This window comes from Myotis myotis, unplaced genomic scaffold, assembly GCF_014108235.1.
Source record: "Myotis myotis isolate mMyoMyo1 unplaced genomic scaffold, mMyoMyo1.p scaffold_m19_p_6, whole genome shotgun sequence".
NCBI lineage: Eukaryota > Metazoa > Chordata > Mammalia > Chiroptera > Vespertilionidae > Myotis > Myotis myotis.
The window spans coordinates 91610524-91682612 of record NW_023416368.1 but is presented as its reverse complement, the minus strand read 5'-3'; positions in this window follow the sequence as shown (position 1 = coordinate 91682612).

Sequence of the window (72089 nt, the reverse complement as noted above, 5' to 3'; positions counted from 1 at the left end):
ATAAACACAGGTAGAGAACTGTATTCTACCTGGAATCATAAAAGTTGGCCTAAAAGAGAGAATGGCAAAGAGCCAAGGAATGTTGGGTACATCCTCTCATTACCAAAGCAGGATGTGGTTGGACTCCCTCAAACCTACACTCAACTAAATAGAAGGGAGTAGATGCATAATTGCTGTATCAGTCTCACACATTTCAGATGACAATAAAGCTTTTTAGTTACTTGTTCTTGAAGTTAAGCTTTAAAGCAGGAGAAAAAGACAGGAGAACACTGAGTCCCTGAAATGGGAGGAGTATTGTTAATGAAGCAAAATATTATAGTAAGGAGAAGTGGGACATTCCAAAGATAAAAGGATCAACTTTACAGTTGTATAGCAGGATTCACTTTTTTTGAAATTCTAGGTCAATGATTTTTAACACTTTTTCAGTTCAGAAAAACCTGAACAATTTTAAGGAGCTCTGTGGACTTTACCACAGATAAATGTGATTTTTAAAAAACAACAAAAAGGAAACAACAAAAAACCTCCCACAAAATTCTGCACAGACTTTCATGTGGGAGATACTCACCCCTTGAAGTCAATTTATAGATATGATTTCAAAATCAGTGTTCTAGGACATACACCGATTCCTGATATCAAAGGTAAGTGATGATAACGTTGACAAGGATGTGGTTCCACTCCTGCTGTGCTTGCCATCATCACCCCCTCAAACTAACCAGCCAGAACAGGTTAGGCCTGGCCTCCTGCATCAATTCCCTTTGTCCAGAAGACCCACTTCCTGGCAAAGCTAGTGAGCTGGTTCTGGAACATTTCACCCATTTCCAAGAACACCATATTCCGAAACTGCATTATGAGGTAATGCTCAGTCTGAGAAGCTCACAGGGACAGAGAGGAAGTCGGGAAAGTGGAGTAAACTTTGTGTGGCTTTACGCAATTACTTAGCCTCTCTTCATCCCCGTTTTCCTTTCTTTTTTAAAAATTTATCTGTTGAAACTATTACAGATGTTGTCTTTGCTTTTTTTCCCCCATTGACGTCCTCCACCTTGAACCTGCTCTCCCAAGCCTTCACCACACTATTGTCTGTGTCCATGGGCTATGCATAAGTTCCTGGTTTACTTATCTGTAAAATAATACAGCCTAATATGATGAGTTTTAATTTTACCTTTTGCACTATGAATGCTTCCAGGAGAAGGTGAGATTAGTTCTGGATTTGTAGAGTCTGGTAGGATTAATAAATAAGGAGAAAGTCAATTTTACATTTTTTGATGAACTTTTATCAAATCTCCAAAGTGTGTTAGAACCTAGTTTTAAAATGTTCTGTAAAGAAACAGACTTAGAAGTTAACTTCATTTAGAGAGCTGGTGTGTCATTTTAGAGTAGGAATGCCTTCCATTTATAAAAAGTTGTAGAACATCTATTGAAAATAGATGAGTCACCAAGGTATTTTCTATATCCTGTTATATTTGTAGGACCATAGTCTCAGGTAAGACAAATCAATCAATAAATATTCCTAGTGTGGCTCTAGCTGGTTGGGCTCAGTGGATAGAGCGTCGGCCTGCGGACTCAAGAGTCCTAGGTTCAATTCCAGTCAAGGGCATGTACCTTGGTTGCGGGCACATACCCAGTGGGGAGTGTGCAGGAGGCAGCTGATCGATGTTTCTTTCATCGATGTTTCTAAGTGTCTATCCCTCTCCCTTCCTCTCTGTAAAAATCAATAAAGTATATTTTAAAAAAATATTCCTAGTGTGTCCCACTGGAAAGTTCTGGGCTCCTGCTTTCTTTTACTTTGCTTAATTTAACTCTTTATGTTTCCACAAAACAATAGAAACATGCAATTGTGAATATGAAGGTGATTAAAAATAAACTCATTATGGTGGCAATATTTCTTTGTAAATTGTAGTTCTATGTATAAAAGTTATATGTAAATATATATAAATGATATATTAATATTATATATTCACATATATTTTATATACACATGGATTATACATTAATATATTCATAACTGTATCTTCACTTAAAATATGCCACCTTGCTTGGCCAGTGTTGCTCAGTGGTTGAGCATAGACCTATGAACCAAAAGGTCACAGTTCCATTTTAGGTCAGGGCATATGCCCAGGTTGTGGGCTTGATCCCCAATGTGGGGCATGCAGGAGGCAGCCAATCAATGATTCTCTCTCATCACTGATGTTTCTATATCTCTCTCCCTTTTTCTTCCTCTCTGAAATCAATATATATATATATATATATATATATATATATATATATATATGCCACCTTGCTGAATAGATGGAACAATTAAGTAAAACATCTTTCTGGCTTAAAAATCTGTCAAATATTTTCTAAACTATTCCTTACTGTCTAATATTACTTTAAGTGATATTGCAATATAATAATTCCTTCCATTAATATACATAGCTACTCATAATTTTGCAAAGTCTTTATTAAATAACATCTATTTACTTTGACTTAAGCTCATGGATGAATGTTTGATGGTGAATTCTGACCTTTTCTGTGCCTATAAAAGCTAAAAGGGATAATAAAAGTCAAAAAGGTTTTGTGTTTTTCTTTCTTTATTTATTTTCTAGTAAATATTCCATACATAATGTATACATCTAGAAAATCAAATATCAACCTATCAATTTTAAGATTTAAATTGTCTTTATATGCTAGGGTTTCTTATAACTTGTTTATAATTTTAGACACTGCTGGTATAAGCAGTGGCTTACACCAGCACACTCATTTTTAGAAAATGACAGTATTGAAAAGTAATTCCTATCACCAGAATGAATGGATAATATCCACTTACCCACTAAGTATTCTATGAGGGTATACAAAGCAGGTTGGCAATAAAAACAAAAGAAAAAAAGGATGTTCTTGACATGCCCTTATTTTTAGTCTTGGCAGTAGAGTCAGTGCCAGTTAAATAATGAAAAAAATGGTATGAAACCAACTGTAAAAATCAGATAAGAACAGTGGTCTGAATCTGAAAAAATCCAGTTCCAGAATAAAATGGAAAGTGCTGGGATTGTATGAAAATTTTCAAAAAAGTGACTGAAACTTTGAGAAACTTATAAGGTTGGAAGCTAGTTCCCCTAAGGTTATGTTTCCATAATTCCTGGCTCAAACTCTACTCCCTAGGGCTCCTAGCACCACCTCCAGTTACATTTTAAACAAAATGATCTCACGAAAGTCTGTTGGTCCTGAATCATTGTTTCTATTTATTAACTAATAGTGGTTATTACTAGTAATAATGATGTAATGAAACTGCTCAATTTTCATGAGTGCACTAAGCTTATGATATTTCTGGAAGAACTCCCAAAATAAATAGTTAAGCTAAATATTTAGTTAGGGCTTGCCAATTACAAGGAAAAAAGACATAATATAAGAAACACATGGTGGTAATATAAAGTAGAACTGTATGCTCTTCTTGTATTAACTTCCTTGTTTCTTACTGAAGATGTCACAGTTGGCCTTGGGTCTAGGAAAAAAAAAAGTTTAAGTAAGCAAAGATTGCTTTCTGCAATCTCTCTACTCTGTTATCAACTATCCCCCACCAACCATTACATTTTTGGGGTGGCTTTTCAATTATACCTCAAAGACTGAATGTTTTTGTGAATTTAGTAAATATATGCTTTTTGATTACCTATATATGGGCAATGCTCTAGGAACTATAGATAAAATGGAGATTAATGGGATATAATCCCTACTACCACTTAACATTACAACCTAAGATGTAAAATAAGACATTTAAAAATACACTAAAGGAAAAATGCAACAGTTATTGTAAAAGAGGTTCATGCTGCAGTAGATATTTGATTTGATGAGTTCTTAGATGATGGTTGCATGTCAGCTTACTGTAAATCCATTTCTTCCAATAAATACAGTACCATCAAATCAGACTATTCCTAGCAACCCATTTCATAGTATTTACAAAATATTAATATTATTTAAAAATAAATTCAAATAAAGAACACGTGTGTATATTTAGGAGATTATTTTACTGCATGGACTAAACTGATTACATGCTTTTAAAATATGAATCTAATGACATTTAGGCTAAATATAGTTGAGTAGGTTGTTGAGTGAGGTTGAAGTACCAATATTACATAGCTGATAATGCCATTATAGAAACAAAAAATACTGGGGAAAATGTGCTTGAGGAAATCATAATGAGTTCAGTTTTTGTTTTGTGTGTGTGTGTGTGTGTGTGTGTGTGTGTGTTTAAATCATCACCTGAGGACACGCTGAGAGAGAGAGGAATTGAGAGAGAGAGAAAGAGAGAAAGAGAGAGAGAGGTGAGAGAGAAACATTGATCAGTTGCCTCCCTCTGTACTGACTGGGGATGGAATCTGCAACCCAGGAATATGCCATGACCAAGAATGGAACCAGTGACCTTTCCGTGTATGGGAGGACATTGAACCACTCCTGCTAGACATGAATTCAATTTTAAATGTAAGTTTGGTTGGAGTTGTCATGAAACAATTGAAAATATAAGAATAGTTTTTTCTGGCCCTAGCTGGGTAGGCTCAGTGGATAGAGTGTCGCCTGCGGAATGAAGGGTCCCGGGTTTGATTTCAGCCAAGGGAACATGCCTGGGTTGTGAGCTCGATCTCCAGTAGGGGTGTGCAAAAGGCGGCCAATCAATGATTCTCTCTCATTGATGTTTCTATTTCTCTCTCCCTCTCCCTTCTTCTCTGAAATCAATGGAAATTTTATATATATATATATATTTTTTTTTTAAAGAATACTTTTTTTTTTGTTTGGGGTTTTTTGGTTTTTGTTGTTGTGGTGTGTTTTTTCTTAATCCCTTCATTTTTCTCACCCAGCCTCACAAACCCTTCCCCTCTGACAGCTGTTGGTACACTGACAACAGTAAGGTGATTACCAGAGGACATGGGAGAGGAGGGTCAGAGGAGGTAAAAGAGGATATAGAGGAGATAAATGGTGGTGGAAGGAAACTTGACTTGTGGTGGTGAGCACACAATACAATATACAAATGATGTATGATAGAACTGTACACCTGAAACCTATATTTTATTAACCAATGTCACCCAATAAATTCAATAAAAAGGGAAAATATAAAAGTAAAGAATTAAAAAAGAAAATATAAGAATAGGACTCAAGAGAATAAATTTGAGAGCTATGTTCATATTAGAATTGGTAAGGATGGGTGATAATCTTAAGGGAGAAATTATAAAAGAAAAGATGACTGTGAAATGAATTTGGAGTAAAACAACTTGGAAGACAAGACAAAAAAAGGAATCAGTGAAAGGGTATGAGATGTAAGACAAGAATTAGAACAGTCATTGTCACAGAGGCCAAAGAAGGTGTTAGTGACATAAAGATTGGAATGGTGAGCTAAAAAGAAGTCACACAAAATGATATTTGAGGATGGAAGATATAGAGAAATAAAGAGAGATTAAATATTGAAAGGGGGATGAGGAAATACTACTCACTTCAGAGAATTGGGATCCAGGAAAGATGGAGATGAGATAGTAATATAAGGTAGAAGCAGGATAAAGGAGAGTTTATATTAAGAGGGTGAGACCTGAATGTGAAGGCAACAAGTCAACGAATGAGAAGAGAGGAGAAAGGATGGGTAGAGAGAGTATAATGACTTAGCTGGTTTCACAGGAATGGGAGAATGTGGGTTACAGTCAAGATAATCTTTAGGAGATATTTTTGGCAACACAAAGAGACATAGGGGAGATGAAAATACGGAGAAACATACAGATAAAAGCAGAAAAGTGAAAGGGACTCCCAATGAATGTACTACCTAACACAGGAGCTAAAATTGGGTGTAGATATATGAGAAAAGCGGAAAAGGGATGAAACAGTCATTTTAGATAATGCAACAGGGAGACCACAAAAGTTAAATTATTATGGGACAGAAATGAGGTACAGACTGACAATAAATATTTCAATGGGGTCAGCACTTTTGCAATACTTTCCACAGTGATGTTTGCAAGTGAAAACAGTTAGCAATGTGAATTTGCCTAGGTTGAACTTTGATAAGGTTGAATAGCAAAAGTGTATAGTATAGTTTCCTATAAGTTAAACTAATTTTTGCTCTATAAAAACTGTAGGAAAAGTAATATCATTTCTGTTTTACCCAGTGATGTTGACAATTATCACATAAGTATTAACTGGATGAGCCAGAATTTCAACAGAATTTTTGATAGGCACCCTGACGATGACTGAGAGGTGTATGAAAGGAGGGAGGAGGGAGAACTGCAAGCTCAAGTAACAGTAACAAATCGTGGTAGCAGGGGATTAGGAAGTTCACTCATATTAATCACTGGAGAAGAGAAAGCTATATGGGAAAAACTGGATGTGGGTCACCACCGAGGTCCCCAGTATATTGATGGAAGCAGTATATTTGCCTAAAATCTGCCACCCAGTCAATGTTCCATGTTTGCTCAGTGCTGATCCTATCTAATAAAGAGGGAATATGCTAATTGACCCTCACACATCGCAAAAGATGGCGGCACCCACAGCCAATAAGGAGGGAACATGCTAATTGATTGACAGGCACTCAAAGATGGTGGCGCCCACAGCCACAAGATGGCAGTGCCAGTCTCCTCAGCCCCACTGGGGTGCCTGCCTTCCGAGTCCCCCAGTTCCCTCAGCCCCCCAGCCACCCAGGGCTGGTCCCAAGGTGCAGACAAGCCTCCTATGGCAGCTGCCCAGCCGCCCAGGGCCTCCAGAGGCTCAGGTAACCAGGGCTGGCTGAGGCTTGCACTGCTGGCAGTGGCAGCAGCAGAGGCGTGATGGGGCATCGCCTTCCCTGATTGTTGGGTTGCCTCTTGCCCTGTGGGCTTCCAGATTGTGAGAGGGGGTAGGCTGGGTTAAGGGACAACCCTCCAGTCCATGAATTTTCATGCATAGGGCCTCTAGTTTCCAAATAATCCCTGAAGTGTGTTAAATTAATAGCATAACTTATTAAAAGTAAGTAATAAAGCATTGATAAAAGAAATGTTTGCATGTTTTCAGTAGGGAAACCCTGCCTGTTTTCTCATTATGCTGAATCCTTCAGTTTTATTCCCACCTATACATTTGTTTTTAACTGTAAAACTTATGGATGCATTTTCCCATTGGTCTTTGACCACACCCAGCCCAGCCACTTTGGACTACAGCATCTCAGTGTAGAAGAAAATTTTTATGGGAGCTGCAAATCAAAACCACAATCAGATGTCATCTCACTTCTGTTTGTGGTTAACAACCTCCAGCCCTTCTCCCTTCTCAAAGGTCGGGGAGCAGGACAGAAGTCACTAAACACCTGGTGGATTCTCCTGGTAACCAGACCTCCATCCTGAGGGGCTTTCCAAAGTCACTTCATTAACATGAGGTTGTTCTCAATAAAAAAAAACATGCTCCTTTCACCTTTATAGCTCTAAAGCTATTTCATGAATTGGGGACACATTCAAAAATAATCCTATATAATAAAAGCCTAATATGCTAAGTATCCAGTCTTCTGGTCGGCTGTTCAACCAAAGTGTAATATGCTAATGATATGCTAAGGCTGCTCAACCACTTGCTAAGATGTGCACTGACCACCAGTGGGTAGATGTTCCAACTGGTAGGTTAGCTTGCTGCTGGAGTTCAGCCAATTGGGACTGAGTGAGATGGGCCAGACATGCCCTGGAGCCCTCCCACAATCCCGCCCCAGCTGGCCAACCACCTGGGTCCCTCCCTGGTCCCAATCGTGCACTGGTGGGGTCCCTCAGCCTGGCCTGCCCACTCTTGCAATCCGGGACCCCTTGGGGGATGTCAGAGAGCCAGTTTCAGCCTGATCCTGCAGGCCAAGGTGAGGGACCCCATGGTGCACGAATTCATGCACTGGGCCTCTAAGATATTATAACCAAAGATGTTCGTTTTGCTCTTATAACTTAGGACATCACAGGTGTTTTAGGAGCTCTGGCAGAGGTAAGGGAAAAGATAAAAATACATATTTCTTATTATATCAAAATCACAGTAAGCTAGAGAGATAACATACCCAGCTCAATTGGGTTTTAATATAAGTGGAAAATAAATTTTTGTTGTAAAGGTATAAACTAATACTATTCATCCAGTGACAACATAACAGGCCACCAGTTGTCTGCATCTAACCTGCCTTGCTACAAAGGTTATAATTTGATGAGTATTAATTACTGAATTGCTTTCTAAAATTGCAACCCAAGTCATTTCCTGTTCTCTTCATTCAAATTATTTTGACGCCATCATTTCTGATTTCAATGTAAAAATGTTTCTTATGTATGTATTAGAGCTTCTTTTAACAACCTCCTTCCATTTCTTTCTCCCTCCTTCCTCCCTCCTATGTGTGTGCAAGCACACATACACATACACAGAAAATAATTACAAATATTTACATCTTGAAATTAGCCTACATCTTTCAGAGGCTGAGAAAAGCTCAGATCATAAAAATTCTAGAGATAAAAAATATACTCTGCAATGAAGTATACAGGAGGCAGGACATATTAAATTGGACACTAAATGGAATTAAAACACAAACTTGAGCCCGGACAATGTGGCTCAGTTGGTTTAGTATCATCCCATGCACCAAGAGGTCACTGGCTCAATTCCTGGTCAGGGTGAATGCCCGGGTTGTGGTCTTGATCCCCAATGGAGGGCTTGCAGGAAGCAGCCCATAGATGTTTCTCTCTCTTATCAATGTTTCTATCTCTCCCTCCCTCTCCCTTCCTCTTTCTATAAAATCAATAAAAACCTATTTTTTTTAAAAAAAAAGACAAACTTAACAAATTCTCCTGAATTCAAAAGAAAAGTGTATGCACAGAAAAAAAAGGGGGGCTGGGGAGAAGGGGCAAAGAACTTACCTGTTTGATGTAATAGGAATATAGTAACAAATTTCCATGAATGTAGTAAAAATAGGCAGATGTATTTATAATAGTTGTAAATTGAGACATAAATAATCATTACTGAAAGCTTCATTAAAATGTAAAATACCAAGATAATGAAATATTACAAAAATATTTAAACACCATTATAGAAGACATGCAACATATACAATGGTATGACATTTGCATTGTATTATTAAATTAAAAAGAAAACAATAAAACAGTATTATTTAATCCAAATTTTATTTAAAAATATATGCTATGTATTCTAAGAACTACAACATTTTTAACAGTGGTTCATTACAGATAGATGGACATTTGAGAAACTCGTTTTCCTTACTTTTTTTGTTGTTTCCAAACATTATCTATGATAAGCTGGTATTCTATTTTTAGTTAAAATCATGTGGATCTTTCTTTCTTTCTTTCTTTCTTTCTTTCTTTCTTTCTTTCTTTCTTTCTTTCTTTCTTTCTTTCTTTCTTTCTTCCTTTTGGGGGTGTATTTTGAGTGAAGCAACTTAAATAAATGTGAAATTACTTTCTGAAGATTCTGAGTGGGAAAGCCAAGTTATCATACTTGAGGCTTGTTCTCAGGATATTTAGGTGAGTTATAAATAGTTGGAAAATATCACCTCAGTAGTTGTCAGAATATTAAGTGAGAGATTTATGGTTGCAATTGGCTCTAAAGGCAGAATGTACTCAAGTGATTGGCTATAATACAGACTATTACTGAATAACTCTGGAAATGCATAGCTTTTTACTTTCCAAATGAGTACAGAATATTACCCATTTGGAAATAGAAGCAGACACCTATGTTCTATGGGGAAAGAGCCCACAATCATGGTAAGTTAAAGAAATGCAGGATAAATGGCCACAATCATAGGCTCTGCTAATGCCCCGAGGCCCCTCATACCAGTCACATTCATCTGGAGGCTTTTAAATCCCAAAAATCTTAGCAACAGGTTTATCCTATAATTACTTAAACCCATCATCTGACATCCCACTAATTTGCAAAAGTCTTTTTGAATGTTTGGCTCCAGGGCAAACAAACTTAACTGTATTATAACTTCATCACAATTCTGAAAAGTTGAAGTTCTAGGACGAACATTGATTTTCTTCTTTCCAAAGTTCAATCCAAAACAGGGCCATTCCATGAAGACTATTTTTAGCTAGAATTATCATTTAACACCTTTAAAAATGGTTTGAACAATTAAAATTAGGGATTATTAAAAACTATAGGCCCACTGCACAAAATTCATACAGTGGTGGTAGGGGGGATCCTTCAGCCCGGCCTGCACCCTTTCCAATCTGGGACCCCTGGGACATCCCTCTCACAATCCGGAACCACTGTCTCCTAACCACTCACCTGCCTGCCTGCCTGATCACCCCTAACCACTCTGCCTGCCAGCCTGATCCCCCCCAACTGCTCTCCCCTGCTGGCCTGATCACCCCTAACCGCCTCAGCCTTGGCCCCCGCCACTATGGCTTTGTCCAGAGGGACGTCTGGAAGACATCCAGTCTATCTTGTCCAATTAGCATATTAACCTTTTATTAGTATAGATCAGAAGGGACCTTGGAAATATTACTTTTAAGTCATATAGTATTATAATAATTAATTAGTTAATAACAGGAAAGTGCCATAAACAAAACAATAAGCAAAGGTGTTTAAATTTTTAAAGGAAACCATGAATGGAAGTAGACTTACTATATAGAAATTAGGAGGCAAGATATTTTTTAAATAGTGAAGTCCCATTATATATAACTATTCCATTTCCCCAAAAGTTGTACTACAAAGATAATAGCTTTAAAATCTCTCGCAGGAAGTGGTGAGATGAGCCACACCACTCAGGAGAGGCAATTCAGTACAATAAACACACAGACCAATTGTTAGAGGCTTCCCTGGCTTGGAAATCACTCCTTCTTTATGTAGCAGATTTTATGGAAAAAAAATATATGAATGGAAGGGTGAGGGCTACACCCTCCATCTTGCCCCGGATCCTCCATTTTTGGGGCAGCAGCCTTAGCCATGTGCTCAGCAAGGAGCTTCTTCCCGGAAGCCCAAGCATCTGCTAGCCACACCTAGGATTTCTTTAAACTAACCAATAACAATCAAAGGAAGTGCGCGCCATAGATATGACCACATCCTGTGTAACAAGACACCAACTTGCGCCCGGCCAATCGGCAGGGCCCATAGTCCTCTCTCCTCCCCTTACTCCAACCCCCCTATAAAACCCCTCTCCACACAGAGCTAGTGCTCTCTGCCGCTTGCTGCTGTGTAGGTGAGTGTGGTCGGGAAGCCAAGCTAGCTCGAATAAAGACTCTTTGCTTTTGCAACAGACTCGGCTGGCTCCCTGGTGGGCTTTGGGGGATCCTGAAATCTGGGCATAACATGATATGTGGCAAGTTGAGAAGATTAATCACTTATCTTTTGTACTACTAGAATAAGCCAAGGTAAACACAGTGAGGCCTCGTCTAAATTGATGGGACCTGTACATTAGGTCAACACTGTGTGTAAAGCCAGAAACACAGGCAATGAGGTCCTGGACCCAGATCGGAGTACAGAAGGGCAATGGGCACAAATTAGGCTGGGCAAACTATACTTAATATACTTGATATTGTGTCACAGACCCTGTACCCTATCTGCAGATATGACAAGACTCATTACTGTTGTCAGGCCTGCAAGCCAGCTGTTCACCAGAAACCCCCAGAGCCCAGTTTCATAAACCTGACTGGTCATTAGAATCACCTGGGATGCTTTTCAAGAATACAGATTCTTGGATCCCAACCTGGATGATTTTCACTGAGAGGTCTGTGGTGGGGCCAGGGCATCTATATTTTATAAACTCCTACAGGGGATGTGATGACCAGCCGGATGTGACAGCACACTGCCTTAAGCTATTCCACTCCAAATTTGTTCTTTGGGTGTAAATATTTATGGTTTCCTCTCTCCTAATGTCTGGCAGACCTCCATAGGCACACATTTTCCTGGCAGACTCCATTTTCAGCTCTGCCTTTCAAACCTTGGGCCAATCCAGAAATGTAATTATTACTTTCGCTCTTATGCTGGACCATAAGGCCAGACAGGACTCTGCTGTTGTTTTCCCCTGAGCAGGAGCAGTCACTAAATGAATAACATAGAAAGTTAGGCCAAGAAACAAAACAAAACTGCAGTCATGAACCATACGAAGAGTAGATGAAATGCCAGGCAGAAAAGCAAGAACAAATAAGTCCTATCCACCTGAGAGGAGAGGCAAAGCATCCAGTACTCAGACCAGCATAAATAGGAGTTCGGCGTGGACTGAAGATTTTATATCTATACTAGAAACCCAACGCACAAAATTCCCGCAAAGGGCTCAGCCCTCTCAGTCCCAGCTGCCTCAGCCGGCCCTCGCAGCCCTGGCTTCATCAGAAAGGTCATCCGGATGGTCATCTGGAAGGATGTCTGGATGGTCATTTTGCTCTTTGGTCTAATTAGCATATTAGCTCTTTAATATATATATATTAAAGAGCTAATTATATATATATATGTATATATATATTCCATTATCCTGCAATTTTACATTTTAACTAAATTTTCAATAATGAATATTTATGTCTCAATTTATAACTATTATAAATACTTCTGCAGTGAATAACTGCCTATTTTTTACTACATTCATGGACATTTCTTATTATATTCATATTACATCAAATAGGTAAGTTCTTTGTGTCCCCCCCCCCCTTTTTTTTTTATTTCTGTGCATACACCTTTCTTTTGAATTCAGGAGAATTTTTCTCACAGTACATGACCCTCTCTCAAGAAGTACATTTCTCCAAGTGTGAATCCTATTAGGAAATTCTTGAGTGGCAGAGCAAGGAGGAAGTGTTCATCTGAATGCCCACATTTTTTTATAAAATGGCTTAAAAGAAGCAGTGGCATTTCAAATCCTTTCAAAATCTAACCCCAGTGATTTATCTATAATAATACTAGAGGCCAGGTGCACAAAAATTTGTGCACTGGCCGGGGAGGGCAGTCCCTCAGCCCCACTTGTGCCCTCTCACAATCTGGGACCCCTCGGGAGATAACCACCTGCTTGCTTAGGCCCGTTCTCCAGGTGGCAGATGGCAGGCCCGATCCCTAGGTGCCTGCCCCTCCTCCCAATGTTGCACAGAGGGCAGGGCTGATCAGGGGGTTGGGATGCCTCTCCGGATCGCACACACGGCAGGGCTGATTGGGGGGTTGGGGTGCAAGAATAGGGCTTCCTAGGGCCGATTGCACCGCCAAACCCTGCTGCCCAGGGCCGCACACAGGGGTCCTGCCTGCCCAGAGTCTCACACGGGGGTCCCAACCACCCAGGGCCACACACAAGGGTCCCAGCTGGCGGCGGGGCTTAGGCGGCACACAGGGGCCTGGATGGCGGCTCGAGCTGGCCAGCCCTGCCTGCAGTATGCAAATTAGCCACCATATTTGTTAGCGGTTAATTTGCATATTGTGCTGATTAGCCAATGGGAGGTGTAGCAAAGGTATGGTCAATTACCATGTTTGTCTATTATTAGATAGGGTAAGTGTCATATGCTAATTAGACCAGACAGCCGAATGACTTTCCAGACATCATTCCAGACAGCCTTCTAGATAAGCGGTTCTCAACCTGTGGGTTGAGACCTCTTTGGTGGTCGAACGACCCTTTCACAGGGGTCGCCTAAGACCATCCTGCATATCAGATATTTACAGTACGATTCATAACAGTAGCAACATTAAAGTTATGAAGTAGCAACGAAAATAATTTTATGGTTGGGTCACAACATGAGGAACTGTATTTAAAGAGCCAGAAGGTTGAGAACCACTGTTCTAGATGAAGGCGTGGCAGCAGGGTGCTGAGGTAGAGTGGTTAGGGGCAATCAGGCAGGCAGGAAGAGGGGTTGGGGCGATCAGGCAGGCAGGCGAGCAGTTAGGGGCAATCAGGCAGGCAGGCGAGCAGTTAGGGGCAATCAGGCAGGCAGGCAGAGTGGTTAGGGGCAACCAGGTGAATGGTTAGGAGCCAGTGGTTCTGGATTGCAAGAGGGATGTCCAACTGCCAGTTGATCCCAGTGAGATTGGGCCTAAACTGTCAGTCGGACATTCCGCAAGGGGTCCCAGATTACAAGAGGGTGCAGGCCAGGCTGAAGGAGCCCTCTCCCCCCATGCACGAAATTCGTGCACTGGGCCTCTAGTAGATTTATATTTCTTTATTTTCCTGGTTACTCAGCACATAAATGTTCACACACACACACACACCTACCTTCTGAAGGACACAAATCTTACAGAATATAGGGGGGAAAAACACCCTAAAATGTGAGAAAATATTTTTCTCTCTCATCATTTGCAATGATGTTCTCGAGCAGAGGGAGATAATTCTTTGTTGTTGGGGCTGCTGTGTGCATTGTAGACAGTTTAACAGCCCTCTTGTCTCTAATTACCAGATGCAATACACCCTTCTCTATTTGTGGCCATAAGTGACATCAAACATTGACATATGTCCTCTAAAGGGAAAAACTGTCCTGACCAAAAACCGGCTCTCTAAGTGCAGGACCCTATAAACAGCAATTTCAGTTATTTTTCTTCATACCCTTGTTTTCAAATTTTCCCTTTTCTTAGGCTTGAGGATAACAAGAACTAAATGTAATAGTGAACAAGAAGTCTTTTATTGGGCATTCTCTTAACTACATAAAGGCACATTAAAACTATTGAAATTATCACTTTTTAGGACTGGAGTGGATTCTCAAACAAAGGACATCTTCCTTCTTGGTCTGTCTGGGGACAAGATGGTTGGTGGTAGTTTCATTCCTCCAATTACATGATGTTCCTTTGGAGGAGGATATAATCTTTGAATATGAGCATATCAAGTTGACAGAGCCATTGGAATCACCAGGATGAAGTGGACAGAGAACTTTCTGGGAGAGATATTTTAGTGCCAAACCCTATTAGAACTCAGGTAGATGAGGCACCAGTGTCTAGTTAAGTCATACCTACCTGAGCTGACTTTCGGGTAGCTCATGAGAGAAAGGCAAATTAATTCTCTGCTAGGTGCTTTACCTCTGCTATCTCAGTCCCTCAGGAACTAAGTAGTTTCAGACCCAATATTTTTAATGTTGAAGAACCTTTGACTCAGAAAACCTATAATGTGGCTAGGCCACAAGGTGAGTAAATGTTGCAGCAGGAAGTAATATCAAATGTGATTCCTGATAAAGGTCTTAATACTACAGGAAAACTAGATTATTATGAATCTTACCCAAAACATTCCAATTCAAAGAGAGGAGGCAAACTCTGAGTAAATATGAGAAAATAATAATTGACAAAATAGTAAGTTGAGGAAGCCTAAAAATAAGGGCATATTCAAGGGGGTATAATTTCCTGACTGCCGCCCAGTACTATTTCCCTCTTCTGCCTTTTGGCTGGAGAATCCTCCTGCCACCACTCTTCAGCACTGGACTTGGTGAGGATCAGCTCCTTCTCAGCTATAGGAATAGCCCCTGGTTGACTTAAAGCCAATCAGCAAATCCTACCTGTATGGTTTGTTTGAGAAATAGTCATAATATCCTATTCAGGCCAAAAAAAGAGATAAATCCCATGGATTTTCTTGGGATCTTCCATTTGTACTTCCAGAAGAGAATCTCTCTTTATCCTTAGATGATATGGTGCTGTGTTTGGAGTCTGGAACCACAACAGCCATTTGGCCACCAGGAAGTAATATATCAGCGCTATCTTGGGGTGAGGGGAGTGGGAGAAGAGCAAGGGCATGTGGATCCTGAGGAGGATGTCAGCACTGAAGAAGGCAGGGTAACGAGAGAGAAAAAGGATTCCCAATAATGTGATTAGAGTGTACAGATGAAGTCTCTTCTGAAATCAGACCCATATTTGCACTTTTACTCAGAAATCAACAAACTCCTCTAATGTATAAAACCAGGTAGGCTGGATTTTCTGTCACTGGTGATCAAAAGGACCTGACTTTTATGAAGGGTGTGTGTCAGTGTTGGGTGAAGAGAAATTCTTTATATTTCTAATTCCTGAAAGACAACTTGAAGATTTTTATTTAAAACTATAAGAAGAAGAGATTGTCTTCAAGTTCCCAGCCTTCAGATTAAATGTGGCTCAAAGTTTCAGTGCCTAATTCATCTTCTTTCTAAAATGTATTTTCTGGATACCATTCATTATTTTTCTATTGAGGTAAAATGAGCAAAGTAGAGAAGAAAGAACTTCAGTTAGTAAACTTGAAGTCAAACTAATCAGACATAAATTCTTATACTGATTTGGTTCTCCTGTAGTTACTTAATCTAATTGTCACCTTAATTATTTATAAAATATGTAAAATTCACAGAGTAATGCCTGTTTTACCTATTCATAAAGACTGCAGTAAATAGTAAATATAGGAAAATCCTTTTGAAAGGAGCTTTTAGGGGTGAAATAGCCAGGTTTAGGAAATTTTAAAAATTAAGGGGTCCATGGAAAAAACACAGGGCTACAGAGTTGCAAAAGGATACATTTTCATAAGAAAAGGGAGCAGCAGAATTTATATTTCCATAAGACCAGGGAGCAGCAGAAGTTACATTTCCATAAGATAAGGGAGCTGGGAGTAGCAAAAGGTACACATTTACAAAATAAAGGGAAGGAGGAAGAAAGCCCAGAGGGAATAGGGAAACAATACAGAAGGAGGGAAGGAGAGCCTCACAGACCTTTGAGCTCAGGAGTTGCTATAGTGACCAAATATGAAAGAGATAATAACCAGTCAAAGGGAATATCAAGACACACAGATCTGCAGACCTTAAAAACCATGAAAAAAGGGACTCAATGGGACTCTTCCCCCTCCCCACATGGGAGTCTGTGCAGTGAGATTCTTTCCCCCTCCCCATGTAGGAGTCTGTTCTTGTTCTTCAATAAGTTTCCACCTTTGCTATACAGTGGGGCCTTGACTTATGAGTTTAATTCGTTCTGAGACCGAGCTCATTCAGGAACTCGTTAACTCAAATTACTCTGTCAATTCAATGCAAAAAATCGGCCGAGAGACAGCTGGTATCTCAAAACACTCGTTAATCGGGACACTCGTAAGTCAAGGCCCCACTGTACCACCTTTCATCAGTGGCTCATTTTTCTACTCCACCTGCAAAGAGCCCGGGAGACCATCCTGCCAGTCCAAAATTCCCCTATCACCTTGGGATTTGGTAATAAAATGCAAGGCAGGTATGTAAGAAGTTTCAAAATGATAATAAGAAACAACTTGGTTCAAAACCTTAGGCAAACAAAAGTAACTTTCAAAATATTGAATTTCTGCAGACAGTACTAGATATAGAAAACTTCATTGAAAAACAATATCTGATTAAAATTATCCAATCCATTGATAGGTAAGATCATTTTTGGAGTAATTATTAGTGAATCCTTTATTCTTACAACTGTGTGAAAAATGGCACTGCCATAAGGGTCACAAAGAGAGGTAAAATATTCTCACCAGGAGTATATATGAGATTTCTCTGTAGTGTCTTTACAACTTTCCTATAAACCTGTAATTACTTTAAAATAAAAAGATTTTTATTTTTTTCAGCTAGTTCTATTATGTTTTGGGTGATTAAAACAATTATCTTCTATATAAGAGGAAAACTAAATTTGAGGAATGATGATGAATATAAATTTTAAAATGTAAATGCCAGAATATATATATTCTTACTAGAGATTCATGATACAGCTACAGAAACAGGTAGAAGATAAGGCGATTTGAGCTGAAGTAGGAGGTAACACAAAATGCAATGGGAGCATTTTTGAATATACTGTTCATTCAGCAATATTTTTCCATTAAAAAAGGATTCAAAGCTCTTTTTTAAAATATCATGCTGAGAACCCAGTTGGGATGATTAAGGAAGGAAAGTGACTTTGCTTCATTAGCACCAGCTGTGAAATGCATTCCTGAATTACAATTAGGAAGTAAGTCAGGCCATTACCAGCCACTGGGAGGCCAACAAGCTGCTTGTGCTTATGTAGAACAGCTAACTTATGCAACAGTCAGGCCTTCAGTATCCTTCCCTATATATTGCTGCCACCTAGTGATCAAACATTTCTATGAGACAACAAGGCAGATTTAAGCACTCCCAAGGTGTTTACTAGTTTTAAATTTGTATGAGCATAGTAAGTGCTCAGTAAGAATATGGGAAATAAAGGTTATTGAATTAACTGTTTCATACTTGTCAAAAATCTGGGTTCTACAGAAGATTGATTTCAGAGAGAGGAACGGAAAGGGAGAGAGAGAAAGAGAGAGAGAGAGAGAGGGAGAGAGAGAGAGAGAGAAACAGTTAAACCCTGTTCCTTATAAAGCTTGCAACCTATTAATTCATAAAATTGAAAACAGTACAATGTGAGTGGGATGAGAAGTCTTATGCTCCTGCTCTTAGTTTAGTTAATTTGATATCAATACAGCTCTCAATAATTACCACCTGGAGGACATCTTCATTGTGGCAGGCTTTGTGCTTTAAATAAATTATATTTATAATCCTCACACTATGCTTTTAAGAAAGACATTATTATTGTTATACACTTAACTATGACAAAACTGAGTATCAGTGAAGTTATAGAACTTGCTCAATATTACACAGTGAATGATATGGGCAGAATGTGAACTCAGCTAACTCCAAATTTGATATATTTTAGACAAGACTGCACTAATAAAATGAGAATAATTTTTAAAACTATACAGAGTTTAAAAATCCACATAAATGTTATTGCTCTCAAAATATTCACTATTGAAAGTTGTCTGCTTTACTTATTCTAAAAATATTCTTCTACTGACTCAGATAATGTCTTGGAATATTTTTTTGGAATTGACTTTAGAACCAGTTTAGGAAGAAAACTTGCCTTATTTACAAATTATAGGATTAGTGATTTGGCAACACCTATTAAAGCTTATAAAAATAAAATTGCTGTTTTTAAAAAACCATGTCAGGACCTGTACTGGAATGACAGAAGTTGTAGTGAGAAGGTTAAAAGGCTAATTCCAATGTAACCCTGATATTTGGGGGGCTAGCAATCTGAACCTGTGCCAGCAATCTAATGTACATTCTGGATAACCTATGATTAAGACACTGTGCCTTTCTCCACAAACTGGTTTTGCGAGACCTGTTACTTAAATGCTCACATTTTACAGAGGCCATAAAGAATGATCAGCACACAGCCCCCAGAGGGGTTATCAGCACTGGTGTCAGGGCAGGACCTTAGGTATGGTCTCAAGACCCCCAACACCTGGGGCTTTTTGCAAAGCCAACAAAAGGTCTGGAAGTATAATCCATATTTGGGGGACAAAGACACCAAAAGGGTATAAAGGACAAGCTCCCACTATATTCCTTTGCTCAGATTTTGGAGGCGACTCCTCTGAGACCGCCGACGTAATAAAGCTGTGTAACTCCATTTCTCTAAGTGTTGCTTGGGTTTCTTCGGTCTTCTACAACAGTTTAAGATAGCATACTGGCCTGGCCAGTGTTTCTCAGTGGTTGAGCATCAGCCTATGACCCAGGAAATCATGGTTCAATTCCTAATCAGGCACATGCCCAGCTTGTGGGCTCAATCTCCAGTAGGGGGCATGCAGGAGGTAGCTGATGGATCGATGATTCTCTCTCATCATTGATGTTTCTATCTCTCTCCCTCTCCATTCCTCTCTCTGAAATCAATAAAAACATATATTTTTAAAAAAGATTGCAAACATGGTCAAATTTAACTTTTTCAAAACTCTGACAATCAACTAAAAGCTCGTAACAATCCAAAAAGAAATTGTTCAAGAGAAGAGCTGAATCTCAGTAAAAACCATGATCTTTATAACATTTTAGTTTGCCCAAATTACATGTCCACTCCTCAGTTTTATGGTAGCTTTGAAATCCAAAAGCTTCTCAACTTTATGGCAGCAGTAAAAACTAACAGTCTAGCTAGCAGCTACTGGATGAGGCAAAATAGATTTGGAGTTCCCCCAAAGACTGATATATAGATATACATTATACACAAATATCAAGCTTTCAGAAGGAAGATTTTTTTAAAAACTACTATTTATAATTGCATCAAAAAGAATAAAATATTTAGGAATAACTTTAACTAAGGAGGTGAAAGACCTGTACTCTGAAAACTTTAAGACATTGGGAAAAATTGAAGATGACATAAAAAATAAATGTAAAGGTATACCATGCTCATGGATTGAAAGAATTAATATTGTTAAACTTTTAACACTACCCAAAATAATCTACAAATTTAATGCAGTTCCCATCAAAATACCAATTGCATTTTCTCAGTGCTAGAATAAAGAATCTTAAAATGTATGAACCACAAAAACCCCAAATACCCAAAGGAATTTTGAGAAAGAAGAACAGAGCTGGAGGTATCATGTTTCCTGGTTTCAAACTATACTGCAAAGCTATAGTAATGAAAACAGTATAATACTTACATAAAGACCGACACATAGAATAGATAGCCCAGAAGTAAACCTATTCCTATATGGTCAATTATTCTGTGACTTAAAAAGGCAACAGGGGAGAACCAAGATGGCGGCATAGGTTAACGCCGGAGTTTGCTGCTTTGAACAACTACTTCAAAAGTGAAACCAAAAAACGGAAGGGACATCACCCAGAACCACAGGAACGCTGGCTGAGTGGAAGTCCTACAACTAGGAGGAAAGAGAAACGCATACGGACACTCAGAGGAGGCGCAGTGCTGAAGTCAAATTCTGAGGTGCGGAGTGCGAGGAGCGGGCTGGCGGCGGAGGGCGTGGTTGGCGTTTTCAATCGGGAGGGAGTCGCAGAATCTGAGCTCCAGATCCGGGCGAGTCTTTAGGGACCCAGACTCAAACGGGAGAAGCGGGACTGTCTGGCTTCGGTCAGAGCGAGTACAGCTTTCTCTCTGAACTTTGCAGCGGGTGCTGGGACTCAGAGAGGCAGAGCCCCTGGGGACAGGACTGAGAGCCGCCATAACTGCTCTCTCCGGCCCACCCTGTTGATCCTGTGCGACCCGCCCCGCCCAAGCCCGGCACACAGGCATTTGCCGGATAGCCTCAGGCAAAGGCCAGATTAGCACCTCCCTAGAGGACAGAAGTTCTCTCACTGCAGACACAGCTAATTCTCATAGCCACTTGGCCTGGAGGTCAAACCCTCCCTGGAATTAGCTACAACAATCAAGATTTAACTATAAGACTGCGAACAAAGACCACTAGGGGGTGCACCAAGGAAGCATAACAAAATGCGGAGACAAAGAAACAGGACAAAGTTGTCAATGGAAGATATAGAGTTCAGAACCACACTTTTAAGGTCTCTCAAGAACTGTTTAGAAGCCGCCGATAAACTTAATGAGATCTACAAGAAAACTAATGAGACCCTTGATCTTATATTGGGGAACCAACTAGAAATTAAGCATACACGGACTGAAATAACGAATATTATACAGACTCCCAACAGCAGACCAGAGGAGCGCAAGAATCAAGTCAATGATTTGAAATGCGAGGAAGCAAAAAACACCCAACCGGAAAAGCAAAATGAAAAAAGAATCCAAAAATGCGAGGATAGTGTAAGGAGCCTCTGGGACAACTTCAAGCGTACCAACATCAGAATTATAGGGGTGCCAGAAGATGAGAGAGAGCAAGATATTGAAAACCTATTTGAAGAAATAATGACAGAAAACTTCCCCCACCTGGTGAAAGAAATGGACTTACAGGTCCAAGAAGCGCGGAGAACCCCAAACAAAAGGAATCCAAAGAGGACCACACCAAGACACATCATAATTAAAATGCCAAGAGCAAAAGATAAAGAGAGACTCTTAAAAACAGCAAGAGAAAGAAACTCAGTTACCTACAAGGGAATACCCATACGACTGTCAGCTGATTTCTCAACAGAAACTTTGCAGGCCAGAAGGGAGTGGCAAGAAATATTCAAAGTGATGAATACCAAGAACCTACAACCAAGATTACTTTATCCAGCAAAGCTATCATTCAGAATTGAAGGTCAGATAAAGAGCTTCACAGATAAGGAAAAGCTAAAGGAGTTCATCACCACCAAACCAGGATTATATGAAATGCTGAAAGGTATCCTTTAAGAAGAGGAAGAGGAAGAAAAAGGTAAAGATACAAATTATGAACAACAAATATGCATCTATCAACAAGTGAATCTAAGAATCAAGTGAATAAATAATCTGATGAACAGAATGAACTGGTGATTATAATAGAATCAGGGACATAGAAATGGAATGGACTGACTATTCTTGGGGGGAAAGGGGTGTGGGAGATGCGGGAAGAGACTGGACAAAAATCGTGCACCTATGGATGAGGACAGTGGGTGGGGAGTGAGGGCGGAGGGTGGGGCGGGAACTGGGAGGAGGGGAGTTATGGGGGGGAAAAAAAGAGGAACAAATGTAATAATCTGAACAATAAAGATTTAATTAAAAAAAAAAAAAAAAAAAGGCAACAATATAGAATGGATAAAAATCTCTTTAATAAATGGTTTTGGGAAAACTGGACAGCTACATGCAAAAGAATGAAATTGAACTACTATCTTATGCCATATATAAAAATAACTTCAAAGTGGATTAAATAGTTTAATATAAGACCCGAAACCACAAAATTTCTAGAAGTAAAGCTCTTTGACATCAGTCTTAACAATTTTTGTTGGACCAGTCCCCATAGGACAACAAAAGAAAAAATAAACAAATTGCATTAGGGCAACTAGAACGCCTTTTTTGAAAAAAGGAGAAAACCATCAAGAAATTGAAAAAACAACCTCCTAAATGGGAAAAGATATCATCATATATATGATAAGCAATTAATATACAAAATAGATATATAAAGAACTTACACAACTGAATATCAAAAAAAATCAAAAACCCATTTTTTTAAATGAACAGAGAGGTCTTGAACAGACTTTTTTCAAAGAAGACATGCAGATGGCACATGAAAAATTGCTCAACATCACTAATCATCAGAGAAATGCAGTCATAACCACAATGAAACATCACCTTACATGTGTTAAAATGGCTATTATCAAAAAGACCCAAAATAATCAAGTGTTGGTAAGGATGTGGAAAAAAGGGACCCCAAATACATTGTTACTGGGAACATAAGTGGTACAGCCAGTATGGAAAACAGTATGAAGTTTTCCCAAAAAACTAAAGATAGAACTACCATATAACCCATCAATTCCACTTCTGGGTATATATCCAAAGGCAACAAAAACACTATTTTAAAGAGATACATGCATCCCTGTGTTCATTGCAGTGTTATTTACAATAGAGGAGATATAGAAGCAGCCTAAGTATTCATTGATAGATGAATAGGTGAGATGAGGTGATATACATACATGTACAATGGAATATTATTCAGCCAAAAAAAAAGAATGAAACATTGCTATTCATGACAATATGAATGGACCTAGAGGGTATTATACTTCATGAGATAAGTCAGGCACAGAAAGACAAATACTGTATAATTTCATTTATATGTAGAATCTAAAAAACAAAATAAGCAAGATAAAAACAAACTTAGAAGTATAGGAAAGAAAACTGGTAGCAGAGATGGGAGGGATTGGGGGGTGGGGAACTAGGTGAAGGGATTTACGAGATACAAACTTTCAGTTATAAAATAAGTAAGTCATGGGGCTATAATGGATAGCAGAGGTAATATAGTTAGTAATCCTATCTAACAAAAGAGTAATATGCAAATTAATTGTCACTTCATCACAAAGATGGCGGCACCCATAGCCACAAGATGGTGGTGCCCAGTCCCCTCAGCCCTGCCACTGGAGTGTTTGGGTCTGTCAGCCCGGCCAGGGGTCGTGGGGACCAAACAGAGAGGCAGGATTTGCCCACTCCGGTAGTGAATCAAGCCTCGCTGCTCTGCCGCCTCTGAAGTGTCTGCGGCCAGCAGCACTTGCTTGGCCTTCGCCGTGGTGACCCATGAGCAGGCAAGTGTGCCCACAGGCAGCACCCAACAGGGCCTGCTTGCCCATCGCCGTGGTGTGGAGCAGGCAGGCCCCGCAGAGAATTGAAAAACACGGGGAGAGGGCCCAAGACGTCAGTAGGACATCCCCTGAGGGCTCTCGGATTGGAGAGGGTGCAGGTCGGCTGAGGGACCCCCCCCCCCGTGCACGAATTTCGTGCACTGGGCCTCTAGTGAATGTATAATTTCCATATACTCTCTTATTAGTTCCAGGTGTTCATCATAATTATTCAGCACCTATTTACACTCTGAAATGATTTCTATGATAAGTTTAGTTATCACCTGTCAACATACAAAGTTATTATAATACTAGAGGCCAGGTGCACGAAATTTGTGCATGGGGGGGGGGTGTCCCTCAGCCCGACCTGCACCATCTCCAATCTGGGAGCCCTCAGGGGATGTCCTACTCATGGCTTGGGCCCGCTCCCTGTGGTTCTCTGCTCTCTGCGGGGCCTGCCTGCTCCACACCATGGCGTTGGCCAAGCAGGCCCTGCTGGCCATAGACACTCCAGAGGCGGCAGAGCAGGAAGGCTTGATCCGATACCAGAGTGGGTGGATCCTGCCTCTCTGCTTGGTCCCTGCAACCCCTGGCCGGGCCAATAGGCCCAAACACTCCAGCAGTGGGGCTGAGGGGACTGGGTGTCGCCATCTTGTGGCTATGGGTGCCGCCATCACCATCTTTGGGAAGGAGTGACAGTTAATTTGCATATTACTCTTTTATTAGATAGGATAAAAATAAGATACATGCAAACTTTGTTCCAAAATATAAGTGAATATGTGAATCAATTGAATCATGACTCCATTCCTAGATTGAAATACTGAGTACCATAAAATGTAACTATTTTTAAACCACTCATTGAATCTACTGTAATCAAAAACTGAACTCTACTTAATAATTTCAAAATGTATTATGTGATGCTAAGATTTTTTTGAAACAAAAATAGAATGGAAATATTGAATCAAAATGTTTTTTAGAAAGAAAATACACGAGAGAAGATTTCCCCTACTTGCTGATATTTGTCCCAAACAAACAAGTTGGATTAGAGCAACCAGAAAGCTTCTCTTTTTTTTTATTTTGAACAAAGGAGAAAACCATTAATAAATTGAAAAACTAACCTCCTAAATGGAAAATGCTTATCATATATGTGATAAGCAAGTACTATCTAAAATATATAAATAAATAACTTACATGACTAAATATAAAAAAACAAGATATAATAATAATAATTCTCTGCCCTCTTTTAATTCAGCACTCCCTCTCCTGAGAAAGTAAGGCTGCCTCCTTAAAGGACTTGTAAATGTAAAATTTTGCATCCCCAGCCTCAATAGCTCAAGGTATGGTCACATGATTTATGCCATGCCAATGGGACACAGCCTTCCTCAGGCTGTAATTGTCAGTTAATATCACGTTGGCAGGTAGTAGAAGAGGCTGGAGCTACTTCTAGTTTCCAACAGCTGCAGCATTCCAGTGGTACCAGTCTCCTTCATTAGTTGTGTGTTCAACCTTGGTCTCAGCAGCAGCAGAAGAGTGCTGGGGCGTGACTTGAGATGCTCTTCCTGTCTGTCACCTTTATGCCTGTTTCTCTGGCACCTTAAGTTACCACTATCTTTTTTTTTTTTAAATTTAATTTTATTGTTTAAGGTATTACAAATAGTAGTATATATGTCTCTTTTTTTTCTTCCCCATTGACCTCCTCCCAGCTGCCGGGGTCCAACCCCAGCAGGTCCAGGGGTTCCCAAAGGTGTAGATGGAGTCGGCGAAGAAGGAATGACACAGAGACAGCGTTCAGTTGATCAGCAGCCTAGCCAGGATCTCCAGCCAAGTTCTGGTCTGGATCTCCAGCGAAGTTCTGCTTAGGATCTCCAGCCAAGTCCTGTGTCCATGTTCTCTAGCCAGGTTCTGTAGCCATGTTCCCTCGCTAGGTTCTCCAGCCAGGTTCTGTCCAGGTTCTCCAGCCAGGTTCAGTCACCAGGTTCTCTTCCCAATTTCTGTAGTCAGGTTCAGTCCAGGATCTTTTGCCATGTTCTCTCCAGCGAAGTTCTTCTGTCTCTAGAGAACGTTCTGTGTAGGTTCTGTGCCTAAGTTCCGTCTCTCTTGGTTCTGTGTTCTAAGTTCTGTGTTCTAAGTTCTGAGTTCTAAGTTCTGTGTCTTGCTGTCTTGTTGCATCTGTATTTATACCAGTTGATTCAATCCTATCAATCTCTATTCCAAAGGTTAGGGCGTTTCTTATCTCCATTCCAGGGAGTAAAGATTATGTAGCTTAAGCATGATTGTTCGTAGTTAAAGTGATTAATTACCCGCCTGGCACTTAGTTAAGAGGTTTTATTCCCTCCCTAACTTCAGGGGAAAATCCCTACCTGGGGAAACAACCTTTCTCAGAGACCTTGGTTAAAACACATAGTGCCAAGAAGGTGAGCAAACATATTAAGAACAGTATGCCATATATGCCAGGTCCCTTGAAACAGCAAGGATGGACCGGCTCCCAGCACCCAGCCTCCTGGATCTGCCCCCTGCACTGTCTCCAAAGACCACCATGAACCAGGGCACAGTGACGATGACCAGGGAAGGAGCAGAAGCAGTGCCGAGGCAGGCGAAGAAGGTCGTGAAAAGAGTAAGATTGAGAAGCACAGAGCTGTTAAGAAAGAGCCTCCAGCCATCGCCAGTTTGGTTCAGTGGATAGAGCGTTGACCTGGGGACTGAAGTGTCCTGGGTTTGATTCTGGTCAAGGGCATATACCTTGGTTGCAGACTCCTGGCCCTGGTTGAGGTGCATGCAGGAGGCAACCACTTGATGTGTCTCTCTCACATCCGTGTTTCCTACCTGTATAAACCCACCTGAACATATCTTAAATTGTCAGGTTTACAAGTAAACTAATGCAAAAGTTAGTACTGGAAATTATTGCAATCAACAACCTTTCCACAAGGAAGGTCGGTAGAATTTAGGATGTGTTACCTGGCCTTGTTGGTGCTAACAGCAGTGAGGAATTTCTGGGACACTTAAGAGCTGGAACTCTGGCAGCTGCTGTCAGGCATGGGCTATCTGTGGTCACATGCAATAAAAGGCTCATTAAAGGCAAAGCTTAGTCTGAGTGGCCTGTGCATGGAAAAATATATAGGGCATGAGAATGTCAGGGAATTGGAGGTGACCTGATGGCTTCTAACAGTGATGGACAACTTACAGAGAGAGTAGCAACGTTAAAGTTCTCAATTCAAGGTATAGATTGAAAAGCAGATTGTTAATAACTCTAACACAATTATAATTTACTAGAGGCCGGGTGTATAAAATTTATACACGGGGGTGGGGGGGTGGGGGGTGGTCCCCCCTCAGCCCAGCCTGCACCCTCTCTAATCCGGGACCCCTCGGGGGGTGTCCGACTGCCAGTTTAGGCCCAGTCCTGGGGATTGGGCCTAAACTGGCAGTCGGACATCCCTCTCACAATCCAGGACCACTGGCTCCTAACTGCTCACCTGCCTGCCTGCCTGATTGCCCCTAACTGGCCCCCATGCCAGCCTGATCACCGCTAACTGCCTCTGCCTGCCAACCTGGTCACCCCAACTGCCCCCCGCTGCCAGCATGGTCGCCCCTCACTGCCCCCCCTGCTGACCTGGTTGCCCCCAACTGCCCCCACCCCTGCCACCCCATGCAGTCTGCTGCTCAGTCGTTTGGTCGTCCCTCACTAACCCTCCTGACGGCCTCGTTGCCCCACTCAGCTGTTAGGTCCTCCATTCGGCTGTTTCAGATGTGATGACCCCTCTTTCTGCTTGCACCCCAAGGCTGCATTGGCCGAAGAAAATTTCACCAGTAGTAAGACAATACACCATATCGCCACTAAATCATTTTCTATTATTAAACCTCTCAAACTTTTTTCTAAAATAGTTCTTATTTTATTTACAATGTTTCCATTTATTTTGATATTGTAAATGGAGAACATCTACTAATTTTCATATGTAGGTAGTACAATCATTCACTTAGATTAAATCTCTTGGTTTTAAACAGTTGTCAAAGTAATTTATTCAGTCTCCTGGTAGGTACATCACCTACATATAATAATTCTCTGCCCGCTTTTTCAATATTTATATATTTCTTACCACTAGAAAACCTATTGCCTATTTTTAATACATCTTTCAATTTCAAATATACTAAAATAGTCTTTATTTGTGAATATTTTCAAATACCTTTCCACCATTTTGAGATTACCCGGTTTTGTTTTTTTCAATTTAGCTTATTAGTGTGATAAAATAAGTTAATTAATTTTTTGTCAATGTTCTTTCTTAATCTGGGCCACAATGTTTATTAACAACAAGTTTCCCTCAGAGGGAATGAACCAAACTGAATTAGGAAGATTTCAGGAACTGACTTGAGTCCACCCCTCTGGTCCTCAGCACTTTGTAGCTCTGCCCCTCAGGAAGCAGAATCGGAGGAATGATGGTTTCCTGTTTTCACTTCAACCTGTTCCAGGGCCAAAATCACACGAGCCCATTGGAGAAATTAAAAAGAAAAGAAAAGAAATTTAAGAGGAGAAAAACCACCAACTTTGTTATGGAGGGGTAGATTTTTATTATTCTTTCACCTAATAGAATCTATGATGATTTTATTAGCACAACTAACTTCCTTGTTACCTCTTCTCTATCTGAGCTTTATTCCTTGAAGATAGCACTTGACCTTTTATTTTAGTCATGTTTTCAGTATCCATATTCTACCTCGGAACAGCTGATACCTGAAGACCGGTGCTATCTGTTTAGGGTAGCGTTGACCTAGCAGGGAGAGTCCCTAGGCATGCCTACCTGACAGGGAGAAAGGCTTCCTTTAGCTATTGCACTCATGTTTGAAAATATTACACCAATTCTTAGCATCACCATTCTTCACACTAAAAATGAATTATCTACTTGGAGTAGTTAAAACTTAATACGCTGCAAAATATAAATTGTGCACTCACATCATAAATATGTTGTAATATTCCAATATTTTTACATGGCAAAATAATGTATATATGGGTGCAGAGTAAATTAATGTTTCCATGTCACTTTAAGAGAAGAAATTAATTGTTTTTATTGCTAGGTGTTTTTGTGTCTTTACAGACATCCTTCCATTGACTAAGGAGTAAAGCCAAGGTCCAGCCACAGAGTGGCTGATTCCAGCTATCGGCCCTCCTGCACCCACACAGCCTCACAAGGATAGGTTGAGAGCATTCATTCCTGCCCCCAAACTTTTATGAAGACCTCATAAACCTCCGATCCTTTCCATCCGTTCTGTCTGTTCAAAGTCAAACACCCTCCTCACTTTTCCATTGATCTGTAATAAGGTGTGTGTTTTTTTCTACTTTGATCATCAGTGTGTGCACAGAGGCAGTGAAGTAGAGAAGATGAACTTTATTCATTTGGTTAAATGCTTTTCTTTTGGGAATAAAGACATTATAGGCCAGCCAGGACAAGTACCTGTCTGACCTCACCCAACCTAATGGTGGTAGACCTGATACAAGAGACACTCAGGAAATATTTATGAAGAACTGGCTGTCTGCTCCGTACCTCCACATACCCTCATGCATTACCTTCAATGCAGCCTCCAATTTAAGGATGGAAAAATATGCTCAAACAATTTGTTGAGTGATTAGATTAGCCAGAACAATAGTTACTGTGCCTGTCCTCTCCCATTCACAAGAGAGGCTAATGTTATTTTTAATAATACTGAAGACTGCCTGGCACTTTTAATGCATGCAAATATTTTGTTTAAAAATACTCATCTAAAAGGCCATAAGTGTTTTGGTCATATATCATTCCCCTTTTAAATTGGAATGTTCAAGGGAATAATTTCTTTGTTATGAACTTAAGCTCTGTGGTCAATTGACCTCTACCTAGAGGAAACCACTTGAGGGCACCAAAGGCATTGCTCTTGCTCTGCGTCCGTTGGAGGAGGTTATGCTTTCCATCTCATTGTAAATTTAGAGGAAGTGGGTGGGGAAGCCAAGGTCTGGGAAAATGACCATAATAATAGTACCTTCTGTTTACATGGCACCTTTCTTCAATTAGCTCAGCATGTTTGGATATGATTATTCAGCTGGGAGCTTCCAGTTGTGGGAAATGAGGCACAAGGCGAACACGTGGCCTAGGTGGGACAGAGGGTGAGAATAATTCTTATTCATTCCAAATGCCCATTCATTATTTTCACTCTAAAAAGCTGATGTGTGACCTTTCCTGGCCATTTCCTTAGAAACAATAAGAGAAGTTACAGTCCCAAACCCAAATACATGTAATGGAAAGACTCATAAGTTTGGCTAGGGAAAATAAAATCACACTCCTCACAGCCAAGGAGGAAACAAAATAGACTTATTTTCAACTATGTAAGTATAGTTGTAAGGTGACAAGTTGAGTATTCCAATTTCTAACAGGTGCCATGAAGCAACACAGCCTAAATAGTCCTCTGCTACATTTTACTTGTTGTCTCCAAGCAAATCTTCTCAAACTTGTATTGTAAATCATTCAGCTTTTACTCATTCTCTGCCAAAAATGACCAAAAAGTATAAAGAGAAAAATTGAACTTATATTTAAAAAGCTAAATTCTTGTCTCACATAAGAAAATGCTACGGCAGAGTGTAATGTGTTAATTAAATGCTCCAGCGTAATTCAGTGAAGAAACATCATGGCAGAGCATTTAATTAATAGACAATCAGGTCTGTGGCTTAGTCATCAGCTGAGAAGATCGCTAGAGTGAGTTTCCGAAGAGAGCATTGCACTGCGCGTGTGGAGCTTCCTGCAGAGTCATTTAGGGCCTCACCTGCTAACGAAAAGGCGCATGTGCTCTCCAGTATTAAACATGTGCCTTTAACCTCTGAATTAGTATGTGGGTACTTACTCACATGTATGTTGGAAGCTGACTGCCCCTTTACAGGTTTTAACCCCAACAGACTCACTCTCCAGGATCATTTGTTTTCACCAGATGCGTATTTTTTAACTTAAATTTTAGATGATACTTGAATATGGCTTCCTTTATAGTTCAAATTATCTTAACGTATGTCTGTTATATAAAGCGTTTCTCCAAAGTGTTAAGGGACTAATATGATTGCAATTAACTTATTTTTGTTATGATAATATATCGTTCAGAGACTCTACGTGTCCTGAAATGGAAAGGAATCAAATCATGCTTCTTTCTTTCTTGCTTGCTTACCGCTTACACTCCTTCACATCATTCTAAATTTGGGAGAAGTTAATGATTTATTGAGTTTTATGAAAAAAATATTTATTTTTACCTTATTTATTTGGATCCTTACCTCAAATGTTTACTTTCCAGGACTGGTGCAGATTGACTTTTATACACTGCCTGCAACAATTGTACATCATGCCCACTCTCAAAATACTGTAAGTATACAGGAACTGGCTTTGGGATTGGGGGCTTTGTGGTGTTTGGCTTTCTCCCAGCCCAGAAACACAGAAATCTAAAGGTATAAAAACTAAAGTTATAATACCTTAGGCTCATCCATATCATCCAATTGCTATTTAAAACCATCGATTCCTCAAATTTTAAAGCTAGAAAACCAAGCCACAGCAAAGGTAAGGTAATTTGCACATATATAGCAAGTGGTAGACCCAAATCTCCAATCTAGGTAGCCTTGACTTTGTTTTCCAGAATGTTAAGGAAATAATAAACTAATCTTTATATTCCACATGGATTTTTAACTTCTAGGAAATAAGTAGAATGAAAAGGCCAAATTTTCTTAAGATAAATGATTAATCAATTTTATTTTATTTCATAAATATTTTTGAGGCTTTACTGTATATAACATTCTGCTTGACATAAAGAGGCAAGTTGGATCTTTAAGAATTCAGAACTAGCACTTATATTTTCTAAACAGTTTAGAGAAAATAAAGAAAAAATGAACATAACCAGGAAAAATGCACATGCCCTATTAAATAAAAAGTGACCTGCCTGATAGAAGTTCCTTTTCATGTAGTTACCCTCCAGAGTTCTTTCATATGTGAGTGAAATCATATGGTACTTGTCTTTCTTTGAGTGGCTTATTTCACTTAGCATAATGCTCTTGGGGTCCATCCATGCTATCTCAGAGAGTGAGTTTTTCTTCTATTTTTTTCCTTCATTTTTACAGCCAAGTAGTATTCCATTGTGTAAATACACCACAGCTTTTCTATCCACTCATTTACTGAGGGACACTTGGGCTGCTTCCAAGTCTTGGCTACTGTAAATAACACTGCAATGAATATAGGGGTGCACAAAATGAACTTACAAGCTGAAATAGAGCCCTAACCGGTTTGGCTCAGTGGCTAGAGTGTCGGCCTGTGGACTCAAGGGTCCCAGGTTCAATTCCGGTCAAGGGCATGTACCTTGGTTGCGGGCACATCCCCAGTAGGGGGTGTGCAGGAGGCAGCTGATCGATGTTTCTCTCTCATCGATGTTTCTAACTCTCTATCCCTCTCCCTTCCTCTCTGTAAAAAATCAATAAAATATACTTAAAAACAATAAAATAAAAAATAAAATAAAATAAAATAAAATAAAATAAAATAAAATAAAATAAAATAAAATAAAATAGAGACAAAGTCATAGAGCAGTGATGGCAAACCTTTTGAGCTCAGCATGTCAGCATTTTGAAAAATCCTAACTTAACTCTGGTGCCATGTCACATATAGAAATTTTTTGATATTTGCAACCATAGTAAAACAAAGACTTATATTTTTGATATTTATTTTATATATTTAAATGCCATTTAACAAAGAAAAATCAACCAAAAAATGAGTTCGTGTGTCACCTCTGACACGCGTGTCATAGGTTCACCATCACTGTCATAGAGGAAGAGCTGGTTGACAGCTGTCAGGGGGTGGGGTTGGGGGGAAGTATCAGTGCAGTCAAGGAATTGAGCAAAAAAGAAAAAATGAGAAAAAAACTCATAGACACAGACAACAGTGTGGTGATTGCTGGGGGGACAGGGGATGGAGGAGGTAGAGAGGGTATAGGGGGGATAAATGGTGATGGAATGAGACTTGACTTGGGGTGGTAAACACACAATACAATATATAGGTGATGTTGTGGCATTATGCACCTGAAACCTTATAATTTTTCTAGCCAGTGTCACCCCAACAAATTAAATAAAAAAAGAAAACTTCATGTGAAAGTGATTAGGTAAAAGATTCCATTCAAAATCTGAGAGCTTTAGTCATTATTTTTCATGTTTTAAAAATAATTTAATGAAAATGACTTTAAATAGTATCATATTTCAAATTACTTAGTTATCCTACTCACCAGAATTACAATTTCTTATGTCACACATATCATATACCTATTAAAACATGCAGCTTATTTTACTGAAACTGTGATGTTTGCCATTCTAATTAATCAGTGACTTCCCTGAAGGTAGGGATTTTATCTTATTCATCCTTATATCGCATAGCGCATGTAAAACTGACAAATTCCTGGTAAATGAATGATGAAAAACTGGGTCAACATATGAATGTTCAAATGTTCCTATAGGGTCATTCAAGGACAGAGAAAAGAGATACAATGGAAACTGAAAAAGGATAGAAATTTAAGGCTCAACTACACTTAGGTCATTGTGAAAAGAGAAGAAGTTAGAGAAAAATACAATAAACAATCAGCTAGGAAAAGAGGTCATTGGCATTTAGTGTCATGTAAAACAAAGAGAAAATTTTTAGAAGTTAGGGTTGGCAACAGTGTTAAAGGTTAAAATGATTGAAAATGTGCTAGTATTAGAACTGTTCATAAATATTCCAGGATTTAGGGAGTTACTGAGTGCCCGATGTTTACCACAGAGCAGAACACAGAGCTCACTACCTAGCAGGACTACAATAACGTCTTCTGGCCTAGAAAGGAAGACCCTAGAAGTGAAGAGGTCTCTGGGGAAAATGAGTAAAAGCCTATTTTCTATCCTAGTAACTTTCTGGGGAAGTTGAGACTCTTCTTTTGAAGTTACATCCTTGAGTTGCCAAGAGCACGCTAAATAAAATGTGGGTAATATTCCAATCGCCATTAATGAAGTTAGTTAGAGAGGAAGTCACTGGCTAAGTTATATTTATGCCACATTAACAACCATGTAAAAAAAAACTTTTCAGCACCGAAGCAAACCTGCCTACATGGGCTACGACCCTCTATTTTCACCAAAGGTCTTGGATATATGATCTGGCAAAGTTAAACTCTAATAAATTTAAATTTTCCCACATCCTGTACAGTTTCCATGTCTTAAATTAGGGCCTAAATGATGTCCAAAAGCACCAATTCCAACTCTCTAAGGAAAAAAATAGTATGATCTCTTTCTATAAGATTAGTAAATGGAAACCACTATAAATAGAAGAGAAAACAGCAAGTAAATATATCTTATGGAATACAACTGCTTAAAAAATCAGAAGAAAACTCTAGAACATCTTTTTAAAAAAATATATTTTTATTGATTTCAGGGAGGAAGGGAGAAGGAGAGAAAGACAGAAACATCAGTGATAAGAGAGAATTATTGATTGGCTGCCTCCTGCACGCCTCCTACTGGGGATTGAGCCCGAAACCTGAGCATGTGTTCTTGATAGGAATTGAACCTGAGATTCCTTCAATAAGCAGGCCTGCTCTCTCCGCTGAGCAAAACCAGCTAGGTCTCTAGAACATCTTGAATTTAACTTTCCAATCAATCTGAGAAGATATTGTGTCTATGAAATTAGAAAAAGAGTGACTCAACGCAAAAAGAAGTTACAAACATGACCGCCAAACAGAAAAGGTACAACGGAAACAGTGAACTGTTTAGAAGAAAAATTTAAGATTAGAGAAGATTTTTAAAGTTACTTAAAAAAAAATAAGAGTAAGGCAATAAAGACCAAGAAGTTAAGAGAATAATACAGAAATATAGAACAGGACCATCAAACGTAGTCATAATAGAAACTTCAAAAGGAGTAAATGAGGAAAAGAGACATAATACAAAAAAAAAAAAAAAAAAAAAGGAAAGAAAAAGAAAAGGGAAGAAGATTGCCCTCAATTTTTTTAAAAGTTGATATTTAAATATAAAGGGCTCCTAACAAAAAAAAAAAAAAAAAAAAAAAACAACAAAAAAAAAAAAAAAAAAAAAAAAAAAAAAAAACAACAGGTCATTTTGATGTGAAAAATAACCCCATCCAGGAATATTTTTGTTACTAGACATATTATGGGGAAATTTTAAAATTATTTATAGAATAAAAAATATTCTACAAGTATTCAGGCAGAAAATGAAATGTACATTTACATAGGAAAATGGGAAATAATATTGTTATTTTATAAAAGAAGAAATATAAGTAGTCAATCAACAAATGGAGAAACATGGATTCAACCGAGTGAGAATTTCTTCTTACATTGGAGTAAATTAATAGTGTACTCAAGAGTACTGTTATCAAAAGTACCTGGAGATGTGTACTTTAAAATATTTTGGGGAGTATAAATCAGGATAAACTTTTGTATGACAAGTTAGTGCTTTCTGTAAACTCTGACAACATTTTTATTTTCTAGAAATTATAGAAAGGAAAAAAAATAATTTATATGTACAAACATCTAGCCACAAGAATATTCAGCAAAAAATATAACAAGAAGATATCATCAGAAACAAATAGAATATCTAAATTTTGGCCTTTAGGTAAAGAGAGTATAATCATACATAACACACTGTATATGTGTCATGTATATGCATACATGTTCAAATGAATAGAAAAATGTTCACAAAATTTTTTAAAAGTTTAAAATATGTGAATAATATATTTAAGTTTATATTTATATCTGCCTAGAATGAAAAAGCCATTAAGTTCCCATTTGTTTTTTGGATAAATTCCCCTAGCCAAACCACCTTCTTTATCATGGCACCAGGCACAGTCCTCTTTTTTTCTAAGGTTTTAGTTCCCTACCAGCCACCGCAATACTTAAACAAGCCAGTCACATCCTCTTGGTACTATAACGCCTTCCTCCTTTGGTTATTCACTCTCTTCTGAGTGCAACCCCCATATGACCATGTGTCTCAAATGGTGTCCTTCTCCTCTGGGTCATGAGGAGATGTGACTAATAAACTGCTATTAAAGTCATCTGTATAGTGTCAATGTCATGTGTTTGGCCATCCCCAAAACCATAGGGCGGGGATTCCTCCAAGAAGGTGAAGAGGTGGCAAATAAAACAAAGAAGATTAAAGGTGTAGATGAAATTAAGGATTGAGGAGCAGTGTCTTAGAGCAGGAACAAGCTGACGAACCCTAACAGATAGATAAATGAGTTAATTTTGATAAGAGGAGAAAGGGACAATAGAATCGGTAATGATCCAACCGAGGCCTTGCAGGATAGCTTGGTCTTCTTAGTAAAGTAGCAGACAATATCATTTGCTGAGATCAAGAGGCAATAATGAGGGTTGGGGCTTACCCTGATCCATTAGGATATCCTTGCTTACAAGTAGAAGAATTACCAACTAATAATAATGTCCAGGCAATTAATCACGTCACATGATAAGGAGCTTGGAAGCAGGCAATTTCAGGATGGGTTCAGGAGGTCAACAAACATCAGGACACAGGCCTGTCGTCTTTGAAACTTTCTCCACCTTCTCCTGAAAGTGATAGGATGGCTGTTGAATCACAGTTTCACATGACAGCTACAGAAAAGAATGAGAATAGATAGGAAAAAACACCCACATTTACACATGTTCTCCTGTATATATATATATATATATATATATAAATATATATATATATATATATATATATATATATATATATATATATATATCCCTTTTCTAGAGGGCACTAGCAAATATCCCCTTAATCTCTTTGGCCAAAACTGGTCAGCAGCTATCCCAAGACCATAAATGAGTAAAAAAAAGATGAAATTAGAATTACTGGCTTAGACCAAGCATGATTTTCACTCTGGGGTTGAGCATTTTACTTCCTGAATAAAAGAGGGATTCCATTAGCAAATAACGAAGGGTAAAATAGTTCAGGGCAAGCAACTTACATCGATTGTTCAAGGGAATATAAAACAATTTTGTAATAGCAGCTTTAGATGATGACATAAGAAGTCCATAAAACATCAATGAAAGGATTAGTAGGCAACATTGAAGGTGGAAAATCATGAATTTATAGAGAACATGATAGTCTAGATCTGTGACTTTCATTGGTAATCCTATCTAATAAAAGAGAAACATGGTAATTAGCGTACGGTCGCTACCCTTCCCATTGGCTAATCAGGGCAATATGCAAATTAACTGCCAGCCAAGATGGCGGCCAGCAGCCAGGCAGCTTGAAACTAACATGAGGCTTGCTTGCTTCAGTGATGGAGGACTCCAACGTTCCCCGCCTGCCGCTGCAGGCCTCTGAGCTGCAACTCTAAGAAACTATGTTACAAATATAGAAGCTAAACAAAACCCCAGAGACCTGCTTTAGTCCGTCGGGCTTCAGCCAGCAGGATTGCAACATTGTTTCAAATACAGAAGGTAAACAAAGGCCAGAAACCTGCTTTCAGCAGAAGAGGCCTAAGAGCTGGAGCCTCAGAGCTAAAGCTGGCCCAGAATAAAATGAAAAAAAGAAAAAAAGGAGCAGTTGGGAGCTTCAGTCACCCGCCGGCCTGAAAACAGCCCTCAGCCCCTCACCCAGACTGGCCAGGCACCCCAGTGGGGACCCCCACCCTGAAGGGTGTGTGACCAGCTGCAAACAGCCATCCTCCCCTCACCCAGGCTGGCCAGGCACCCCAGTGGGGACCCCCACTCTGATCCAGGCGGCGCCCCAACCCCACCCCACGGGCCCTGCTCTGTGTGTGATGGGGTAGAGCCATAACCTCCCCATCAGCCCTGCTCTGTGGGTGATAGAGGGAGGTGCCCAATCCCCTGATCTGCCCTGCTCCGTGTGTGACAGGGGGAGGTGCCCCAACTCCCCTATAGGCCCTACTCTGTGCATGAAAGGGGGGAGCTCCCCAACCCCCTGATGGGCCCTGCTCTGTGCATGACAGGGGGTGGTGCCGCAACCTCCCCATCGACCCTGCCTTGAGCGTGACTGAGGGTGGCATCACAACCTCCCAATCCATCCTGCTCTGTGCATGATGGGGGCGGCGCCCCAACTCCCCAGTCGGCCCTGCTTTGAGCCCGACCAGGGGCTGCACCTAGGGATTGGGCCTGCCCTCTGCCACCCGGGAGCAGGCCTAAGCCAGCAGGTCGTTATCTCCAAAGGGGTCTCAGACTGTGAGAGGGCACAGGCCGGGCTGAGGGGTCCCCCCTCCCCCCCGAGTGCACAAATTTTTGTGCACTGGGCCTCTAGTCCTATACAATAAAAGGCTAATATGCAAATCAACAGAACAGCAGAATGACTGGTCGCTATGATGCACAATTACCACCAGGGGGCAGATGCTCAATGCAGGAGCTGCCCCCTGGTGGACATTGCACTCCCACTGGGGGAATGCTGCTCAGCCAGAAGCCAGGCTCATGGCTGGTGAGCACAGCAGCGGTGGCGGGAGCCCCTCCCACCTCCGCGACAGAGCTAAGGATGTCCAACTGATGGCTTAGGCCCACTCTTCATGGGAAGTGGGCCTAAGCCATCAGTTGGACATCCCCTGAGGGCTCCTGGACTGTGAGAGGGCACAGGCCTGGCTGAGGGACCCCCACTCCATGTGCACAAATTTTGTACACTGGGCCTCTAGTATATAATAATCTAGGAATACAAAGTAAATATGTGGAGCATCAAAAGAAGCAATAATGTCAATACATTTACAAAAAGTTCTGATCATGAAGTCCAGAACTTTTGAAGATAGTGGACATAGCCATGCCTTGCAAGAATTGAGGAAGAAAAAGTATAATTTTGGACATATGGAGGTCAGGATTTAAAAAAAAAAAATGGTATGAACAGATAGTATAAAGGAAATGGAGAGATTTTAGTAGGAAAAATAGAAACCAAATTCACTGACATTTGGAACCATTTTACCTCTAAGTGTAGACATGACAAGGAGAGTCTGAGAACATTTGGATATAAATGTAGTGGATGTAAAAAGGTTGAGAATACCAGAAAGATATTTTTTGAAGCGGTGAGAGAATGGCAGAAATAATTTTTCTTTTGCCTACATTTTTCTGTATTCCTAGTTAGACTATTGTTTTCTTGCAGGTCTGAGAGCATATATTACATTTCTTTCTCATGCTAATTTAGGAAGAGGAGTTGGAGTGGTGGCTGTGATAGTGGAAATAGTCCCCCAGGATGCTGAGATTGCACAGGCATCAAATTTCAATAGTTACATTAGTCTTGTACAATAAGATTTTAAGTACTGTTGTACAATCAGAAAATAATTTCATATTTTAATTGGGTTGGAGGTATTATATCTGGATACAAGTTTTTTCCTTGTAGTTTAAAATCGTATCTCCCAGTGGTGCATTTCCTCCAGATTCCATCAATGGCTATGCCTGGAATATGCAAGTGCTGGTAGACAGATGCAAACCATGCTGCTGAATGCCAGTTCCATCCCTGGTATCAAAATGGCATTTATTGTACTTAGTTTAAAAACAGGAGGCTAGGAAAAAATGCCAAATAATAGTCAAGAGGCTTGACTAAATTGTGATATTGGTGCAAAGTAATATTCTATAGCCATAGTACAATATTAAAAATATGTGTTAGCATAAAAAAGCACAATGTAATTTTAAAACTATTTTTTTTGCATAATAAGAACCAGGGGCCCAGTGCAGGAATTCATGCACCTTAAAAGGAACTATGGACCATAAGACGGGGGCGGGGGGGAGGCACACAGGGGTGGTCTTGGCCCATCCTCTGCAACCCTGCCCGGCCACTCCCGCCATGGCCTCTGGTCTCCTGCTTCCACTGCTGCTGCTCCCATGTGCTGCCAGTGCCAGGCCCGCTCACACCCACTGACAGCACAGAGCAATTGGGGCCAGCGCCAGCAGTAGGCACAAGCGGGGCTGACCCCATCAGTGGGTGAGAGCGGAGGCTACTGCCCCAATTGCCCCTCAGGATTAGGGGGAGGTGGAGAATCCCTCAGGGGCAATCAGGACCAGCAGCCACTGCTTGCACCTGCTGATGGCGCTGAGTGATCGGGACTGGTGCCGGGCACTGGAAGCGGGTGAGAGCAGTAGCTCCAGTGCCAGCAGCAGGTGTGAGTGGGGCTGGCGCCAGCAGCAGGTGCAATCGCCTGGTGGGACCATGGTGCTCGGGAGCAAAGAATTTTCAGTAACCACCAGAGGCTTGTCCCAATGACAGCGACCAGCACCCCGCCTTGGTCTGGAGCCCCTGCTCGCCTGCTGCACCATCCTGCCTCAGCCAATGCCTGCCATGTTCTGCGCTCTGCCACCTGCTGCCAATGCCCACAGTGTTCTGCATGCACCTCCTGGTTGTCAGCACACGTCATAGCGGCCAGTTGTTTGGTTGTTCCGCAATTCGGTCTATTTGCATATTAGGGTTTTATATATATAGATGTGGGTGATTTTCAAAACAATGTTTAGGATTTTATCATTTTTTCAAAGTGAATATGTTTATTCAAGTAATAATCTATAGTAATAAAAGCGTAAGCGACCATCGCAACTGAATGGACAACCAAACAGGCTGCGTGGGGTGACTAGTCCAGCAGGGGGGTTAGTGAGGGACAACCAAATGACTGAGCAACGGGCTGCGTGGGGCGACCAGGCCAGCAGGGGGTTAGTGAGGGGCGACCAAATGACTGAGCAGCAGGCTGCATGGTGCGACCAGGCCTGCAGGGGGGTTAGTGAGGGGCGACCAAATGACTGAGCAGCAGGCTGCATGGGGAGACCAGGCCTGCATGGGGGTTAGTGAAGGGTAACCAAACGACTGAGCAGCAATGTACCACTACTTTTTTATCCACCTGTCTATTGCTGGGCATTGGGTTGTTTCCATAGCTTGGCTATCCTATATAAAAAGAGCTAATATGCAAATGGTCATCATGCCCTCACACCATCATGCCATAACGGCTCAGACACTCAACACTGGGGAAAGAGGAAAGGCCAGCCTGGCAAAAATGAGCTTGCAATAGAGTAATGGGGACCAGCCAGGCACAAATGAGCTCGCGAGAGAGGAATGGGGACCAGTCAGGCTGCGGCCTTTGAGAGGGACAAGCTGCCTGCCCCACGGTCCCAGACATCCCCCAAGGGGGTCCCAGATTGGAGAGGGTGCAGGCCGGGCTGAAGGACACCCCCACCTCCGTTCACAAATTTTGTGCACCGGGACTCTAGTTGTAAATAATTCTGCAATGAACATTGGAGTACATATATTCTTTTGAATTAGTGTTTTGGGTTTCTTCTACTCAGAAATGGATTCACTGGGTCATAAGGCAGTACCATTTTTAATTTTTTGAGGTAACTCCATACTGTTTTTCATAGTGGCTGCACCAATCTGCATTCCCACCAGCAGTGAAAAGTGTTCCCTTTTCTATAGATCCTTGCCAACACTTGTTTGTTGATTTATTGATGATAGCCATTATGAAAGGTGTGAGGTGACATCTCATTGTGTTTTTTTAAAATTGATCTTTATTGTTGAAAGTATTACAAATATTCCCTTTGTAATTTGCATTTATCTGATGATTAGTGACATTGAGCATTTTTTTTATGTCTATTGGCCATCTGTATGTCCTCTTTGGAGAAGTGTTTACTCAGGTCTTTTGCCCATTTTTTAAAAATTAGTTGTTGCTTTTTTTTTACCTTAATTTGTAAGAGCTCTTTATAAATTTTGGATATTAACCTCTTAACATATGTATCATTGGTTAATATGTTCTTCCATTCAGTAGGTTGTCTTTTTATTTTGTTAATGGCTTCCTTGTTGTGCAAAAACCTTCTTGTTTGACGTAGTCCCATTTGTTTATTTTTTCTTTTGTTTCCCTTGCCTGAGGAGATATATCAGGAAAAATATTGCTTAGAGGAATGTCTGAAATTTTACTGCCCATGTTTTCTTCTACGATTTTTATGGTTTTGAATCTAACATGTAAGTATTTAATCCATTTTGAACTTATTTCATGTTTGGTATAAGAGAGTGGTCTTGTTTCATTTTTTTAATGAATCTGTCCAATTTTCCCAACACTACTTATTGAGAGGACTGTCTTTACCCCATTGTATGTTTTTGCCTCCTTTGTCATATATTAATTGACCATACAGGTGTTGGTTTATTTCTGGGTTCTCAGTCCTGTTCCATTGATGGGTGTGTCTTTTTTAATTCTAGTATTATTCTGTTTTGATTACTATAGCCTTGTAGTATAGTTCAATATCAGGCAATGTGATACTTCAAACTTTGTTCTTCTTTCTCAATATTGCTGTGGCTATTTGTGGTCTTTTGTGGTCCCATATAAATTTTTGGATTATTTGTTCCAGTTCTATAAAACATGTCTTAGATATTTTAATAGATATTGTGTGAAACTATAGATTGCTTTGGGCAGTATGGATGTTTTCATAATGTTAATTCTTCCTATCCATAAGCACAGTATATGTTTCTATTTATATGTATCTTCTTCAATTTTTTTCTTCAGTGTCTTATAATTTCTCAAGTACAGGTCTTTTAACTCCTGGGTTAAATTTATTTCTAGACATTTTTTAATTCAATTGTGAATGGGTTTTTTTTTTTTTTAGTTTACCTTTCTAATAGTTCATTATTGGTGTACAAAAATACAACTAATTCTGAATATTTATTTTGTATCCTACTAGTTTACTGAATTCATTGATCAGTTCTAACAGGTTTTGGTGGAATATATGAAGGGTTCTCTATATACCAGTGATGGTGAACCTTTTGAGCTCGGCGTGTCAGCATTTTGAAAAACCCTAACTTTACTCTGGTGTCGTGTCACATATAGAAATTTTTTGATATTTGCAACCATAGTAAAACAAAGACTTATATTTTTGATATTTATTTTATATGTTTAAATGCCATTTAACAAAGAAAAATCAACCAAAAAATGAGTTCGTGTATCACCTCTGATACGCGTCATAGGTTCACCATCACTGCTATATACAGTATCATGTCATCTGCACATAGTTATAGTTTTACTTCTTTCTTTACAATTTGGATGCCTTTTTTCTTATTCCTGTCTAATTATTGTGGCTAGGACTTCCAATGTTATGTCGAATAAGTGTAGTGACACGACATTCTTGTCTTGTTCTTGATCTTAAGAGAAACACTTTTAGTTTTTCCCCATTGAGTATAATGTGAACTGTGGATCTGTTATATATGGCCATATGTTGTTTGAAGTATGTTCCCTCTATCCCCACTTTGCTGAGAATTTTTATTATAAATAATTGCCAGATTGAGTCAAATGCTTTTCTTGCATGTTTTTTTTTTCCTCGATTTAATTTAGCTGTTTATGTTCTCTTATAGCTCAGTGAACTTCTTTAAAATGATTCTTTTGAATTATTTTTCAGGCACAGATTGCTTTTTCTTTAGGGTTGGTTGCTGAAGATTTGTTTTGTTCCTATTGTGTCATATTTCCTTGATTTTTCATGCTTCTTACAGCTTTGTGTTTATGTCAGCACATTTGAAGAAGCAGTCCTCCCTTCTAGTCTTTATGGACTGGGAGCCCACAAACGTTTTCTATAAATATGCATGCTCCACTCCTCATCCTTCCGCCCAGGGGAAGTGTTTCAGGGCTGTGCACCTTCTCCTAATCTTGCAAAGCCATGTAGCTCACCATAAGCCACCCACCCCTTCCCCTAGGTCAGCGCCCTACGTGGCTCCACTTCTCTCACTTCAGGGTTGTAACCATTTTTGCAGATCCGTGCCTACTGAGAGCCACCTCCCTTTTCATTGTTCTCATCTGCCCCCAGGCTTTCAAACTCAACACTTCGCTCTGGGTGAAGTGCCACAGGGCAGATCTCCTGGGCAAGGCCTCAAAAGCATAGCGATATTGGATGCATGCTTCACTCTCTCCTTCTCCAGGGGAAATATCTCAGGCTAAGGTGCTCTCTCTCAGTGGTGTCCTGTGAGAGCTCCGGGGAGGCCTCACATGGATAAAATGAAACTGCTTTTGTTACCCATTTCAATGAGGCTGTTATTAGATTTGTGCTTATCTGTGATGCTGTATTCTCCTAATTGGATTCTGGAATTCTAGTAAAGGTATTTTGGTCCATACATTGATATTAAATTAATGTTTCTGTGGGAGAATAAGGGCTGGGACTTCCTAAACCACAATCTTACTAATCACCCCAAAATATACTTTTATGTCTCAAATTTCTATGTGATTTATTTTACTCTTTTATCAACTGTTTTTAATATCAACTTTTTGCTCTGAGTCCCTTTTTAGGTTTAAAACATTTTTACTTAACAGCTCTACCATATGACACTTTTAAAGACCTCATCCCATCAACTCTCACTAGGGAAAATTTATTTTCTAGTGTTTTTTGTCATTTTTAGACAGATGCTCATTGTTCTAGAAGACTTATCTTAGAGAACCTGAAGAGTTTAGATTAAGGATATGTACAGATAAGTTGGTTTTCATTTGATTCTGCCATGTTTCACAGGATATTACTGCACAAGACCTCTTTCCATCTTAACTTTTTGATATAAGGATTCTCACAACTAATAAAAATCAGTTCCCCCAAAAATACAAATTCATGCTTATGAATTCATAGGGAAGATTTTATTTCTTTTTCAAGTTTGAATTGAGTTAGCAATGATGCCATAAAAGTGATGGTGCACTTTTTCTAGCCCATTGTTTACCTGAGACTTGTACTTTGAGAATCAGTATATATATATATTACAATTTTTTTACTTCATGTGGATTCCAAGGTTCATCTTTTGACTTTCTGTAGGCATAGGTTCAATCCCCTTAAGTAAGGTACAATTTTAGTTTACACATTAATTCCCCTAATTTCTTTCCTTTTTCATTCCTTCTTTTCTTCTTTCATTTCTTCCTTTCTTTCTATCTCTCTCATTCTCCTTTCTCCTTCTTCCCCTTTCTTGGCTAGGTAATACATTCATGTGGTATATATTTTGAATATATAAAAGAGCATACTATTAATAATAAGTCACTTCCTATCCCTGCGGTCCCCCTATCCTGTTTCCTCATCAGAGGCAACCCTTATTATCAATTCTTTATTTATTCTTCCAAATAGTCTATGTACACACACGTGGGTTTTTCCATCAGTATGTCATCACATAATACATAGCCTTGTGTACCAATTTTTTTCTAATAAAAGTATACTTTTGGAGGTCATTTTCCACCCTTTATATAAAGAGCTGTCAATATTCTTCCTAATGGGGTTACAATATTTCAATATATGCACCTAATATCTACTATTAATGTTTTTAATAATTTGCTTTTACAATATACTGCAATGAATACCTTGTATATAATCCCTTTTACCCACATACAGCCATATACAAGCATATTGTAGAATAATTCTTATAACTATCAGAAATGAAAGAGGATGCCTATTTTCCCATATTGTCACAAACATAGTATGTTAATAGATAAAGATTTTTACCAACAGGTAAAAATGATGTCTCATTGGGATTTTACTTTTATTTTATTAACAAGATTGAACTCTGATATGTTTTAATAATCCTTCTCTTTTATTTTCATAAACGTTCTGTAAATTTTTTATTTTTCCACTTTGACCTTATTTGTAGTGGTTTTGGGACTTTTGTTGAATCAAAGCAGCTAAGTCTCATCATATGTGCAAGTCAAGTAATAACATTATTTTACACAGACCCATTCTCAACAGTAATAGATCAAATAGTAAATCAGTTTATGTTAGGCCTATTCAAATCTCCTTATTGGCTTCTTATCAACAAAAATAAACTCAAACGTCATAAAATGGTAACATAAAGCCCTCTGTCATTTGAGCCCTACTTATCTCTTCATTGCAAGCTTTAGCTGTTAGCTATTTCACATTTGCCACTCTTGCAACACCAAATTGCTTCATGCACCACATTGTTTTTCCAATGCCGTATCCCATTTCTAAAATAAATTTCTCTCAGTCCTTGTTTCAGTTAGCAATCTCACGTTCTCTACCTGTCCACACTCATGGCCTTTTCTGAGTTTACATTTACTCATCATCTACGATACAGTTAAACTATAATCTCCTCTATGAAGGAGGTTACATTATAACCTCCTCTGACCTCTTAAGGCAGAGTTTGGTGTTCCTGTTCTGTACACCCAAATTACCTATTGTAATTATTAAAAAAAAACTAGAATATGGAGGGGGCGTGGTAAGAGATCAACCAAAGGACTTGTATGCATGCATATGAGCATAACCAATGGACACAAGACACTGCGGGGTAGGGAAGGCCAGGGGGAGGTCAAGCGGGAAAAAATGAGACATATGTACTACTCTTGTAATACTTTAAGCAATAAAAAAAATTTAAAAAAAAATTAGAATAACCTTCCCAAGGGATAGAGAATTAGAAAGTGTGGTAGGATGAAATGGGTACAATGGTATTCTCTTCTCCATAACCGCTCCCTGCCCTTTAGCAAACACACTGTTGTTCAGGTTTATTTTCTTTGAATGTGGTCATACCACGTAGCAGTGGAGACTAGGTCTAAAAAAGGGAATGTGTGTGTGTGTGTGTGTGTTCAGGAGGTCATAGAGTACACACATAAAATAAACATCTATAAAGAAAAAAATGCACACAAAATTGTTTCAGAATGTGACAAAGTATTTTCAAAGCTTGAGCATATTTGTGCCTCTCCAGAAATGGGGAATATTTATGAACTAGATTATAAGTGTTGATTAGAAATCATCACAGTGATGTGATTAATATTTTGAGCAGTACTTTTAAAAGTTTTTTCCAATGTTGAGATGACTCAGCTGTTTCAAAAACCAAACAACGAAAGTATGAACAAGTGTGTAAGTATGCCCTTCTCAGATGATTAAAGCCCTGATTTTCTGTTATTGCCAGTATTGTACATACCCCCTTCATAAACGCTCTCTTGGGCAGTCAGTCAACAAAACATTGAAAGTCTGTCAAGACTCTACTTGTGCTGAGAATTCCAGAAAATAGATAGAACTCTGGAAATTAGAAAAGAACTGTAAACAAATTTTAGATTTTCTGAGCAGGGTGAGAGGTGATTGCATTGCATTGCAAGTTATTGTAATTATGAATTGTAATTTTTTGATAAACAACTAAGAATATTTTATAATCATAATCATTATATGTTGCTGAAAATACCTTGGTGATGTGGTAAATAACTATTTACTGAGGTTAAAAATATACCATGTCCCCTTTTCACTATCCTGTTATCATGGCTGCAGCAAGGGAAGAAGATATTTAATTCAGAATGCTGGGCCTGAATCTTCTCTTTTTAGATCGTCTGATCTCACTGAGTCCTTGTTTAAAGCAGATCAGAAAAAAAGAGGAAAGAGAGGATCCCTGGGCTCATGATAGTGGCTAGCTTCCTACATTGTAGACGAAATATATTTCTAAATCCTAGTCTGAGTAACCAATCCTTTTAGGCAGGACACTAAATTATAAGAGACAGTAACACAATGTAAATCGACTTAAGGAAAAACAAAGTGGAAAAGAGGGATTTTGCTTTGTTTTCTTTGTTTTGTTTTAAGACTACTGGGGGCTTCCATAATCAAACAGAGATTTAAACAACCAAACTCAGAAAACATGAACTCAGGCAGCTCTGGTCGTTGGGCAATGAAAACCAGGGATCCAATGTTGTCAACTCCTTCTCTCTTTCCTTCTTCCTCTCTGCTTCTCTTCACCTATTAATTTTACTCTTTTTTTTATAAGTCTTCATCCTCACACAGTGGGAGGAATTGACTCTAGCAGCAAGGGAGTCACAACCTTACAGCCCCAGACCAGAAACAAACAAACAAAAACACACAAGAGTTATTTCTCCACACTCCAGGCAAAAATACTCCTGGAAAGGAATCCCATTAGTTAGGCTCAGCTTGAGGCACATGCTCACCACTTGGATAAGTCACGATGACTAGGAGGAGATTTCTATGATTGTCCTAACTTAGGTTGTATCCACTCCTTTGAGTAATCACTGACCTTTGACCAAAACAGCTGTCAAGTGGTGGAGGTATCTATAAGGACCATGAGGTGGGAGGTAGAGTAGGGGGCATTGTTAACCATAGAAAAAGGGAAGGTTTTAGGCACAAAAAAAAAGATATTAGCCTCAGTAACCACCAACATAACACTGATGTTTATGGGACTTTACATCCTTGGTTCTAACAGTTCTGACAAATGAACTTGGTGAACTTACAAGTGAGGGACCGCCTAAATCTGAAAAATTACTCAAGGGGAAAAAAGACAATGGTTATGGGAGAAAGTGCATCATGTCATTTGTCATCTGTTTTCCCCTTAAAGAACAGGCGTGGCTTTCCTTTGGGTTTTTGGTCTTTCCAATGAGGTTGCTTCCTTAGTTGATAGGACAAAGTCAGTGCCCTTAGGTCAAAGTCTGATTGTCAGTCTGATTGTCAGCATTAATAAGGACATTCAGAGAACAATCTCTCCTATTCTCTGAGGATTGAAGAAGAAAAATATTTACTTTTAATAGAGTATAAAACCTATTGGTTAGCTTATTCAGATCAATGTTAAATACCCATAATATCAAAGTTTAAATTAACACCATACAAATAGTGTATGCTATATATACTCTCTATTTTACTCTATTCTAAAATACTTGCCTTAAGGTTTACATTAGAATACTTCCTATGATGATATTTTGTAATAATTATTCTTATGCTAAATAAATGTTTTTCTGTTAGACAATCACTATGTGGAAAAATACGGTGTATAGTGTATTTACGTTTTTTATATGAATGAATGAATTCACCTCAAAAACCATACTGTGCTTACTTGGCCACTAAGTCTTGCCTTAGGGCACCTGAGAACCTCATCAGTTCTGAAGAAATATAGGAAAAGTTACTCAGATTTTTTTTTTTTTTTTTTTTTTGGCAGAGAGTTCTGGAAATATCTTGTTAAAGTCTTCATGGAATTACTTTACAAATGTCAAAAAAATAAAGAATCAGACATGGAAATTTTATCAAAATGCAAAATTCAACAATCATAACTGAAATACAGTTTATAAGAGCTACTTCCTAATGAAATATCCACAGAAAAATAATTTACTTTTTAAATTTGTAAAATAAAAATGCCTTTCTTCTATGCTTTATTTTCTTTTCCCTCACTGTGGAAGAATGTAAGATTTCATAACAACAGACACTCAGCTTGCTTTTGATTGAGTCGTGTGATCCAAATGTTTCACTATGTTGAAAAATAGATTTGGGCAAGAAAATGGTCTTCCTATTATTGGCATCCTTCATATACTCACTGGAGCATCTGAGGTGACAGCAGGGTCATCACAAGTTGTCAGGTTCTGTGCTTTAGCCATAACCACTCATTGAACTAAGGGTTTTGCACTGGGGACGCTTTATGTACGCAGTGTGAAACAGGCCAGACTTCAAGTAACCTTCGACTTTTACTGGAACTGATTGCAGACTTACAGCTTAGAGGAAACAGGCTGCAAACCTTGACCCATCTGTCTTCAACTTTATGAAATGCTTCTGTGGGACACGGACATGAATGTTTGTTATTTTCTTAGCTGATGGTGAGAAACCCACTGAGATTTACATCTGCTCTGTTGCAAAGCTAAATTTAGCTTCATTTTGACAGTTTATTTTGGCCCTAAAGTATTTCCTTTAGTCAGATACCTTTAACTGTCCAACTCATCCCATTGGCATGGATAGAGTATTAAATGGAATTAAAGATTCCCAAGCTCATATGACTATCATTTCAATTCAAAGACAAATTTGACCTCTGGAAACTAAAAATGGACTTATTTCATAAATAGAGCTACTGGTAACTCTTGTGCTTTAATTTTAAATAACTGTCTAATGTCCATATACATCTTCCCCAACTTTTAGGCAAACCTCTTGAAATTCATAATTTCAGAAATTATGTTGGGAAAAGCTACTGTAAGTATCCAAAGGAATGAGTGTCTTGAGATTTAGTAGTTGTGTGTTTTTTTCTTTTTTGTTTTTTAAATATAATTTATTGATTTTTTGCAGAGAGGAAGGGAGAGGGATAGAGAGTTAGAAACATCAATGAGAGAGAAACAACGATCAACTGCCTCCTGTACACTCCCTACTGGGGATGTGCCCACAACCAAGGTACATGCCCTTGACTGGAATCAACCCCGGGACCCTTGAGTCCGCAGGCCGACGCTCTATCAACTGAGCCAAACTGGTCAGGGCAGTAGTTGTGTTTTTAATTACTGCAGAGAGGCAGTAACTAAATGGAATTACTATATATTAAACATCTCGATGTTAATTTCTCATGTTGTGATATACATATGTTTATAACTACCTGAGATGGAACAGTGGGTGAAGAGAAAAGGCATGAAATTCAAAATCAGAAACTTCCAGTTCCAGCCATGGCATAAAGTCATATGTCATTTAGAACAAATTACTTGAACTCTCTGAGATTCAATGCTCTAGCTATGTATTATTTAATGATAGCTGCTGTAACAAATAACTGCAAAAACCTCACTTATCATGTATTAATAAATCAATAATTAAAACATAATAAAATATATTATCTGATCAGAAAGTCTAATGAAGATTTTCTTTATCAGGTAACTCATAAGGTCATTGGGATAGCACACTGCCAAGAAGTAGTTTAAGAACCAGTTCCCTTCCATACCGTGGCTCTGTTATTTTGGAACCCCTTAGTTTTTGGCTCCTTTAAGAGGAAGAGAGAGAGCAAGAAAGACCTTGTAGAAAGACTTAAGAGTCAGATCTGTAAATGGCTTACATCATTTTTGTCCATATTCCACAGACAAAAACGCCATCACCTCCAGAGTGGATAATCTACATTAATTCTGAAAATTAGTGAATGCCTTAGATGTAAGGTGAGCTAAAATGATGGTATGTAGCATTATCTTTGCCACAAAATGTGAAATAAATGGGGTTAAATGAACTCTACATTCCTCTCCAAGAGTCAACAGTTAAGTGAATAAATTAAAGAGAAAATACAGGGTAAGATCCAAGGAAGACAGAACTAAGTCTAAGTTGCAAAGAGCAGAATAAAATACTTGATTATAAAATATTTTGTCAGAAGTATGTTATGATGTTTCTTACAATCTCCCACACTTATGGGAACTTATTAATGTTTGCTATTGATAACACTGGAAACTCATAGACTTGAAGGCAGGATAAAACTGGTGAAAAAAGAGAAATAAAGGGTGTATGCTTGTGAAGACAAACTTTTTTATTTTAATATATAATCATTAGCCAACCCTGACATGGACAAAAAGTCAATATGGAACCAAACAGTTGGCTCATAAGAGAACACCCTCTGCCCTTCATGACATGAACATCTTCACCATTTATGCTGAAGGATCTGGGTCACATACCCAGTCATGGCAAGGCAGGTGTATATCATAAAATGAGACATTTTCCAAGGAAAATAACAGGCCTTCAAAGCACCTAATTTCTATTTTATTTGAAAGCTTTGTATTATGTTTATTTGGTGTTGGTGATGTTTTGTTTGGTATTTTTTGTTGTTTTGATGAAAAAGAAACACTCGTGGATCAAAGAGTCTTGTTTTTAGAGGGAGTTTTCCAGAATCCATAAACTATCCACACACATAATTTTTCACACACACAATGATTTCAACAAAATAAATCAAAACTGTTGGACATTTGCCCTACATTGTCAGGGACAAAGGCGTGCCTCTCAATTGGAAAACCCTTTGCCGAGCCCCATGACTTCCAGTTGCCTGCTGATTTCTACCAGTTCTGGTGCCAATCTGAGCCTGGTCTCAACTCTAAGGGGACAGTGAAAACACTGTCGTTTTTACTGAAGAATACTTGACATACAATATTATCTTACTTTCAAGTACAACATAGGGACTCAACATTTACCTATCTTATGCTGTATTAAAAAAACACCCATCCTTTCACACCGATAGAGAAACAGATAAACTTCTGGGAGATTTACTAATAGCCAATATTCATTAAGTACTTATTTTGTGTCAGGCACTGTTCTATGATGTTTGTGTATATTAACACAATTAGTCCTGCCTTTGAGAGAAAGTTAACATTATTAACCTCATTTTGTAGTTGAAGAAACAGCAAGATGGCATATCTTCCTCAAGGTAAACACACTCGGAAAAAAGTAGAGCCAGAATTCAAACTCTGATACTTTGAGTTCAGAGTGAAGCTCTTGATCGCATTACATATTGCATGTGGTGACATGAAACACCAGTCAAAGCAAAGCAAAAAATAAAAAATCTGAACTGAGAAAGAATGTTTTTTAAGAGGATGATGCGTCCCCACTGGAATTTTGAGGTTAAAGAGTTACATGCTCTAACAGTCTATGCTCTAAGAAAAGTGGACCAGTATCTCTGACATGCGAAGTGCTTGGGAGTCATTGCTCCCATCTCTATAATGAGAAATAATGGAACAAACTAAAGCTCAACAACTCTTCTTGGACTCACAGAGAACTGAGGTTGCAGGAAAAGCTGCCACCCCAAATCTGGGCAGTTAGCTGACTCTAGAGCAGTGGTTCTCAACCTTGGCTGCACATTAGAATCACCTGGGAATTTTTTTTTTTTTTTTTTCCTGATTTTTTTTTATTTTATTTATTTATTTTTTATTATTATTACTTAAGGTATTACAAATGTGTCCTCATCACCCCCATTAACCCCAACCTCCCCCCGCCCTGCCCCACACACTCATGCTCCCATCCCCCTGTTGTCCATGTCCATTGGTTTGGCTTATATACATGTATACAAGTCCTTCGGTTGATCTCTTCCCCTTACCCCTGCCCTCCCCTCCTTTCCTTCTGGGGATTGATAGCCTGATTGCTGTTTCTCAGTCTTTGGGTCTGTCCCTTTTCATCAGTCTATGTTGTTCTCTATAGTCCACAAATGAGTGAGATCATGTGGTATTTATCTTTCTCTGACTGGCTTATTTCACTTAGCATAATGCTCTCCAGTTCCATCCATGCTGTTGCACAAGGCAAGAGTTCCTTTTTTTTTTTTTTACAGCAGCATAGTATTCCATTGTGTATATGTACCACAGTTTTCTAATCCATTCATCTGCTGATGGGCACTTAGGCTGTTTCCAAATCTTAGCTATGGTGAATTGTGCTGCTATGAACATAGGGGTGCATATATCCTTTCTGACTGGCATTTCTGGTTTCTTGGGATATATTCCTAGTAGTGGGATCACTGGGTCAAATACTGATTTCTGGGCCTCACCCTCCGGAAATTCTGTTTCTTTGTTACTAATGTTCTGGCCCCACCCCATAACAAAGAAACAGAATTTCCGGAGGATGAGGCCCAGAAATAAGGATTTTAAAAAGATTCCCAGGTGATTCTAATGTGCAGCCACGGTTGAGATCCACTGCTCTAGAGTCACAGCTGAAATCACTTACCAAAAGCGCAGAAATGACTGGCACCATAAACTGGTGAAAACACTTAAATGGTAATTGTTATAAATTGCTGGAGACTTCGACTTGCTTGTGGGAGAAAACGCCTGGCAGCCACCGTCTTCTAGAGGCTCCATGATTTCCTGGGTTTTCCCTCTAGGAAACCCACCAGGTTCTCAAGGTGAAATGCTGAGAAAGATTCCCTCTGGGCTCTAGCTGGACGAAGGGGGGAGTCACTGTTGTGGGCTGCACCTAAAGCGTTCTTCATAACAAAGACCTGCGTCAGGGAAAAGTAAAACTGTACCAGAGCCTTATCCCACCTGAGGTAAGGGCACTTCTTTCCCTTTATCACCCTCTAGCTTTCATGTTTCACCTGAGGGGAGGAGAGGACCTAAGACATACAAGTGAAGGCATGCACTTCTGAGCCCACCAGGTGCCAGCTACACAGCCATCGTGAAGTCCAACCCTTTCGTGACCTAGGACGGCAGCAAAACCCGCAAACACCACTGCACTGCCCCCTTGCACCTGTGTAGGAAGATCATGTCTGCCCGCTCTCCGAGGATCTGTGGCAGAGACACAATGTCTGCTCCATGTCCCTTGCAAAGGCGACAAGGTCCAGATGGGTTGGGGACAGCACAAAGGTTGGCAAATCGACAATGTGGTGCAGGTGTACAGAAAAAAGGAGATCATCCAAACTGAGTGGGTGCCACATGGGGAGGATAACAGCATGTGTGCATGTGAGCGTTGGCCCCAGCAAGGTGGTTATCACCAGGCTAAAAGTGGACAAAGAGGGGAAAAAAATTCTTGCGTGCAAAGCCAAATTGTGACAGGTTGGAAAAGAGCAAAACAAATATACGGGAGGCCTTATTGAGAAAATGCAGGATTAAATATAGCTTGTTTTGCAACCACAGTTTAACTGTAGATTTTTTGCTGATGTGTGTGCCTTTGGAATTTTACAAAATGTCTCTGGGAAGTTTCATATTCCTCCTGTTTTGTCATTGACCTGTGGCTCTGTATATTTATTTTTTGCAATTAGATTTATAATTTTATGAATAAAAATTAGAAATGTTTCCTACTAAAAAAGAGAGAGATTTTATTTTAAAATTACATAATGGGCCCTGGCCAGTGTGTTCAGTGGGTTGGGCATCGTTCTGTGCATCGTTCTATTCCTGGTCAGGGCACATGCCCTGGTTGCTGGTTGTGGGCTTGATTTTGGTAGGGGGCCTGAAGGAGGCAGCCCATTGATGTTTCATTCACATGGATGTTTCTCTCTGTCTCTCTCTCTCTCTCTCGCTCTCTCCCTCTCCCTCTCCCTTTCTCTCTTTCTAAAAATACTCAATAAAAATGAAAAAAAAGTTACAGAATGGTTTTTCTCCCCCACCCTACCACCAGGGTTCCAGTATAATAACTGCAAGTATTGCAATACACAGCCTCTCTCTGAGGCGTAGTGCTTAGGAGCATCCTAAATCAAAGGGGAGACAAAAACAAGGACACTAGATGTATTTGAAAACTCCGACACCCACAGCTACAATGAACAATAAACACAACCCACTCCCACCCATATTAACACAGACTTTATACTAAAGCAGTGATGGCAAAACTTTTGAGCTCGGCGTGTCAGCATTTTGAAAAACCCTAACTTAACTCTGGTGCCATGTCACATACAGAAATTTTTTGATATTTGCAACCATAGTAAAACAAAGACTTGTGTTTTTGGTATTTTATATATTTAAATGCCATTTAACAAAGAAAAATCAACCAAAAAAATGAGTTCACATGTCACCTCTGACACGTGTGTCATAGGTTCGCCATCACTGTACTAAAGGCTCATTTAGCTCACTTCCTATTCTTTAATACTTGTCAGGTTTTCAACATAATAAGAAAGCATGCTACAAGGCAAGAAAAAAAACAGTCTAAGCAAGTATCAGAACTAGACTCAGATATGCCAGACATCTTGGAGTTATCATGCTAGGGTTTCTAGAGGAAATACCAGAAACCAGAAACACTATAACAAAAATCCAGAATGCCTTTGGTGAGTTCATCAGTAGACTGGACATAGCTGAGGAGAGAATCAGGGAGCTTAATGAGAGATCAATAAAAACTTTCCAAACCACCAGGAAGGTGGAAGGACAATGTAGGTAATAGGAGAAAAGTATTCCAAATCCTTCATGTAACTGACAAGGGATGTGCATCTTTAAGGAGTCTCACTCCTAGTTAGAAAAATCTATGTGTGACTTTTCAGGTCTGACCACAGGCCATTACGAAGGCTTTATCAGGCAGCAGTTGGGAGAAGCTGCCCTCCTCACACCAGCATCAGAGCACAGCTCCTGCACTGGAGTTTCTGAAGGGAGCTGTGGCCAAAAGTTGGAACCTGTCTGGCTGGGCAGTATCATGCTCTTTGCATACTAATATTTGCATTCCTCGCCTCGGTGTTTTTCTTTATCGGAGGCCTTGGGTAGGTCTTCCCAGACTTCTCTGTGGAGACCTCCTTATGCAGGGAAGAAGAAGCATGCCTTGAAGACATTTTTCTCTACTCCAACTCAGTACCCAGTACTTTCTTGCTCCTAATCTTTCCTTCTCTTTCTCTCCCCAAATACAAGGTCCATAAAGCTGCCAAGGACTTTTGTTGGAACTTTTCTCAGCAGTGAAACAACCCTCAAACCCAAACTGATTCACCTGACCTGCAACTAATGTGTTGTTTCATGGTAAAAAATGGAACAGAGGCATCAGTGTTTTCTCTTATTTCTCTTGCTAAATACCAAATTAAAGCCTTAACACTTTCACTTGTGGCTTATTGCTTTAAATGGCTACTCTGTCCCATGGTAGCTCTGCTCTTCTCTCCAAGCTCAGCCATGCTCCTAATATCTGAAATAAGTATAAACATTTTTATAATGCAATAATAAAAAGACAAATAACTCAAAAGGTGGAAAAAAATATGAACAGATATTTCTCCAAAGAAGATATAAAAATGAAGAAACAAAACAAAACATGAAAGGATGGTCAACATCACTGAACACATCAGGGAAATACACAACAAATGGGATAATGTTTCACACCCACCAAGATGACTCCAATCAAAAAGAGAGATAATAAATTGAGACTTACTGGAGTAACCAAGATGGCATCATGTACTCACAGCCTCCCACAACCATGTCAATATTACAACTAAAATACAGAACAACCGTCATCCAGAACTGCCAGAAAGGTGGATGAATGGAAGTTATACAACTAGAGAAGTAAAGAAGAAAGCACACTGAGACTGGTAGGAAGGGCAGAGGCACAGAACGGGCTGGTCTGACACCCATCTGTGCCACTTTTTTAATCGAGAGGGAGAAAATCTCTGCAGAGGCCACCCATTAGGAGAAAGGGGTCCTAGCCCCACACCAGACCCCCATCCCAGGGTCCCAGAGCTAGGAAAAGAAGTCCCAATAACTACAGGTTATAAAAACCAGTGGGGACTGGGGCTCAGTGACAAAGGCTCCTGGAGACCCAGCTGCTCCTCTTAAAATGCTGGAACCACAAACTGAACTTACAAGGTCCCACTTCCTCTTAGCTCCAGCACCAGGGCGAGGCTCTGGAGAACACAGACACATACAAGGAGAAACTGGGTTGTCTGGCATCGGGACAGGAACTTAGGGGCAGCATTCTCCCAAATGGAGGTGCTCACAAGGATCATTGTTTCTATGTTGGGACCTACCCTGTTGCAGGGCTGACTGGCAGGCATTTCTGTTTGCTCCACCCTGGTGATTCCCTAAGACCTCACCTCATCCAATTTACAACCTCACCCAAGCTGGGTATGGTGGATTTTGCATATGAATGGCCTGTCCTTGCTTAGGCTAAAATCTCTCAAACAAGCTGCAGCTGGGTCAGGGAACCCCAAACCTATTAATAAAAGGTCCAAGACCTGGCACCAGCTCCAGCCTGCTTTGCTTCATAGCTGGGCCTCATCTGGGCACTTTCAAACCTGATACAAAGAGGAGGAATATGCAGATCTCTCTTTAGTTCCTGCTGGGTGGCCCCAGGGAGTGGCTGACTTTGCACCTCCCTGGAGACCCAAGAGCCAGTGCACCCAGTGGTCAGTGTCAGAGCATACCAGATTACAACTCTATACATCCATAAGCAATACACTCAATGGGCAGACTCAGTGAGCACCAAAGCCCCACTGAAGCAGGTCCTGCTCCATAGGGGTATCTCCTGCATAGCTGCTCTCCCCCTGTAGTCACAGTTGGTCCTCACAGTCAATTGGCCCAGAGGTCAATTCCTTCCCAGCTCAGGTGGCTGGGGAGGCTGAGCCACTGGGCCCTATAGGACACCTATTACACAAGGCCACTCTACCAACTCAAGGAGACATAGCAGCTCTACCAATAGATTGAGACAAACACAGGGAAGCAGCCAAAATGCGGAGACAAAGAAACATGTCACAAATGAAAGAAATGGAAGAAATAAGACTACTGGATATAGAGTTCAAAACAACAGTTATAAGGTTACTCAAGAATCTTCTAGAAACCTCCAAGGGACTTAGTGATAGTTTTAAGAATCTTAGTGAGAATGCCAAAAAAAATGAAAAAAGACCAGTCAGAAATTAAGCATATACTGACTGAAATAAAGAATAATATATAGGGATTTTTAACAGTAGAGTAGAGGATTCTGAGAATCAAATCAACAATCTGAAATATGAGAAAGCAAAAAACACCCAGTCAGAAGAGAAAAAAACACACACAAAAAAAAACAAGAATCCAAAAATATGAAGATAGTGTAAGGAGCCTCTGGGACAACTTCAAGCATACCAACATTCATATTATGGGGTGCCAGAAGAAGAGAGAGAGCAAGAAGCCCAGGAAGCACAGAGGGTCCCAAACAAGAGGAACCCAAAGAGGCCTACACTAAGGCACATCATAATTAAAGTGCCAAGAGCTAAAGACAAAGAGAGAATCTTAAAAGCAGCAAGAAAGAAGTGGTTAGTTACCTACAAAGGAATAGCAATAGGACTGCCAGTTGATTTCTCAACATAAACTATGCAGGCCAGAAGAGAGTGGCAAGAAATATTCAAAGTGATGAATAGCAAGGCTCTACAACCAAGATTACTCTACCTAGCAAAGCTATCATTTAGAATTGAAGGTCAGATAAAGAGCTCCACAGACAAGAAAAAGCTAAAGGAGTTCATCACCACCAAACCAGTATTATATAAAATGGTGAAGGGTATTCTTTAAGCAGAGGGAAAAAAAAAGACAAAGATAAAAATATGAAAAAATGGCAACAAATACATAGTTATCAATGATTGAATCTAAAAATTAAAATAAATGAATAGGCAATCAAATGAACAGAATAAACTAGTGAATAAAATAGAATCAGAGGCATGGAAATGGAACAGACTTATGATTCTCAGAAGGAAAGGGGGTGAGGGGCCAGGAAGGGATTAAACAAAGATCTTATATGCACATACGCATTACCTATGGATCCAAACAATAGTGGGCAAAGGCCTGGGGCTGGGCAGGAACTGGGTGGAGGGGGACAATAAGGGGAAAAAAGAGGGACATCTCTCATCATCTCAACAGCAAAAAATGTTTTAAAAAGAATGAGAGATAAGAATGTGTTGGCAAGAATGTGGAAAAATTAAAACCCTCAAACATTGTTGGTGTGAATTTAATATGGTGCAACTACTTTGAAAAACACTTTGGCGATTTCTGAAAAGGTTAAAATAGAGTTACCACATGATTCAGTAATTCTACTTCTTCCTATATATGCAAGAGAAATGATATGAAATTAGAGAAGTGAAAACACTTGTACACAAATGATGATAGCAGCATTATTCATAATAGTTAAAGATATAAACAACCCATGTTTATCAACTGATGAATGGATAAATAAAATGTGGTATATGCATACAATGGAATATTATTCAGCAATAAAAAGAAATGAAGTAACAATACTTGCTTTAACAAATAAACCTTGACAATGCCCAACAGAAGAGACAGTTACAAAGGATCACATACTGTGATTTCATTTATATGAAATGTCAAGAGCAGGCAAACTTATACAGACAAAAAGCAGATTAGTGGTTGTCTCTACCTAGAGGAAGAGATGGAAGGATTGAAGAATACAGGTTCTCATTTGGAGGTAATGGAAATATTCTAAAACTGACTGTGATAATGGATGCAAAACTCAATAAATAGATCAAAAGTCACTGAATTTTATAATTTAAAAGAGTGAATTGTAAGTTATATGAATTATATATCAACAATTTATAAAAACAAGATATAGTTAAAGAGTTAAACACTGTATACAATTTCTAAATGGACAAAGGTGAAATTATTTAGTAATGCCATGACCATCTCTCTATATATACAGTTTAAAATTTACCTAATATACATTCATCTCTTTTATATACAGGTATATTTCTAGTTCATAAGACAGTATTTGATCCATAGTGGTGTTCAATAAGTATGTGTTTCATGAATCAAAAATTGTTACATAAGTATAATTAGAATACCAGGAGGAGAAGAACGCGAGAATAGGAAAGAAGAAATATGCAAAGTAATATGGTCCTGAACTTTCCAAAATTAATGACATAGTTCCAGGAATCTCAGAGAACACCAAACAGAATAAATACTCACCCCCCCCAAAAAAAAATTAACAAATAAAACCACACCTAGACTATCATATTCAAATTGTAGAAAATTAATGACAGCCACGGTGGAAAGAACAGAGTTACAGCACTCCTCTTGACAGAAACCATGCAAGCAAAGAGAGATATTTAAAGTGTTGAAGGATAAAACCAACCACCTTAGAATTACTATCCTTTAAAAGTAAAGGGAAAATAAAGACTTCTTCAGACAAAGAAAAACTGAGGGAATTCATCACAAGTAAATACAACCCTTAATAAATATTAAAGTAAGTTATTCAAGAAAAGAGCAAATAATATGGATCATTTTATGAGTTTAAGTGTGCTCACCAAAAGTATTTTGAGGTCTTAACCCCCAGTACCACAGAAAGTGACCTTATTTGAAAATAGGGTCTTTGCAGAGGTAATCAAGCTGAAATGAAGTCGTTATGATGTAAGCCAATATTACTTGTGTCCTCATAAAAAAGAGAAATTTAGACACAGAGTCATATACATGTAAAGGGAAGATAAAGTAAAGACACAGAGAAAATGCCATCTGTATGCTGAGGAATGCCTGAAACTACTAGAAGCTGGGAAAGAGGCATGGAATAGAGTCATACCCCAACTTCATCCACAACTGATTTGGTTGATTTAGACGATGCAATTTTAAACTTAGAGTTGATGCTGAAATAATTACGATTTGGGGGATATTGGAATAGGGTGTACAACCCTCAGAGGGAACCAACCTTGCCAATATTTTGATTCTAGATTTTAGCACCCAATACTGTGAGACAATTTTTGTTGTTTAATTCACCCGATTTGTAGTACTTTGTTATGGCAACTCAAGACATTAATATAGACTACAGTAAGTGGAGTGCTGCTGTAACAAATACCTAAAGATGGAAAAATTGGCTTTGGAATTTGGTAATAAATTGAGGCCAAAAGGGTTTTGAGAAGTTTAATGGAAAAGATAAAGACACAGAGAAAATGCCATCTGTAAGCTAAGGAATGCCTGCAGCTATTAGAAGCTAGGAGACAGGCATGAAAAAGAGTCATACCTTGAGCAGAGTGACTGTAGAGTGTTGTAGGAACATTAGTGTTAAACATACTTCTGGTGAGATCTCAGGCAGAAATGAGGATCACGTTATTGATAACTGGAAGAAAGATAATCCTTATCATAAAGTGGCAGATAACATGTCTGATTTGTGTTCTATTGGGTACAGTACAACTTGTAAACAATGAATTTGCATATTTAGCTGAAGCTATTACTAACACAGTGCTGAAGGTATGGTCTGGTTTCTCCTTGCTGCTTAGAGTGAAATGCAAAAGGAAAGTGATTAACTGAATACGTAATTGCTAACCAGAATGTGAAGATATGGAAATTGCCAGGCAGTTCATATTGAACAAATTTAGGAAAAGTGCTCTAAAGTGAATACCAAGGGCGTAGTTGGACAACCATTTGCTAAAGAAACTAGACATGTGACTGGTTAATCCAACTAACCATCTCAGCAAGAAACACAGCTTGGACTGAAGGAGTTAGAGATAAGATGAAATCAAGGAAGACTTTTAGACTTCTGGGATTCCATAAGCAGGAAACAGGTGAATGGAGTTATCTATGAAAATGTGTTGTTCTTCAAGAAAAGGGAAGGATGACCTCAGGGAAGTTCAGAGGCTGGTGGGTCTGTCATTGACATTAGGACTCTAAGGCCAAAGCCTAGGGGGTTGGGCAACTGCCTCCTGAGTTCCAAAACACACAGCCACATCATGAGTTCCAAAGGGTGGGGTCACTTCCCAGGGCAGAGGAAGCAGGGCCACCACCCAAGGTTGCCTCCCCAGTGGGCCCAGAAGACAAAGCATTGAACCAAAGAGGATTCATCTCAAGCCTTAAAATCTAATGAGATTTGCCTTGCTCATTTTTAGAGTTTGGGAAACATGACCCCTTTTTTCTTCCTATTTCTCTATTTTGGAATGGGAATGCCTATCCTATGCATGCCCCACCATTGTAATGTGGAGCCAGATAACTTGTTTGCTTTCATAGGTTTGCAGATGGAAAGGAATTTTCCCCTGGAATGGATCATAACACAACCCTCATTCAGACTGATTTCAGTGATTTAGATGATGAGATTTTAGGCTTAATGCTGATACTGAAGATTTGGGGTATGTTGGGGTAGGATGAACAGATTTTGCAGATGAGGAGGACATAAATTTGAGGAGTATAGGAGACAGACTACTATGAGTTCAATGTGCCCCTACAAAAAGATATGCTGAAGTCCTCACCCCAGCACCCAAGAATGTCACCCTTTTTTTTGGGAATTAGAGTCTGTGCAGGTGTAATCAAGTTCAAATGACATTATTAGGGTAATCCCTAATAGAATATGAATGGTATCCTATAAAGAGGGGTAATTTGAACACAGAGATAGAGACAGAGAAAAGATAATGTGAAGAAACAAAGTGAATGCCATTTACAAGCCAAGGAACTATCAAGAGCTAGGAGAAGGGAATGGGATAAATTCTCCCTCACAGTCCTCAAGAGGAATCAATCCTGCAGACACCTTAATTTCTAATTTCTGGCATCTAGAACTGTGAGACAATACATTTCTGTTGTTTAAGCCATGCATTTTGTGGTATTCTGTTATGGAGGTCTCAGAAAACTACAGATAGTAGGGGTGTGAGGGCCTGTGCTGAGGGGTGGGGGCAGGTGGGAAGAAGTCAATGGGGGAAAAAGGAGACATATGTAATACTTTCAACAATAAAGAATTTAAATTAAAAAAATAAATAAAATAAAATAAAAAAACAAACTCAGAACTACCTAAAGCAATGAATAGTATTAGAGAACAAATAAATAAAAATAAAATCTTCTTACTTTTAATTGACTTAAAGATAATTGTTTAAATTGATAACAGTGATAATGTATTACGCAATGATGGTATTTGAATAGATAAAATAAATGACAACAATGACATAAAGGATAGAAGGGAGGAATTGGGAATATTCTGTTATAAGGAATCTTTACTACAAGTGATCAGCATAGTATTATTTAAAGATGGACTTATATTAGTTAAAAGTGTATGTTGCAAACTCTAGGCCAAACACTAAAAATTTAAAAAAATATAATTAATATAAATTGATATAAAATAGAATCATATAAAATGCTCAATTAAAACCAGAGAAGACAGAAGAAGATAAAAAAAGAAACAAAGAATAAATAAATAAAAGCCTGTATAATTTTGTCATCATTGTCACCCCAATAAATTTAGTAAAAATGAAAAACAAAACAAAAAAGTGCAGCAAAAAGTTACATCATACAAATTAATCCAACCCTATCAATAGGCATTTTAAATGTGAATGGTCTAACTATAGCTGCTAAAAGACAAAAAATGTCAGAGGGGATTTAAAAAACACTACAGCTATTTATTGTCTGTAAGAAACTTATTTTAAATACAAGTATCAAAATAGGTTGAAAGTAAAAAAATAAAGTTATATCATGCTAAGTCTAATAAGAAACAGCTGGAGTAGTTATATTAATTTCAGACACAGCAAACTTCAGAACAAGGAATTTATCAGGAATAAAAGGAGGCATTACATAATGATGAGAGATCAATTCTCCAAGAAGATATAAGAATCCTAAGCATGTATGCACCTAACAACAGAGTGTCAACTACACGAGGCAAAATCTAATAGAATTGCAAGGAGAAATAGATGAATTCACCATCACTTGGCAGTATTGGAGCCCACCAAGTCACCCCTTAATTAACATTGGTATCTGTTTGCCTAGTGTTTTTTATTTTATCTTTATCCATAAAAAACATGGATTATATGCATTAGAGCACATAATGCTAAGAAAAATTGGACATGTAACATATATATTCATTGGTTCTAGACATCTTCCAAAACAAGTCATTACTTAGTTTAATAATTACATAGTGATTTCTGGCTCTTTACTGCATGTTGCTTTCCTCTGTAAGGTGTTAATATCATCCATATACCATCATATAGATGACTACTGTTGAATGTTTCTTTAATTTTTTGGAGCCCATCTGGATCTTTACATTCAAGCAAAAAGTAGGCATGTGTAAACCTATCCCAGAGAAGGTATCATTCTCTTGGTCTAACATTTTCTTTTTTGCATTATTCATTTTTAACCCCCTTTAGATCAGCAAGCACTTCCCATTCTTTTAATTTGTTATTGATATTCACCTACATCCTCCTTCCATGCCCTGAGTACAACTAGAAAGCTCAGCAGAGGACTGATCCATAGAGGTGGCAATAATTGGAGTCTAACCAATGCCTTAGCCTTTGTCCACTGCAGTGAAATGAGGTAAGGTTGGATACATACCAACTTATTACTGTCCCACCCACTGCGTAGGAAAGCAGAAACAAATCCAGATTAGACAGGTGAGGAGAAACAACCATCATTCTCTTAGGAATTGCTCAATGATTTTTAAGGATATTGTCATGGTACCATGACATGGTAAACTTTTATCCTTTTCCTAGACCTCTTCAATGAAATGCAAGTCCTAGTACTGCAGGATCTGATAGTGATAAAAAAAAAAAAAATTAGAAGTAGAGAAAAATAGGAGTATACTAAAAAAGTAAAAATAGAGTACATAAGTCCCTGTGCTCCCTCTTCCTATCATCATCGCAATATACCAACAATCTATCATATTGAAAATACCCTTTACTTCCATGCACATTAAAATTGAACACACATTTATTCAATCATGGAAGCCATCTCTTCTCTCCATTATCACTTCCAATTTAGTGAGCAAGTATTTCAACTGCTCACTCCAATTTTCAGCCAGCCCTCTGCTTTGTGGAGGTAATCTTCCTTTTATATGATGCTCTTTAGTCCTCGTTGCAGTGCACCTGCAATAATATTGGCTCTTGATTAGGTGACACATTAGCAAAAAGCCCAAATTGAAATAGTATTTTCTGTTCTAAGTTCAATTGTGAAAGGGGAATTTGCTTCAGCTAACAGAAATGCAAGTTGAAACCCGGAAGGAATACCTATCCCAGTGAAGACCCATTGGAATCCACCACAGAGTCATGAATTTACCTGTCAGCTACAGGCGGGCACAGATCACCTTGGTATGAGGTCCATCGCTATATTTAGTCTCTGATGTGTATGTTGAAAAATACAGCAACTTTTTGTCATCTTTCAAGCTTCTTAGAGAGACAGCTGGATACATCTTTTTCTTGCCCACAGTGGATTTGTTCGAATGTCTCTGGAGCCACTGACCTGTATCCAGAAATCCACCCTCGGAATGCAAATGGGGCATTCACTTTGTGGTTCAAGTCACCTTAGAAATCAGAGGGGGCTTTTTGACGGACATCAACATGCCCCACTTTCATTTCCTCCTTCAAGTCCATAAGGTTTTCTAAAACTGACCACTCCAAGCTGGGTGTTCCTTTTACTTTCCAGTCTTCTAAGGCTCCCTTTGGTACACGTCCATTAGTCCCAGTCAAAAAATCCCAGCTGTTGCCACTGGGTGGCAGTAGCAGACTCTTGTCAGAAGCTCTGCAAGTAGCAGAAACTTGCACAACCATCACCGCCTTAATCAGTTCTATCATTTACAGTTAACCTCCAGCTTTTCTTCTAGGCGATAGGGGACTATGCAATAAGGAATCTGTGGACAGTAATATTACTGCATATCACAGGTCCGTAATTAAGGTTGAAATTGTTCTCCAGGCTATCTATCTATATTGTTTTACCTTTAGTCAGATGAGTGAACTCAGGCAAGTTTAAAGGTTTCCTATCTAGCATGCCTAATAAAAATGGGGAGAAGCAGACTTGAACACTTCCTGTTCCCAATGATTTGGATAAGGGAAGAGTCCCCATTTAAACATCACATCCATTGCAATGAAAAATTCTGCTAAGAGTGAGGTACAAACCATGCGCAATTAGTATTAAGAAATCCTCATTTTGAACCATACTTTCACTTGCAAGCCTTCTACACCTACAACACCATATTCTTCTAATGTAATTACAGTGCTTTTTAACACTTCATTAGTGGGTTTAGGTACCAATGCCCAACAATCTTAATAAGGTTTCTTCACTATAAATAGGCCACTTGACCCAGTGGGTCCCTGGCTGTGTGTGTGTGTGTGTGTGTGTGTGTGTGTGTGTGTGTGTGTTTCCTAAGAAACTTGGGGTCTCCCATTAAAGTCCTAATCCTCTTTTCGCTTTGCACTTTTCACATTAGCATAGGCTTTGAAGAGATGTTAGACTCTTCTTTTGTGTAATAATCAGATTTTCAATCCATCAAGAATAGGATAAACTGAGTAAAACTGTCTCTATCATTTTGCTCGTTATCATGGAAATTGGGGTATCCTTTCCCCCACTGGATGGTGGGGGTAAAGTCCTTACAACATCTCAAGAAAAATAATTTTCTGAGAGTCAAAGAATGAGTCATTTTTATTTGTGTGGCATTACAGCTCTGTGCTTCTAAAGTCCCGTTCCAGGCATAGAAAAAGTGCAGCTAGGATTTCAGTAGAGCTAAAAGCAAAGCCAGTGTCCAGAGTTTCTATTCCACATTGCAGTGGGGTCCAGTTCAGCATCAAGCTAATTGCAGTCCCTTAGTCTATTGTGTGTGGGGTCCACGTGGCCCAGGGCCTTGTGGATGAATGCAGAGGGGTCAACAGAGCATGCTCCCTGCCACAGGAGTCCCAAGAGAGCCTAGAGCAGTGATGGAGAACCTATGACACGCGTGTCAGAGGTGACACGTGAACTCATTTTTCTGGTTGATTTTTCTTTGTTAAATGGCATTTAAATATATAAAATAAATATCAAAAATATAAGTCTTTGTTTTACTATGGTTGCAAATATCAAAAAATTTCTATATGTGACACGGCACCAGAGTTAAGTTAGGGTTTTTCAAAATGCTGACACGCCGAGCTCAAAAGGTTCGCCATCACTGGCCTAGAGCAACAGGAGCACAAAGCATCGGGGAGAGCAAACTCCTTTGGGGATTAAATATTCCAAATTGTTCAGCCTTGACCACGCTCATTCTGGCCAATGATCTGTGACAGCAAGTACCTCCCCAACATCATCCTAACTTTTCTGGCCGTGTGTTTATTCTCTTCCCCGTGCAGTCCCTTCGCAAAGAGATCTGAGATCTTCAGGAATAGACTAGTGGCTCCCTGGAGAATATAAAGCTTTAGCTTCCTGGTGAAGCTGCCCAAACCACGTGCCCATAATATTTGTCCTTCCCTTTGTTCCTTTCCTGTTAAGAATTAGGTTAATTATAATGGTATCAATTTTACAGTGTGAGGAATTGGTATTGAAGCTTTTATCATCCTTTATGGTGATTCATTAACATTTAGTGACTACTCCAATTATCTCCTTTTTCATGCCATTTTTAATTAACTATAAAGCATCTCTGCCTGGTTTGATTGTCCCAATGATTTGTATTTATTTCCATCTGTTGTATTCTTATTGTTCTATTGCTTCTGGATAATTCTAATTTTTTTCCCTACCCTTAAAACCCATTCAGGGGAACTGAGCAAGGTGACCTGGGGCAGCTTCCCTCGCATTGTCTTGTCCCCTCCTCAGTGCCGGCAATGAGGGGTTTTGAAAACATAGTTTCCTTTATCTCAGCATCAATCATCCAGAGTCAGACTCATAGCATTAGGCTCGCATTCAACCCGTCTAAAGTTCCTAGCACTTCCAGCAATTCAGTAGTCTCAGAGTATTCCACTTAATATCCAAGAGAGGAGCTAGGCAATTCCCTATTTCGGGACATGAACCACATATTCTTGTCTTTAAGCAACTTAACAGACCTGGAGTTTGCCCCTCTAGCCACATCTCTGTGAAAGCCACAAGCCAATTAGGGATCCCGAAATAGGGTGCTCATGATGTCATCTCTAATCCCCCAAACTCAATTTCTACTTCAAAAGCAGCTCTGAAAATGGATCTAAAAAGTAGCGTAACTCTTTAAATGACCAAATTCCAGTCAAATAAAGTATATTTTCAAATTCCTCCTGGACACTCCATCCTCCCTCTTGCAGACAGTCACAGGCCCTAATGCTATGGCTCCAGTAGCCGAAGTCAGCTTTCAGTCACTTTAGCTAGAACAGATGGGAGCAGCAAGGTGCCTGTCCTTGGCCAACTTCCCTTCTGTTTGAATCTGCTGTTATTTGTGTAGCTACCTCCCCCCACCCACTTCCATCTACAGATGCTTTTCTGCCCTTCATGGGAAGGAATATTTTTGTGACCTCAGCCAAGGAGTGAGCAGGAAGAAACCACCGGGAGACATTTTTTTTAAAATTCCCTCACCCCTTACCTCATCTTTCTTTCCCATAAACAATGCCTTAACCTTTATTATCTAAATTACAGAGTTGGGGGGGGTCACTTCATATTTCCTATCTGAGTCCCTAATTTTATGGTGTTGAGCTGAGTGTATGGTGTTCCCCAATTTTGATCTTCTGAAAGAATTCGCTGTCAGACTTTACAGAGTGTACCCACCTGAGGCTTCCATTTAAAGGTAAAGGATGCAGGGCAGCAGGAGAAAGACAATACAAGCATCAGATGTCCAGAGACATCATGAGAAATCATGGGGCCCAAACTGGCCAGGGCCCTTGCTCTGAGCACCAGGGATGACTGAGCCTCTTGCTCAAACCAGAAGGTAACCACAAGGAATTTTAGGGAGGATCATCCCCCCCAGCAGAGAGCACAAAACTGAGGAGGGTAACCACATTATATCTTACTGTGAAAAGCATTGGGGCACTGTCTGCCAGGAGTAGCAGCTGAAAATTCAGGCACCCTCTTAAAGAGCCAATGCACAAAATTCCCTGTGGAGCCACCCACCTTGTGCCCTGGCAGAGGGAGGGTGAAGTGCACTGGAGTTGTGAGGGCAGAAGCCAAGACTGGGGACTAGGGGGATAGAGCCCAGAAGGCAGACACCCCAAAATTCCTGGGCAGAATCATTTCCTCAGTAAGCGGAGGACATCTTTTCCACATAGACCTCTGCCTTGCCTGGGGGAAGACAGTTGACATGCCTTATTGGAAAACACTTTGCCCTGAGGCCACTTAAGAGATTAAAATTAACAATTAGCCTCCAGGCAGAAGCAACTGCCCCACCCTGTTAAAAAAATAAACAACAACAACAAAAAACTCTCGCCACACCTGAGGACCATTGCCTGGGGGAGCGGGGGAGAGTGGCAATTCAAGTTGGAATCCTATCAGTCTGTAGGCAGAGGCAGTATCTGAGTCTTTGCCTGATCTAATTAGTCAAAAATAGTCTTTACCACTATCCTGCACTAGAGATTGAGCGGTGTAGAGGATCTACCTAATACATAGTCACAAACACAAACAGAAAGCCAAAATGAGGAGATAAAGATACAAACCTCAAATGAAAGAACTAGAGAATTCTCCAGAAGAAGAGATAGATGAAGCAGATATAAGAAATTTATCTGAAACAGAGTTCAGATAAATGATGGTAAAGATGCTCAACAGCATGCAAAAAGATATAGTAACTATGAAAAAAGAAGAGTCTGAGATAAAGAATGACATAACACAAATACAGGACACATTAGAAGGAATACACAGGAAATTATGGGAAGCTAAGGATCGAATCAGTGAATTAGAAGACAGAGTTGAAAATATCACTCAATCAGAAAGCCAAAAAGAAAAATAAACAATTAAAAAACAGGAGGACAGCTTAAGGGAACTGTGGGACAATGTGAAACGTAACAATATTAGATTAGCAGGTGTGCCAGAAGAGGCAGAAAAGGAAGAGGCAGAGAAAAGGCATTTGAAGAAATAATGGCAGAAAACTTCCCTACCCTGGTAAAGGAAAAAGTCACACAAGTTCAGGAGGCACAGAGAACCCCAAACAAAAAGAACCCAAACAGGCCCATGCCCAGACACATCATAATTAAAATGCCAAAAATTAAAGACAAAGAGAGAATCTTAAAGGCAGCAAGAGAAAAGAAAACTGCTACCTACAAAGGAGTTCCCATAAGACTGACACCTGATTTCTCATCAGAAACTCTACAGGCCAGAAGGGAATGGCATGAAGCACTCAAGGTAATGGAAAGCAAGGACCTGAGACCAAGATTACTATATTCAGCAAGGCTATCATTCAAAATGGACAGTCAAATAAAGAGTTTCCCAGACGAAAAAAAAAAAAAAAAAAAAAAAAAAAAAAAAGTAAGGGAGTACATCACCACCAAACCAGCATTACAAGAAATGCTAAAGGGATTGCTGTAATGAAAAGAAGAAACAGAGAGAGAAACTTATCCATACAGAAATATAATGGCAATAAATAAGTACCTATCAATAATAACTCTAAATGTAAATGGACTAAATGCTCCAATCAAAAGGTGTAGGGTAGCTGAATGGATACAAAACATGACCCAGCTATATGCTTTCTACAGGAGACCCACCTCAAAACAAAAGACACACAGATGAGAGTGAAGGGATGGAAAAAATTTTCCATGCAAATGGAAAAGAAAAAAACCTGGAGTAGCAATACTCATATCCGACAAAATAGACTTTAAAATGAAGGCCATCACAAGAGACAACAAAGGTCACAAGATAATACTAAAGAGTTTGATCCAACAAGAGGATATATCCCTGGTAAACATATATGCACCCAACATAGAAGCATCTAAATACATATATAAAAAAACTTTTAGAGGACTTTAGTAGAGAGATCGACAACAATACAGTCACATCAGGGGACTTTACACCCCTCTGATTTCACTGGATCAATCTTCCAAATAAAAACTTAACAAGGAAACAGACTGTAAAGGACACACTGGATCAGATGGATTTAATTGACATTTATAGAACATTCCACCCCAATGCAGCAGAATATACATTCTTCTCAAGTGCACATGGATCATTCACAAAAATAGACCACATATTAGGACACAAAACAATTTTCTAGAAGTTCAAAAAAATTGAAATCATATCAATCATCTTCTCAGATCACAGTGGAATGAAATTAGAAATCAACTATAGTAAAAACACTCAAAAACATTCAAATGCATGGAGGCTAAATAACAAGTTATTAAGCAATGAATGGGTTACCAATGAGATCAAGAAAGAAATCCAAAACTTCTTGGAAATAAATGACTATGAACACACAACAACCCTAAATCTCTGGGACACAGCAAAAGCAGTCCTGAGAGGGAAGTTCATAGCACTACAGGCATACCTAAAAAAAAAAAAAAAAAAAAAAAACAAGAAAAACAAGAAAAATCAGCAATAAAATATTTAACCCTACAACTTAAAGAACTAGGAAGAGAACAACAACAACAAAAAGCCAAGAGTAAGTAGAAGGAAGGAAATAATAAAGATTGGAGCAGAAATAAATGACATAGAGACTAAAAAAAGCAATACAAAAAAATCAGTGAAACCCAGAGCTGGTTCTTTGAGAGGATAAGCAAAATTGATAAACAATTAGCCAGACTTATCAAGAAATAAAGAGAGAGGACTCAAATAAAATCAGAAAAAAAAGTGGAGGAGTAACCACTAACACCACAGAAATACAAAGGACTGTAAGAAAATACTATGAAGAACTATAAGCCAACAATCTGGACAATGTGGATGAAATAGACAAATTCCTAGAAAAATACAATCTCCCAAAACTGAATCAGGAAGAATAAAAAAACCTGAATAAACCAAACCAAACCAAAACAAAACAAAACAAAAAAACCCAAAACTGATGAAATGGAAGCAGTAATAAAAAAAACTCCAACCAAACAAAAGCCCAGGTCTCGAGGGCTTCACAGGGGAGTTTTACAAAACATTTAAAGAAGAACTAAAACCTATACACCTCAAACTATTTCAGATAATCCAAAACGAAGGAACACTTCCAAATTCTTTTTATGAGGCTAACATCCTAATTCCAAAACAAGATAAAGACACCACAAAGAAAGAGAATTACAAGCCAATATCCCTAATGAACAAAGATGCTAAAATTCTCAACAAAATGTTAGCAAATTTCATCCAGCAATATATTAAAAAGATCATACACCATGATCAAGTGGGATTTTGTCCAGGGATGCAAAACTGGTACGATATTCACAAATCAATAAACGTGATACATCACAGAAAAATATTGAAAGACAAAAATCACATGATTATATAGATAGATGCAGAAAAAGCATTCGACAAAATCCAACACCCATTTTTGATAAAAACTCTCAGCAAAGTGGGAATAGAGGGAGCATATCTCAACATGATAAAAGCCATATATGACAAACCTACAGCTAACATCATACTCAATGGGCAAAAACAAAAACCATTTCCCCTAAGAACAGGAACAAGACAGAGATGCCCACTTTCACCAATCCTGTTTGACATAGTACTAGAAGTGCTAGCCATATAGATCAGGCAAGAAGAAAAAAAAAGTATCCAA